General features: G+C 47.3%; 3 protein-coding genes and 2 long non-coding RNA genes across 16 annotated transcripts; 1 reads left to right on the forward strand and 4 right to left on the reverse strand.

The window, feature by feature from the left end:
- Positions 1–202: 202 nt before the first annotated feature.
- On the reverse strand, positions 203–10,026 carry LOC131809989 (uncharacterized). The gene is made up of 2 exons (XR_009345358.1): positions 9,355–10,026; positions 203–9,117 (listed from the first exon to the last, which is right to left on the reverse strand). It is a non-coding gene; the product is annotated as an uncharacterized LOC131809989 (long non-coding RNA).
- Positions 10,027–10,531: 505 nt separating this feature from the next.
- On the reverse strand, positions 10,532–24,613 carry LOC131809988 (uncharacterized). Its single transcript, XR_009345357.1, has 4 exons — positions 24,086–24,613; positions 15,138–15,760; positions 13,923–14,917; positions 10,532–13,685 (listed from the first exon to the last, which is right to left on the reverse strand). It is a non-coding gene; the product is annotated as an uncharacterized LOC131809988 (long non-coding RNA).
- A 35-nt stretch (positions 24,614–24,648) lies between these two features.
- Positions 24,649–29,991, forward strand: MCL1 (MCL1 apoptosis regulator, BCL2 family member). Its single transcript, XM_059137512.1, has 3 exons — positions 24,649–25,436; positions 25,787–26,034; positions 26,997–29,991. The coding sequence occupies exons 1-3, from the start codon at positions 24,749–24,751 to the stop codon at positions 27,111–27,113; spliced, it is 1,053 nt and encodes a 350-aa protein (XP_058993495.1). The 5' UTR covers positions 24,649–24,748; the 3' UTR covers positions 27,114–29,991.
- Positions 29,992–40,542: 10,551 nt separating this feature from the next.
- On the reverse strand, positions 40,543–63,204 carry ADAMTSL4 (ADAMTS like 4). Of its 12 annotated transcripts, none has more exons than XR_009345354.1 (20): positions 63,024–63,204; positions 57,982–58,107; positions 52,173–52,377; positions 48,941–49,045; positions 48,685–48,760; positions 48,051–48,406; positions 47,148–47,829; positions 46,800–46,902; positions 45,924–46,060; positions 45,358–45,562; positions 44,947–45,119; positions 44,685–44,796; positions 44,396–44,581; positions 44,078–44,207; positions 43,321–43,525; positions 42,794–42,970; positions 42,298–42,504; positions 42,006–42,185; positions 41,575–41,733; positions 40,543–41,007 (listed from the first exon to the last, which is right to left on the reverse strand). XR_009345354.1 is itself a non-coding variant. In XM_059137493.1 (20 exons), the coding sequence occupies exons 3-20, from the start codon at positions 52,181–52,183 to the stop codon at positions 40,940–40,942; spliced, it is 3,258 nt and encodes a 1,085-aa protein (XP_058993476.1). In that variant the 5' UTR covers positions 52,184–52,377; positions 57,982–58,107; positions 63,024–63,201; the 3' UTR covers positions 40,543–40,939. The 12 variants fall into 12 exon arrangements, 11 of the variants coding, with proteins under 11 accessions (XP_058993476.1, XP_058993469.1, XP_058993475.1 ...); XM_059137493.1 differs by having other exon boundaries at positions 41,575–41,719; positions 63,024–63,201; XM_059137486.1 differs by having other exon boundaries at positions 40,543–41,428; positions 41,575–41,719; positions 52,173–52,275; positions 63,024–63,198.
- Positions 49,052–50,709, reverse strand: LOC131809986 (uncharacterized). The gene is given in 7 exon segments (XM_059137516.1): positions 49,052–49,990; positions 49,993–50,058; positions 50,061–50,285; positions 50,288–50,417; positions 50,420–50,581; positions 50,583–50,672; positions 50,674–50,709. Coding segments are annotated over 7 exon segments (780 nt in total). The 3' UTR covers positions 49,052–49,919.
- Positions 63,205–69,458: the final 6,254 nt, after the last annotated feature.

Below are 69,458 nucleotides of genomic sequence, written 5' to 3' on the forward strand. Positions count from 1 at the left end.
TGGGTGGCTCAGTGGGTTAAGCCGCTGCCTTCGGCTCAGGTCATGATCTCAGGGTCCTGGGATCGAGTCCCGCATCGGGCTCTCTGCTCAGCAGGGAGCCTGCTTCCTTCTCTCTCTCTCTCTCTCTCTCTGCCTGCCTCTCAGTGTACTTGTGATTTCTCTCTGTCAAATAAATAAATCTTAAAAAAAAAAAAAAAAAAAAAAAAGATTTTATTTTTATGTAATCTCCACACCCAGTGTGGCTCTCAAACTCACAACCACGAGATCAAACCACGAGATCAAGAGTCACACACACCACCAACTGAGCCAGCCAGGGGGCCCTATATTTAATAAGATTTTATTTATTTATTGACAAAGCACTTAGAGTGCCTTTTTTCTTTTTTTAATTTTTTAAAAGGTTTTATTTATTTGAGAGAGAGGGTGCAAACAAGCTGAGGGGAGAGGCAGAGGGAGAGGTAGAAGCTGATTCCCACTGAGCAGGAAGCCCAATGTGGGGCTTGACCCCAGGACCCTGAGAACATGACCTGAGCCAAAGGCAACCACTTAACAGATTGAGCTACCCAGGTGCCTCTTTTCTTTTCTTTCTTCTCTTTTCTTTTCTTCCTTTCCTTTTCTTTTTTTCTTATCTTTTCCACACCCAGTATAGTACTTGAACTCATGCCCCTAAGATCAAGAGTCATGTGCTCAGGGTGCCTGGTTGCTCAGTCAGTTAAGCATGCAACTCTTGATTTTGGCTCAGGTCACAATCTCAGGGTCATGGGATCCAGCCCAGCTTCGGGCTCCTCACTCAGCTGGGAGTCTCTGCTGGAGCCTCTCTCTCCCTCTCCCTCTGCCCCTCTACCCCATATAAATAAATAACTCTTTAAAAAAAAAAAAATTGTGTCACATGCTCTACAGACTGAGCCATCCAGGTGCCCCTTGGTAAGATTTTAAATTGAGGGATGCCTGGGTGACTTCGTTGGTTAGGAACCTGACTCATGGTTTTGGCTCAGGTCATAATCTCATGGGTCATGATATCGAATCCCACATTGGGCTGCACTCTCAGGGGGGAGTCTGCTTAAAGTTCTCTCACTTTCCCCCCACTCCTGCTTGCACACTTTGGCTCTCAATTTTTTTTTTTTTTTTTTAAGATTTATTTAGGGGCATTGGGGTGGCTCAGTTGGTTAAGAATCTGCCTTCAGCTCCAGTTGTGATCCTGGAGTCCTAGGATTGAGCCCCGAGTCCAGCTCTCAGTTCTGTGGGGAGTCTGCTTCTCCCTCTCCCTCTGCCTGCTACTCCCCCTGCTCAGATTCTCTATCTCTCTCTCTCAAATAAACAACTAAAATCTTTTTAAAATAAAGATTTTAGGGGCACCTGGGTGGCTCCATGGGTTAAGTCTCTACCTTCGGCTCAGGTCATGATCTCAGGATCCTGCGATCGAGCCCCATATCAGGCTCTCTGCTCGGTGGGAAGCCTGCTTCCCCCTCTCTCTCTGTCTGCCTCTCTACCTACCTGTGATCTCTCTCTTTCTCTGTCAGATAAATAAAGTCTTTTTTAAAAAAATAAAGATTTTATTTATTTGAGAGAAAGAGTGCAAGCACGAGTGGAGGGTGGGGAGCTGCAGAGGCAGAGGGAGAAGCAGGCTCCCCACTGAGCAGGGAGCCCTGCACAGGACTCCATCCCAGGACCCTGGGATCATGACCTGAGCCAAAAGCAGATGCTTAACTGACTGAGCCACCCAGGCACCCCTCTCTCAAATCAATCTTTAAAAAAAAAAAAATTAAATTGGATGTTTTAGGCGGGGTACCAAGATAAAATAGATTTCTTTGGAGACAGCTACTGCCCTGTTGTGAGCTGCACCAAACCCCAAGGAGAAGCAGTCAGAGGCACCTCTCTCTTCTCCTCAAGCCTAGAAAGAGAGGCCTTGAGGGACCACTGAAGCATTTAATATTTGTCTCTGGGTAGAGGATGTTCATTAGACTGAGTATAACTCATGGCAGAGAGAATTCAAGGCAAAGTTTGGCTAGCAACAAAGCCTGGGATCACCAAAGTGCACTCCTTTCTGACAAAATGTCAAATATATATTAATCCTGGAAGTATGGAGCCAGTTTAAATCCTCAAAATAACTTTGTGGAAGCATAGTGGGATTCTTTGCAAAGGGTTCTGCATAGAATGGACCTCTGGAAAACAAAAGAATGAGAGGGGATGTGGTGGCCATAGAAATATCTCAATGTCATCATCTCAATGCATCATCTCAATGTCAGGAAAGCTGACATTGCCATTGGAAAGGTAATATCTCAGGCCATGATCTTATGGGTTGTGACATCAAGCCCCATGTGGGGCTCCACAATCAGCCAGGACTCTGCTAGAAGATTCTCTCCCTCTGCCCCTCTACCAGCTCATGTGCATGTGTACTGGCACTCTCTCCCTCCCTCTCTCTCAAATAAATCTTTAGAACCATTCATGTATCAAATGCTCTACATATCTCTACATCTCTTTTCATTAGCCTAAACAATCTCCCTTCCTTCAGTTATTTCTCCTTGACATGATATGCATTCCTGGCATGACTCTGGCTGCTCTCTAGAAGAGCTCAAATATGTCAGTGTGCCTAAGTTTTGTCCAGATGTGGCCTGACTGAGCCAAGGAGAACTAAACCACCACTTGGTTGGTTGTAGACTTGGACTGTAGGAGAGCCTTAGGCATCCTTAGATTCACTGCCTACCCTATCACACCTCTGACTCATTTTTTTAAGATTTTATTTATTTGAAAGAGAGAGAAAGAGAGAGGGAAAGAAAGCACAGAAGGGAGAGGGGCAGAGGGACAATCAGACTTGCCTCTGAGCAGGAAGACTGTGATCCCAGGACCCTGAGACCACCATTCGAGCTGAAGGCAGACACCTAACCAACTGAGCCACCCAAGTGCTGCACACTGTTGACTCATTAAAACTGACACTACAGGGACGCCTGCATGGCTCAGTGGATTAAGCCTCTGCTCAGATCATAATCTCAGGATCCTGGGCTCTGCCCCACATTGGGCTCCCCACTCAGCAGGAAGCCTGCTTCTCCCTCTCCCTCTGCCTACTGCTCCCCCACTGCTTGTGCTCTCTGTCAAATAAATAAATAAAATCTTTTTAAAAAATAAAAATAAATAAAATAAAAATAATAAAGCCTTTTAAATAAAAATAAAAAGCTTTAAAAAAATAAAAAGCTTTTTTAAAAAATGAAATAAAACCGATACTACATAAAACCTACAAGTGTAATTACGGGGTGAGGTGGGGTTGTTTTCATTTGTTTTGACTTCATAAATAACATGAATGCATTTACTTTATAAAACATGTAAATAATAGAGATCTAAATCTTCATTTAAAAAAACAACAGACAAATCCAAAGTTTCCTTTGACCAATATCCCAAATCCCAGTCCTTTCCTTCCAGGGATACATACTGTTTCACTTTGGTTATATATTCTTCCAGACTTTTTTCCTGTGTATTTTACATGGATATATATTTCATGTGGAAATATGTAGTTGTAAGAGATTTTTAAAACATAAATGTATCAAATGATTTGTACTATTCTACATCTTTTTTCACATTAACACATTACAGAGAACTTCTCACATCAGTACGAATAAAGCCATCTCCCTTTTATAACTGCCAAACAGTAGCCTATAGTATGGAGGTAATGGTTTAACCAGTCTCTTGTTGCATACACAGTGTTTCCATTTTGTTGTTGTTGTTGTTATTACAATGTTTCATTGAAGATTCTTTATGACTCTTAGTGCTACACAGGAGTATCTCTTTGGGGTAAAAAAAAAAAAAAAATTTAAGTAGGCATCACTCAAGAGATTGAGACCTGAGCTGAGATGCTAAGATCAAGAGTCAGATGCTTAACCAACTGAGACTCTTCAATAAACATTCAAAGAGTGAATTGCTAGGTTTTAGGATATGTACTTTTAAAATTTTAATATATACTTAAAATTGCACTAAAATGATTTATATTCCCACCAACTTGTGTGAATACCTTGGACAATTCTCCATACTTTTGCTAACACTTGGTATTAGCAGTCTTAAATTTTTGCCAATAAGAAAGATGAATAAAAGTTATCTCCTATAAGAACACACACATACATGTATACGTATGTATATATATGAGTGTGTATGTATGTATATGCCATTTGTATGTCCTCTAGTTTATTTGCCTATTTTGCCCGTGTTTATTTATTTATTTATTTAAGATTTTATTTGAGGGGCATGTGGGTGACTCAGTCAGTTAAGTGTATGCCTTCAGCTCAGGTCATGATCCCAGCGTTGGGCTCCCTCCTCAGTGGGGAGTCTACTTCTCCCTTTCCCTCTGCCTCTGCCCCTGTTCCTTCTCTCTCTCGTGCACACTCTATCTCAAATATATAAATAAAATGTTAAAAAAAAAAAAAGATTTTATTTGAGAGAGTGAGTGTGTGTGAGCATGCGGGGGATGGGGGGAGCAGAGGAAGAGGGAGAGAGAGGTTTTTTTTTTAAGATTTTATTTATTTACTTGACAGAGGTCACAAGTAGGCAGAGAGGCAGAGAGAGAGAGAGGAGGGGGGGAAGCAAGCTCTCCACTGAGAGAGAGCCCAATGTGGGGCTCAATCCCAGGACCCTGGGATCATGACCTGAGCTGAAGGCAGAGGCTTTAACCAATGAGCCACCCAGGTGCCCCAGGAGAGAGAGTCTTAAGCAGACTTTGCACTAAACACAGCCCAACATGGAGCTTGATCCCACCACCCTGAGATCACCATCTGAGCCAAAACCAAGAGTTGGAGGCATAACCAACTGGGCCACCTAGGCCCCTCTACTTTGCCCATATTACTATTCAGTTTCCTAAGTAATTTTCAAATCATATTATGCCATATCTCCCATATCATACACACATACACACACACATAACCTTCTTTGTGCTACACTTTACATTTAGCCCATTTAAACTAAATCTTGTTAGCTTTGGTCTAGCCTGCATTCTCTTTGCATTCTGATTCTGTTCTCCAACAATATATTCATTACCCCTCCCATATTCTTCCTATCAACAAATGTAACCATCTGTCATCAATGTTCTTTATTCTAAAATTAATTAACTGATTTTTAAAGTAATCTCTACACCCAACATGGGACTCAAACTCATGACCTCAAGATCAAGCATCAATGTTCTACCAACTGTAGACCACCACACACAGCCAGGTGCGACTGCCATCAGTTCTAAACAAAACCATCTGTACAAACGTTGAACATGACAGCTCCCAGGTCAAAGCCTGGTGGAATGTACTAGAGACCTCTAATTTGGTATTAATCTATTATTAGTTAATGGGATTCTGGATAGTGCTCACATTGCCTTTTCAGCTTATAACAATCAGGAGCCTGGTTCAGTTGGAACCTGCAGCTGCAGGTCCCATTGTCAGACTTTATAGAAGAGAAGTCAATCTGAGTTCCATGTCACAGGCCAAAAGGAAAAACACTGAGGGGCGCCTGGGTGGCTCAGTGGGTTAAGCCTCTGCCTTCCACTCAGGTTATGATCTTAGAGTCCTGGGATCGAGCCCCTCATCGGGCTCTCTGCTCAGTGGGGAGCCTGCTTCCTCCTCCCTCTCTCTATGCCTGCCTCTCTGCCTACTTGTGATCTCTCTGTCAAATAAACAAAATCTTAAAAACAAAATTTCAGTCATTCTTCAGTTTTGTTCACTTATGGCCAACCACAGTTCCAGCCTAACAGATCCTTTGTGGCCTCACTTTTTACCTGGTCCACCTGAGGCTCCATGGACAATGATCTACCTCAAGACACTTGCCACACCCTCAATTACCTTTGTCTTTTGTTCTTTGGTCCCAACTGCCTCACTATTCCCCACTTCTAATGCTAATCTTTGTTTGTTTATTAAGAAATACTTATCAACTGCCTACTGAAGTGCCAAGAGTTGTTCTAGGTATTGGGGATAGAGGTGTGTTTTCTCTACTACCAGTTCTAGGCTGCTGCTTTATGGATACCACTGATGGGAGTCAGTGATATCCAGCCTTAATGTGGCAGTCTGCATGGAAGCTAGATTTCTTGTGAATTTCCCAGAGCTGTTCTCCTCAAGCACCTCACTATAGTTCAAGCCTCTGGCTTTTGCAGACCACCTTGCATTCCACCTGAAAAGGAGTGGGCACCCCATCTTACTTAGTTAAATAACAGAATCTCCTTATAGAGGCTTTAATTCTGCCCTCCCATCTGTCTCTTCTGGAATACCATGCTCTATCAATTGCCCCTTCTCTCCCCCCGCCCTTTTTTTTTTATGATTTATTTATGGGGATACCTGGGTGGCTCAGTTAAGTGTCTGCCTTTGGCTCCTGGGAGTCCCAGGATCAGGTACCATATTGGGCTCCCTGCTCAGCAGAGTATCAGCTTCTCCCTCTTCCCCTCTCTCTGCCTGTGCTCTGTCTCTCTCTCTCTTTCATTCTCAAATAAATAATTTTTTTAAAGATTTATTTATTTGAGAGACAGTGTGTGTGAGTGGGGGGAGGGGCAGAGGACAAGGGAGAGAATCTCAAGCAGACTCCCCTCTGAGCACAGAGCCCCACTCGGGGCTCAGCACAGGGTTCGATTTTATAACCCTGAGATCATGACCTGAGCCAACATCAAGAGTCAGACACTTAACTGATTAAGCCACCCAGGTGCCCCCCTTCTTTCTTCTTTCTAATTTCTTTCATGCCAGAAGATCATTCTCTCTAACCTACAAAGGTTTGAAACCCCCATTCTTTCTTCAACCCAAACACCCTCTGCTTTCTCATCACTCTAAAATTTCTTGATAAAGAAATTTTCAATTACTATTTACTCTTTAATCCAGTGAAATTCAGCTCTTGCCCTCATTAATGTACAAAATCTATTCTCAAAATTACTTAATTGCTAAGTACATGGACTATTTTCAGTCCTTACCTGAATTTTTTCCTCTCTTTTCAAGGAACTCCTTTCTTTCTACTTTCATACAGTCAATAAATATTTATCGATCACTTTCTGTGTGCCAGAAAATAGCAGTGGTAAGATGGATCTGCCCTCTGCCCTCATGGAACTTTGTAGTGAGGGAGGCAGGAGGGTGTGAAGGCATCAACATTCAACGAAGAATCTAGCAGTATAACACACCAGTTAACCTGACAACTATTCCACAACAAAACACCTCAAAACACCAGCTCAAATATAAAAAGCAAAAGCATGAGTCCGAAAACATAAGGCTGAAATTGGTGAATATTCTAGAGACATCTGCTAACCCCCAGAGACAGAACTTCCATCTTAATGGTTTCTCAAGGGATAGCAGACAAAGTCTAGGGCTTGTGCAAAAAGAGCAACTGGATTGGAATGCCCCCAAACAAGGCTAGGCCTCCTGCAGACTCCACTCTCAGTGGAAGGGCAAACTAGAAAGTATCCACCCTGAGATAAGAGATGGAAAATAAATGTCCTTATCTCAGTCTTGGCTCAAAATGAGAAGAAAAAGATCTCCCCTTAGAATTCACAAGTTGGTCCTCTCATGGGTTTATAACCTAGATTCATATTACCTGAATAAGCAGAAATAATTAAACTCAGATTTTATTTTAAACTCATTCACAAGTTGGTAGTATCTCTAGGCTCCTGAAAGAAATAAAGAGGGATGCCTGGATGGCTTAGTCAGTTAAGTGTCCAACTCTTGATCTCCGCTCAGGTCTTTTTTCTTTTAAGATTTTATTTATTTATTTGACAGAGACACAGTGAGAAAGGGAACACAAGTAGGGGAAATGGGAGAGGGAGAAGCAGGCTTCCCACCAAACAGAAAGCCCGATGTGGGGCTTGATCCCAGGACCCTGAGATCATGACCTGAGCCCAAGCAGACCCTTAACCAAATGAGTCACCCAGGCGTCCCTCAGCTCAGGTTTTGATCTCAGGGTCAGGAGGACAAGCTCTACACTGGGCCCTATGGGGTCCATGCTGGGTGTGGAGCCTACTTAAAAGAAGGAAAGAAAAGAAAAGAAACACAAATCCTCTCTGAAGAAAGGCACCTTCAATCCAGACCTCAAAAATTCCCTAAAACTTCTTCAAATATGAGTTCACAAATACAAATCCCAAAACACAAGGCAACAGGAAATAAGGCACCGAGGATGAGAATGAGCAGAAGTTATAAATAGCAGAACTAAGCCCACAGAGACTTTGGTTACCGGAATCATAATACATCATATAAATAAGTATGTTTAATAAATTTAAAGGAAATGTAAGTATGACTGAAGGATAAAAGACTATAAAAATGAGAAGAGATTTTAAAAGGTATAATTAAGATCTAGAGATTTTGGACGCCTGGGTGGCTCAGTGGGTTAAGTCTCTGCCTTCAGCTCAGGTCATGATCTCAGGGTCCTGGGATCGAGCCCTGCATCGGGCTCTCTGCTCAGTGGGGAGCCTGCTTCCCCCCACCCCCGCCTGCCTCTCTGTCTACTTGTGATCTCTCTCCCTCTGTCAAACAAATAAATAAAATCTTTTTTAAAAATCTAGAAATTTAACATAATAATTAAAATAATTTAGAATTATTAAAACACAAAATTATTCTAGATGCTGTGAAGGAAAAATTAAGAATGCTATAATATATAATAAAGTAAATTGTTTTCCCCAAATGCATGTATTGAAGTCCTAATCCCCAGTAGCTCAGAATTTGACTACATTTGGAAATAGGCTCTTTACAGAGGTAATTAAGGTTAAATGAGGTGGGTGGTGGGGGGGCTTTCATCCAATGTAACTGGTGTCCTTACCAAGGGAGTCGGGACACAGGTGTGCACAGAGTAAAGAGCATGTGAAGACAGAAAACAGCTACATGTGACAAGGACTGACACCTCAGAAATAACAGCGCTGACGATACCTTGATCTCAGACTCCTAACGTCCAGAACTGTGAGAAGATGAACTTCGGTTGATTAAGCCCAGAGCACTTTATATTATGGCAGCCCTAAAAAACTATTATCTCTGATTCTTCTTTGATGTGATCTCTTTTCCTGTCCACCTCTTAAGTTTTGGTATTCCTCAGAGTTCTGTGCGGTTCTCCTCTCTTTCTCTATATAGTTTCTATGCAGGGGAAAGGGCTCTAAAATTAGTTCTTTTCTTTTTTTTTTAAGATTTTATTTATTTGGGGCGCCTGGGTGGCTCAGTGGGTTAAGCCGCTGCCTTCGGCTCAGGTCATGATCTCAGGGTCCTGGGATCGAGTCCCGCATCGGGCTCTCTGCTCAGCGGGGAGCCTGCTTCCTCCTCTCTCTCTCTCTGCCTGCCTCTCTGCCTACTTGTAATCTCTGTCAAATAAATAAATAAATCTTTAAAAAAAAAAAAAAAAAAAAAAAAAAAAAAAAAAAAAAAAGATTTTATTTATTTATTTGACACAGAGAAACAGAGTGAGAAAGGGAACACAAATAGGGGGAGAGGGAGAAGCAGGCTTCCCACCCAGCAGAGATCCTGACATGGGGCTTACTCCCAGGACCCTGGAATCAGGATCTGACACACACAGGTGCCCTAAAATCAGTTCTGCATTCAGATGCTAACCACCACTTAAAAGTTGACTGTAGAGGGACACCTGAGTGGCACGCTCAGGGGAGTGTCTGACTCTTGGTTACCACTTGGATCATGATCTAAGAATCCTGGGGTTGAACTCCAAGAAGGGCTTTGTGCTCAGCAGGGAGTCAGGGTGAGGATTCTCTCTCTCCTCCCTTGCCTCCTGCCCCACTTGTGCACACTTGCTTGCAAGAGCTCTCTCAAATAAATAAAGAAATCTTAAAAAAAAAAAAAAAAAAAGGTGACTCTAGGAGCGCCGGGCTGGCTCAGTCAGAGGAGCATGTCATACTTGATCTCAGGGTTGTGAGTTCAAGCCCCACACTGGTTGTAGAGATTACTTTAAAAAAAAAAATCTTGGGGCACCTAGGTGGCTCAGTTGTTAGGTGTCTGACTTCCGCTTATGCCATGGTCCTGGGGTCCTGGGGTCCTGGGATGGAGCCCCGCATCAGGCTCCCTGCTCAGCAGGAGGCCTGCATCTTCCCCTACCACTACCCCTGCTTGTGTTCCCTCTCTCGCTCTCTCTCTGTCAAATAAATAAAATCTTACAAAATAAATTAATTAAATAAAATCTTTTTTTTTTTTAAAGATTTTATTTATTTGACAGAGAGAGATCACAAGTAGGCAGAGAGGCAGGCAGAGAGAGAGGAGGAAGCAGGCACCCTGCTGAGCAGAGAGCCCGATGTGGGACTCGATCCCAGGACCCTGAGATCATGACCTGAGCCGAAGGCAGCGGCTCAACCCACTGAGCCACCCAGGCGCCCCTAAATAAAATCTTTAAAAAATAAAAATAATATGGGACGCCTGGGTGGCTCAGTTGGTTAAGCAGCTGCCTTCGGCTCAGGTCATGATCCCAGCATCCTGGGATCGAGTCCCACATCGGGCTCCTTGCTCTGCAGGGAGCCTGCTTCTTCCTCTGCCTCTGCCTGCCACTCTCTCTGCCTGTGCTTGCGCTCTCTCTCTCTCTCTCTCTGACAAATAAATAAAATCTTAAAAAAAAAAAATAAATAAAATAAAATAAAAATAAAAATAATAATAAAAGTTGACTGTAGATAAGTTTCTGAATCTACGTTTAATTTTCTTCTTCTGTAAAAATGGGGATAATTAATATTTATCTCACAGAGTTGTTGGGAGGAAGATGATGCTGATGACGGTACCATCTGTTCAGTACTTATTATGTGTAAAGGACTGGGATAATAATTGTTTTACCCTCTTTATTCACTTAATCTTCATAATAACCCAGCAAGGTAGCTATTTTACTCATCTTATAGATAACAGAAACAGACCAGAAGGTTAAATTACTTGACCAGAATCACTCAACTACTAAGGGACAGAAGCAAATTAAATTCAGTCTCTCTGGTATCAAAGCCTATGCTCTGTGAAGATAGCTAAATTTTAAGGTAAAGTAGAAAGGAATTTCTATCCTTTCCAATGAATTTTCCATTTCATCAGAAGGAAAGAACCTCAGCCAAGACAGGCATGTTGTCTGTGTGAATTTTTAAGTGGTTAAAGTCCCAAAGTACAGTCCCAACATCTTCTCATGAAGTCCAGTGGCTGCCCACGCCTTCATGCGCTCACATATGGTTTCCCTTTCAGAGAAAACTGGGGCCATCAATTACAAGTGCCCTACCCACGCACATCTACTAGAGTTACAGCATCCAGCAGACAATAAATGTTATTTTTCTCCCTTTTACACTGTCATCTATCTCTTAATAACTCCTGAAACAATATCTGTAGCCTTGACAATTTCTGGAGCCTCAACTCTACATTCTGCCAGCCTCTTAGATGCCCAACCTACGATTCTCACTGGCACTTCAGGTTCAATACATGTCGTCTTCCCCAAGAAATCTTGTTTTCCAAATATATACCTTTATCTTGTTAAAAGCTTACTAGTTACCCAGTCTCCCATTATAAAAATCTTAACAGTTATCCCAGTTCTTTCCTTTCTCTCACGTCACATCCAATCGCAGATCAGATCCTGCTACTTCTACCTTGAGAAATGTTTCTCAAACCTAGGTCTCTTCCTCTTTTCCTGTTCTAGATACATTCATTCAAATCCTTGTCAAATCTATCCCAGACAATAATGATAACCTCCTAGCTAGATTTCCAGGAACTAACCTCTCCCAGGTCTTGCCTATGGCTCTCAGATTATTCAGTCCTGTCATTCCCTGCTTGGAAAGCTATCAATGGCATTTCGCGGTCAATCTGGCACCTGCCACTTCCCTGTGCTCCTTCCCACTGCATATTAACAGCTATGATTTAGGGACACCTGGGAGGCTCAGTCGTTAAGCCTCTGCCTTCTGCTCAGGTCATGATCCCAGGGTCCTGGGATGGGGCCCCACATCAGGGCTCCCTGCTCAGCAGGAAGCCTGTTTCTCCCTCTCCCACTCCCCCTGCTTATGTTCCCTCTCTTGATCTCTCTCTCTCTGTCAAATAAATAAATAAAATCTTTTTTTAAAAGTTTGGTTTTCGGGACGCCTTAGTGGCTCAGTTGGTTAGGCCACTGCCTTCGGCTCAGCTCATGATCCCGGGGTCCTGGGATACAGTCCCGAATCGGGCTCCTTGCCCAGCAGGGAGCCTGCTTCTCTCTCCTCCTCTGCCTGCCTCTCTGCCTACTTGTGCACTATCATGCTCTCTCTCTCTCTCTCTCTGATAAATAAATAAATAAATAAAATATATTTTTTAAAAGTTTGGTTTTCTTATCTGTTTCTAGTTTTGATATGTTTTGACTGAAGTATTTAGAGAAAATCTGTCCTCATATAGATAAGTAATTGGAAAAAGCAACAGAAATTTTAATATCTTTTCAGATAATTTTGGGTATTCTTCTTTGATTGTACACCAAAACATGACAAATAGTAGTTACTTCAAGGTGAATTGTAATGTGGTATTTGAAACCATATCAGTGAACTTTCTGTATTCTATTAATTAAAACCCATTGGTGTATCTTGCAATTTTTAAAAAAGACTTTATTTATTTATTCAAGAGAAAGAGAGAGAGGGAATGAGTGGGGTAGAGGGACAGAGGAAGAGGGAGAAGCAGTCTCCCCACTGAGCAGGGAGCCCAATGCAGGGCTCGATCCCAGGACCCTGAGATCATGACCTGAACTAGAGGCTTAACCCACGAGCCACCCAGGCACCCCGTATCTTGCAATTTGAATGAATCTTTTATCCAAGCATGACTTTAAAACATCATGTATTAGGTCATTTGGAAAATACTGGTTCATTCAATTATGTGGATATTCCAAATGTTGACACATTTCATTACCCAATTTAAAAAAATTGATTAAGGGGCACTAGGCTGGCTCCCTCCGAGGAGCACACACCTCTTTATCTCAAGGTGGTGAGTTCAAGCCCCATGCTGGGTGAAAGAAAGAGAGAAAGAGGGGGGAGCCTGGGTGGCTCAGTGGGTTAAGCCTCTGCCTTCAGCTCAGGTCATGATCCCAGGGTCCTGGGATTGACCCCCTGCAATGGGCTCTCTGCTCAGGAGGCGGCCTGCTTCCCCCTGCTTCTCTGCCTACTTGTGATCTTTCTCTCTCTGTCAAATAAATAAATAAAATCTTTAAAAAAAAGAAAGAAAGAAAGAGACAGAGAGGGAAAGTAAGGAATAAATTTTAAAACACATTTATTAAGAATCACAACCAATCCCATCAGCAAATCTTTAAGCATTGGGAAGCTGTCAAGCTCACCAAAATTAAAAGTTTTGCTTGAAATCTCAAATTTTATCATCGGTACAAATGCTGTTAGTTGTTTTCCTTAAAGTGACTGGCTCACTTTGTTTATTTTTGAGAAAATACCAATTCCCAGGAAGGAAGGAAATAATAAAGATCAGAGTAGAAATAAATACTTAAAAACAATAAAAAAGATCAATGAAACTAAGTGCTAATTCTTTGAAGAGATAAACAAAATTGATAAACCGTTAGCCGGACTCATTAAGAAAAAAAGAGAAAGGACTCAAATAAAAGAGAAGTTACAACCAATACCACAGACACTACCACAAGAGACTAGTATGAACAATTATACACCAACAAATTGGACAACCTAGAAGAAATAGCTAAATTCCTAGAAACGTAGTTTTCCAAGACTGACTCAGGAAGAAATAGAAAATCTAAACAGACCAATTACTAGTAAAGAAATTGAATGTGTAATCAGAAAATTCCCGGGACGCCTGGGTGGCTCAGTTGGTTAAGCAGCTGCCTTTGGCTCGGGTCATGATCCCAGGGTCCTGGGATCGAGTCCCACATCGGGCTCCTTGCTCGGCAGGGAGCCTGCTTCTCCCTCTGCCTCTGCCTGCCTCTCTGTCTGCCTGTGCTCGCTCGCTCTCTCTCCCTCTGTCTCTGACAAATAAATAAAATCTTTAAAAAAAAAAAAAAAAAAAAAAAAAAAAAGAAAATTCCCAAGAAACAAAAGTCCAAGACCAGATGGCTTCACAGGTGCATTCTACCAAAAATTTAAAGAAGAGTTAATACCCATCCTTCTCAAACTATTATAAAAAATGAAAGAGGAAGAAATGTTTCCAAATGAACAGAATGAGGAACCCAGAAATAAACCTACACTTATATGGTCAATTAATCTACAGCAAAGGAAGGAAGAATATACAATGGGGAAAGGATCCTTTTCAATAAATGATGTTGGGAAAACCAGACAGCTAAATCCAAAAGGATGAAACTGGACCACTTTCTTAAAACATACACACACAAAAAACTCTAAATGGATTAATGTAGGAGTTTTTAAACATAAAACTCCTAAACAAGTAGAGGCGGTAAATTCTTGGGACATTGGCCTAAGCAATATTTTCCTGGATATCTTCCCCCAGACAAGAGAAACAAAAGCAAAAATGAAGTAAATGAAAGTAAAAAGCTTTTGCACAATGAAGGAAACCATCAACAAGATGATAACGCAACCTCCTGAGTGGGAGAAGATATTTGCAAATGCTATATCTGATAAGGAGTTAATATGTAAAAGATATAAAGAACTTATATTACTCAGTACCAAAAAAATCATAATCCAATTTAAAAATGGGCAAAGGACCTGAATACATTTTCCCAAAGAAGACCTACAGATGGCCAACAGGCACATGAAAAGATAGTCAACATCACTAATCATTGGGGAAATGCAAATTAAAACCACAATAAGATACTACCTCACACCTGTTAGAAAGACTAATATCAAAAAGACAGGAAATCAATCTATTTCTACCATAAATACTAAAACAGGGGCGCCTGGGTGGCTCAGTGGATTGAGCCGCTGCCTTCGGCTCGGGTCGTGATCCCAAGGTCCTGGGATCGAGCCACCCGCATCAGGCTCTCTGCTCTGTAGGGATCCTGCTTCCTCCTCTCTCTCTGCCTGCCTCTCGCCAACTTGTGATCTCTCTCTGTCAAATAAATAAATAAAATAAACCTTCTTTTTTTTTTTTTTAAAGATTTTATTTATTTATTTGACAGACAGAGATCACAAGTAGGCAGAGAGGCAGGCAGAGAGAGAGAGAGAGAGAGGGAAGCAGGCTCCCTGTGGAGCAAAGAGCCTGATGCGGGGCTCGATCCCAGGACCCTGAGACCATGACCTGAGCCGAAGGCAGCGGCTTAACCCACTGAGCCACCCAGGCGCCCCTAAAATAAACCTTCTAAAAAAAAGAAAGAAAAAGAACATAAATACTAAAACAAACAAACAAAAAGACAGGAAATAACAAGTGTTGGCATGTGCACTGTTGGTAGGAATGTAAATTGGTGCAGCCACTATGGAAAACAGTGTAGAAGTTCCTCAGAAAATTAAAAGTAGGAATGCCATACAAACCAGTAATTTCACTTTTGAGTATTTACCTGGAGAAAATACTAATTCAAAAAGCTACATATACCGATATGTTCATTGCAGCATTATTTACAATAGCTAAGATATAGAAACAACTTAAGTGTCCATCAATGGATGAATGGATAAAAAAATTGTGGTATATGTCCACAATGGAATATTACTCAACCATAAAGAAGAATGCATCTTGTTATTTGGGACAACAGACATAGACCTAGAAGGTTTTATGTTTTCATCTTTTGTTGTTTTTTTTTTTTTTTAAGATTTTATTTATTTGACAGAGAGACAGTAAGAGAGGGAACACAAGCAAGGGGAGTGGGAGAAGGAAAAGCAGGCTTCCCGCTGAGCAGGGAGTCCTACGCAGGGCTCAATCCCAGGATCCCAGGATTGTGACCTGAGCCGAAGGCAGATGCCCAACAACTGAGCAATCCAGGTGTCCTAGAAGGTTTTATGTTAAATGAAGTAAGTCAGACCAAGAAAAATACCATGTGATATCACTTATATGTAGAATCTAAAAAACAAATGAACAAACAAACAAAACAACACGCAGAAACACTCATAGAGAACAAACTGGTGGTTACCAAAGAGAAGGGGAGTGGGAGATGGACAAAATAGGTGAAGAGAATTAAGAAGTACAAACTTCCAATTATAAAATAAATAAGCCAGTGGAGTGAAAAGTACAGTATAAGGAAGATAGTCAATAATACTGTAATAGGGGCGCCTGGGTGGCTCAGTGGGTTAAGCCTCTGCCTTCAGCTCGGGTCATGATCCCAGGGTCCTGAGATCGAGCCCCGCATTGGGCTCTCTGCTCAGCGGGGAGCCTGCTTCCTCCTCTCTCTCTGCCTGCCTCTCTGCCTACTTGTGATCTCTCTGTCAAATAAATAAATAAAATCTTTAAAAATAATAGTAATACTGTAATAACTTCATATGGTGATGGAAAATAACTTCACTTCCATAGTGAGTATTTTGTAATGTATATGATTTTTTAAAATTACGATGTGGTGGACCTGAAACTTAATATATCAACCATACTTCAATCAATCAAGCTGTAAAAAAAAGAAAAAAAGAAACTAGCAGCGTCTGGGTGGCTCAGTTTGTTGAGTGTCTGACTCTTGGTTTTGGCCCAGGTGGTGATCTCAGGGTCATGGGATCAAGTCCTATGTTGGGCTCAGCAGGGAGTCGGTTGGAGAGTCTCCCCATCTTCCTCTGCCCCCACTCCCGCTCACACACACACTCTCTCATTCTTAAATAAATAAATATTTTTTAAAAGAAAAGAAAAATAAAAGAAAGGAAATAATTGCCCAAGGTCACTGATGTGGTAATTGGCAGCAATTGGTAAATTGGTAATTTACCAATTGGTAAATTGGTAATCAGATCAGTTGAACTGATTCGAAAGGCCGTGTTGTCACGCAGCCTCCTCTACTGTGTATTTCTCTGTGGCAGCTCCTTGAACACACCACAGTTTCTGCTCTGTGCCTTTGCACAGCTTTTCTGTTTAGAATGTTTTGCCTCACGTACTCCCAATGAACACTCACACACAGTTCAAAACCCAGCTCAAAATCACTTTCTCCCAAGGCAGAGTTAAACAAGGCACTATTCCTTCCTCTGGGTGCTTATACATTTTGCTCTTAAGTCTACTTTTGGCACCAAACATGGTTTGATTTTAATGTCCTTGTATTTGCCAATTTTTTCCTCTATGGTTACTGCTTTTTATATTGTTTAATAATTTTTTCCTACACAGAGTTCATAAAATATTCTCCTATATATAATGTTTTCAATTTCAATCCTCCTGGAATATTTTTATATATACAGTATGAGGCAGAGATCCAGTTTTACTGTGTTCTATATGAATATCCAGTGTCCTAGCTCCATGCAGTGAGCAATATGTCTTTCCCCTACTGATCGCCAATGCTGCTTCTCTTACCAAGTTTCCATATACATGTAAGTCTACTCATGGGTTCTCTATTCCATTAATCTGTTGGTCTCTCCCTGCTGATATCACACTGTCTTTTTTCTCTATAGACTCATAAGTCATGTCCAACATGTTGTTCTATTGTCCTTTTTTTGTTTCTCTCTCAAGAGTGTCTTGGCTAATCTTGGCCCTTTGGTCTTCCCTATAAGTTTCAGAATCAGCTTACCCAGCTCCTTATTTGGAACTGCATTCAACATGTGTATCAGTCTGAAGGAGATCTTATTTTTACAATTATGGGTCCATCTACATATGAACATGGTTTATATCTCTATTTGGGTTTGTAAAATGTATTTCAGAGAGTTTTATAATTTTCTCCACATAGGTTTGCACATAGTGGTAGAATCTACTGGTTGTGCTTCCTTTTTTCTAGAATAACAGAATCCCCAATTTTTAGCTGGGCATAGAGACACTCAGAACAGATTATACTTCATAGCATCCCTTGTAGGTAAAAGATCATGTGACTAATTTCTGACTTACATGATAATAACAAAGACAGTATGCAGAATAGTATGGGAAGTGTCATTAAAGGAAATTAGATACCCTTTAAATACATCATTCAAGGAAACTAGATACTCTTTTCTCCTTCTTGCTAGTTGGAATGCATATAACATGGGTGAAGCTTGCCATCTTGGGCCATGAAGTAAAAAAGCATGTATGAAGAAACCAGAACAACATATTAGAAGAAATTGGAGTTTCTAATCATAACAGATCCACCATGCCAATTTTGGGTTCTGTCAGAAAGGAATAAGAATGAATATTGGAGAGGGCAACTAGCAATGTTTGTCACACCTTCTGAGAGGCTACTGAACCCTAGTTATATGCTAGTTTAACCTGTGCGGATTAGGGTCTGAAATTGCAATCCTCTAGGCAAAGATGACAATTATGGTGTTGCAATGGGAGGGCAGGCAAATCCTGATGCTAAAGGCACGGGATATGATATGCAGTAAGAGGTGTAGAAGTGTCGAAAATGGCCAACTAAACAAGAAGTTCAATTAACGATTTTGACAAAAACCAGGAAATCAACCATACTGGTGTATAAGCGAGAATAGCCATTAGAGAATATGATCATGGGGGGCTGTTTAGGAAAAATTGTGCACACCTTAGAAATAAGGCCAAAAAATGACCATGTGGTCTTTTAATATCATGCTAGAACATTTCCAGGTAAATCTGCCTGAGGGTCACCAACTTATCTTGGGGAATATAATTTTGTTTGATTAGCACCCAAAAGTTTTATAACCTTCAAAAGTTAGAGGGTAATATGCAGTGATGTTTTTCTCATCAACTAAAGAAGATAACCCCAGGGGCACCTGGGTGGCACAGCTGGTTGAGGGCCTGACTCAGTTTCAGCTCAGGTCATGATCTCAGGGTCCTAGGATTGAGCCCTGCAGCGGGCTTTATGCTCACCTCGCTGTCTGCTTGAGATTTTCTTTCTTTTTCCCTCTGCCCCTCCCACTTGTGCTCTCTCTCTCCAAAAATAAATAAATAAATCTTAAAAAAAAAAAAAAAGATAACCCCAAAAGTTAGTTTATTGCCTTATAGGAATTAACTGCTTTTGTATCTAATTTAGCATCCTTCTTCAACAGTTCCCTAATACAAATCTCAACTTTCGTATCTTCATGGAATCAGTTTTGCCATTGTGTTAATTTCTTTATTTTTTTTTAATTTTATTTATTTGACAGACAGAGATCACAGGTAGGCAGAGAGGCAGGCAGAGAGAGAGGAGGAAGCAGGCTCTCCACGGAGCAGAGAGCCCGATGCGGAGCTCGATCCCAGGACCCTGGGATCATGACCTGAGCGGAAGGCAGAGGCTTTAACCCACTGAGCCACCCAGGCGCCCCCTGTTAATTTCTTTATTATTGAGGTAAATAAAAATGTGAAATGTGTTAAAAAAGAAATAGTATGGCATAAAGAGGCCTTAGAGCTTAAAGGCAAAAGATCAGCTTCACCTTAGTGGAAGAGAACAGGTGCTCCAGTAATTCTGGAAATTTCTATCAGCAGAGTTGAGATCCTCCCCAAATTCAAGTTATAAATAGGGCTAAAAAAAGGGGGGAGCCTGGGAAGCTCAGTTGGTTAAGCGTCTGCCTTCAGCTTGGGTCATGATCCCACGGGCTCCCTGATCAGCGGGAAGCCTACTTCTCCCTCTTCCCCTGCTTGAGTTCTCTCTTTTATCTCTCTCTCTGTGTCAAATAAATTAATAAAATCTTTTTAAAAAATAAAATATAAATAAAGAGCAAGAGTTTTTTCATTACAGAAGAGGAAAGGCAACAGGAAATATTAAGTATACCCAATTTCAGGCCCCAAAGATGGAAAACAATGCTATTAGAATACATCTTAGTTCTGAGGCACCTGGGTGGCTCAGTCAGCTGAGCGTGGGACTCTTGATTCCAGTTCCGTCAGGATCTCAGGGTTGTGGAGTCAAGCTCTGCACTCGGCAGGGAGTCAGCTGGAGATGCCTCTCTCTCCCACTGCCCCGCCCCCTCTCATATAAGTAAAGCCTTAAAGATTTTTTCTTATTTAGAGAGCTGGGGGAGGGGAGGGACAGAGGGAGAGGAAAGAGCATCCTAAGTAGACTCCGTGCTGAGCATGGAGCCCAATGTGGGGCTCCACCCCAGAACCGTGAGATCATGACAGAACTGAAATGGAGAGTCCAAACTCAACTGAGCCACCCAGGCACCCCATTTTTTTAAAGATTTTATTTATTAAGATTCTCTCTCCCTCTGCTCCCTACCCCCAACCTGCACTCTCTCAAACAAACAAACAACAAAGAAAGAATACATCATAGTTCCTAAACTGGGACCTACTTTTTTTTTTTTTTCTATTTTAAAAGAAATGATGTAAATGGATTCTCTGAAACAAAGGCACATTTTGAAGAGGAAATGTGCTCACAGTTTGGGGAAGTCTCAAAGGATTTAATACATACTTACAGAAAGATTGGCACAGTCAGGATGTCAACAATGCTTTTCTACTGAGGGTCAGGACTGTGGCCAAAATAGTTAACCTAAGAACAAGAACCATTCTTGATAGGTGTGTATACAAATCCGGAGGTTACTCCGACTCTGAACAATACTAGGGATCAGAAGTCCTAATCGAACTCAAATTCCCTGAGGACAGGACCTTCCAGATATCCTGGAGATAGGCTGACTCCTTGCTTCTAAGCCATACAGGCTGGTGAGATTAGTGGTTCTCTAACGCAGTCCACAGGAGTCTGGAAGGGGGTCTACCTGTTAATCTTATGTAATATGGATGCCTACATTATGATAATGTCAACACTGTTCTGTCATCCTCTTAGATATCAACCACTATAGACTCTGCCTCCACAGTCTCTCCATGTCATCCTTTTCATTTCCGCTGCCATCACCTAAGCACAGTTCACCTCTAATTCTTGCCTATCACATTGTAGTACCTCCTAATTTATTTGCTTCCAATCCTTTTTCCCTCAACCCATTCTAAAACCCACAATTAGAATACTGAATCTAAATTACAGCATACATCACAGTACTCTAGTGCTCCGTGGATCCCAACTGCCTGAAAAAGTTCAAAGCTCTTTGACTCTCAAAGTCCTCAGTGGTTATCATCCATCCTACTTTTCTAGCCTTTACATAGCCTGTATTAGTAAACATTCAGATTCATCCACTCAACAACAGAGTGTCTAGGCATAGCTAGGGTTACAGAGGGAAACACAGTAAATGTCCCCATTAAATGGACAGCCAGTGGAAGAGACAAATAAAACTGAAGAGTAGCCAGGGTGGGAAAAGGAAAACCAGTGCAGTGAGGTGCCCTAAAACCACATAAAGAAAGTGTTTCAAGGGGCGCCTGGGTGGCTCAGGGGTTAAAGCCTCTGCCTTCGGCTCAGGTCATGATCTCAGGGTCCTGGGATCGAGCCCTGCGTCAGGCTTTCTGCTCAGCAGGGAGCCTGCTTCCTCCCCTCTCTCTGCCTATTCGTGATCTTTCTCTGTCAAATAAATAAATAAAATCTTTAAAAAAAAAAAAAAGAAAGAAAGAAAAGAAAAGAAAGTGTTTCAAGAAGGGAGGGATCATTAAAAAAAAAAAAAAAGGAGTGATCGACCACATCAAATACCATGAAAGATCAGGTAAAATGAGAACTACAAATTGACCCCTGGAATTTGCCAGTGTGGAAGTCACTGATGACAGGACAAAAATGGTTTCATTGGAATGGTGACAATGTTGGCTTGAATGGGGTGGGTTCAAGAGACAAAGCTGGTAAGGAGGTTGAAGATGACTGGCATAAAGGAGAGAATCAAAGAATCTGGGTTCTAGGAAAGGCTTTTTGAGGATGTGAGAGAGGACATCAGGTTTGTATGTTGAAAGCAATGATTCAACAGAGAGAAACTGACACAAGAATGTAAATGGATAGGGGCGCCTGGGTGGCTCAGTCCATCAGGCATCTGGCTCTTGGTTTTGGCTAGGTCATGATCTCAAGATGGTGAGCTCCAGCTCAGCGTGGACTCTGCTTCAGATTCTCTCTCCCTCCCCCTCCTCCTCTGCCCCGCTCACAAATATGCATACTCTTTCTCTCTAAAAATAAAATCTTTAAAACAAAACAAAACAAATCATAAAGGGAAAACTGCAAGTACTTGAGACAAAGAAGTGGGATCCAATGCACAAGTGAAGAGGCTGGGCAGGAAGGGTTCGTTTATTTTACAAAAAAAAAAAAAAAAAAAAAAAAACCAGGAAGAATGGTGGCAGGAATAAATTAGTAGATTTGGTGGTGAGAAATGAAGTTTTTCTCTTTTGTTTGCTTCCATTTTCTCAGTGAAGTAAGTTAAACAGCTGAGAATGAGGAGGGCAGGAAGGAACATTGGAGGTTTGGGGACAGAAGAGAAGGTGTGCCACAGTCATCTTGGACCATAAGGGAGTGAACTGAAGAAATGCAACAGGAATGCTGAGCACTTGAGATTTCTGGCTGTAAACTTAAAATGAAACCAGCAATGCACTTCCTTTTTCAGCCTTTAGAAAGATAAAGCATTTGCACTTGCTGTTTCCTCAATCTCTCTCCCCTTGTCTATTCGATAAAATTGCATTCTAGAAAGCCCACTAAAAAAAGCTATCTTCCATAAGGTCATCTGGCTCTCCTAGCCCAAAGTGATTTTCCAACCTCTCAACTCCAAAAATAAATTGTTGATGCCTCCTAGAGAGCATATATTTCATCTCACATGGTTAGTACTGTGCAAGATTAAAACTTTAGTAAACTAGGGGCGCCTGGGTGGCTCAGTGGGTTAAAGCCTCTGCCTTCGGCTCAGGTCATGATCCCAGGGTCCTGGGATCGAGCCCTGCATCTGGCTCTCTGCTGGGTGGGGAGCCTGCTTCCTCCTCTTTCTGTCTCTGCCTGCCTCTCTGCCTACTTGTCTGTCAAATAAGTAAATAAAATCTTTTTTAAAAAGTTTCTTAAACTAGAGAAATGATTCTTTTTAAATTTTTATTTAAATTTTAGTTACCATACAGTCCAATATTGGTTTCAGAATTCAGTGATTCATCACTTACACACAACACCCAGTGCTCGTCACAAGTGCCCTCTGTAATGCCCATCACGCACCTACCTCCCTCCATCAACCCTCAGTTTGTTCTCTGTCATTAAGTCTCTTATGGTTTGTTTCCCTGTCCCCTTTTCCCCCCTTCCTATACTTCCATCTGTTTTGTTCCTTAAATTCCACATGTAAGTAAAATCCTATGGTATTGGGTGCCTGGGTGGCTCAGTGGGTTAAGCCGCTGCCTTCGGCTCAGGTCATGATCTCAAGGTCCTGGGATCGAGTCCTGCATAGGGCTCTCTGCTCGGCAGGGAGCCTGTTTCCTCCTCCTCTCTCTCTCTGCCTGCCTCTCTACCTACTTGTGATCTTTCTCTGTCAAATAAATAGATAAAATCTTTAAAAAAAAAATCCTATGGTATTTGTCTTTCTCTGATTGACTTACTTCAACTTAGCATAATACACTCTAGCTCCATCCACATTGTTGCAAATGGCAAGGTTTCATTTTTTGATGGCTGAGTAATATTCCAGTGTGTGTGTGTGTGTGTGTGTGTCTACCACATTTTTATCCATTCATCAGTTGATGGACATTTGGGCTCTTTCCATAGTTTGGCTGTTGTTGATAATGCTGCTATAAACATCAGGGTGCATACACCCCTCTGAATCTGTATTTTTATACCCTTTGGGTAAATGCCTAATAGTGCAATTGCTGGATCACAGCGTAGTTCTATTTTTAGTTTTTTGATGAACCTTCATACTGTTCTCCACAGTGGCTGCACCAGTTTGGAGAAACCATTTCTTATTCATTATAACCACGGGATATTTCTCTCCATCCTCTCTGCCACATATTATAAATCCCCATGGTTCTAGTTCTTGCCCAAATACATAATTATGGGATATGGGTTCCCTATCTCCTTATTAAACTGTGATATTTTGGGGAACAGGAACCTTGCTCACCTTTCCAGCTTATGTGCCTCAATCACCTGGCTCTTGAATTTTAGGTATTATTATTATTTCTACAGACGTTTTTAACAAAAAAGGGGGTTGCTTCCTTTAATGTCAACTCACACATATGGCACACAAGCAGGATCCCTATCCTCAAGAGGTTTCTACCCCTAGAATCAAAAGTGCCTCATACTCAGTAAAAAAATAAAAGGTGTCCGGAGTCTCGGAATAGGTGCCAACAGAGTAAGGCTTACACATAAATAACTACAGACCGTGGAGCATAGATGGGGGATGAGAGGAAACAAGTAGGGAGGCAGGAATAAAACGTACCAGGGGCAGAACAATTTCATTTAGTCAACTTACATATAAATGACCCATAGGGCAGTTCTTGGAGCGTCCCCATCTCCAAACAATGTTGCACTGAGAGCAAAGGTTGTGCAAAATAACTTCAGGTCCCCAACAGTGCCCCTAAGGACCCGTATAGCTAGACTGTTGCTCCCCAGCCGTGCCAGAACTGTCCCATCCCCTCTCCTCAATCTCCGAGTGATTCAATGGGTTAAGACTTTAGTACCGAAAAAAAAAAAAAAAAAAGCCTCTGCGGCAGAGCAACAGCGGGGGCTCGAAACCAGGTGTTTGGGAAGTAAAGCGAGGAAACCATTAGCAGGCCCACACCCGCACCTGCGAAAAACTGGAACCCAAGAGCCAACGCATCCGCGCCGCCCTTACGTAACCCGCCGCGCTCCGCTCGGGCGCCGGAAGACCCCGCCCAGCCCTTAAGCCCCGCCCCTACCTCTACCGGCCGGTGAGGTGCCGTGCGCAACCTCCGGAAGCTGCCGCCCCTTTCCCCATTTATGGGACTACACTTTTTTTTTTTTTTTAACTTGCTGACGCCACCATAGGACTGGCCCTAAAACTAAGACACAGAAGCTCCTCTCACAGTCCTACTTCCGCTTCCTTCCACCGAGGAGTTAGGCTCATCCCCCATTTTTCTCACCTGGGAGGCGGCGTCGGCGTCGGCAGCTTGAGATGTTTGGCCTCAAAAGAAACGCAGTAATCGGACTCAACCTCTACTGTGGGGGGGCCGGGCTGGGGGCCGGCACCGGGGGCGCCTCCTCTTCGGGAGGGCGGCTTTTGGCTTCGGGGAAGGAGGCCACGGCCCGGCGGGAGGTAGGGGGAGGGGAAGCCGGTGCGGTGATTGGCGGAAGCGCCGGCGCGAGTACCCCGGCCACTCTCGCGCCGGACGCCCGGAGGGTCGCGCGGCCCTCGCCCATTGGCGCCGAGGGCCCCAACGTCACCGCGACCCCCCCGAGGCTGCTGTTCTTCGAGCCTACCCGCCGCGCGTCGCCGCCTGAAGAGATGGAAGGCCCAGCTGCCGACGCCATCATGTCGCCCGAAGAGGAGCTGGATGGGTACGAGCCGGAACCTTTGGGGAAGAGGCCTGCTGTCCTGCCTTTGCTGGAGTTGGTGGGGGAGGCCAGCAGTGGCCCCTGCACGGACGGCTCACTGCCCTCGACGCCACCCCCAGCAGAGGAGGAGGAAGACGAGTTGTACCGGCAGTCCCTGGAGATTATTTCTCGGTACCTGCGGGAGCAGGCAACGGGCGCCAAGGACGCGAAACCACTGGGCGGGCCTGGGGCTGCCAGCCGGAAGGCGTTAGAGACCCTCCGACGGGTCGGGGACGGGGTACAGCGCAACCACGAGACGGCCTTCCAAGGTAAGGGGGTTAGTCGCCGAGGCTGCATTGCCTTTTTTCACCTGTCCCTGGACTCACCCACCAAAGGTGGGTGGAAACCGAAAACAAGTCTGTGTTGAAATGACTCGTAATCTATTTCTGAACCCAGAATTTTCTGGCCGTGAGTCATTGTATCCGCCCATCTTAATTCTTTTGGAAATGGCAGCTCTGTTCAAAGCCCGGAAAGGGTGGGATGTCAGTTTTCAACTGGGGTCGGACTGAGTTCTATAGACCCCAAATAGCGATTTCCCCCGCCGTGGGTGGGCGGACAAATCATGCCCTGGTTTAGACAAAGGAGGCCGTGAGAACCTGCATGCTTTTCTTCCTCTCAGGCATGCTTCGGAAACTGGACATCAAAAACGAAGACGATGTCAAATCTTTGTCTCGAGTGATGGTGCATGTTTTCAGTGACGGAGTAACAAACTGGGGCAGGATTGTGACTCTTATTTCTTTTGGTGCCTTTGTGGCCAAACACTTGAAGAGTATAAACCAAGAAAGCTGCATCGAACCATTAGCAGAAAGCATCACAGATGTTCTCGTAAGGACAAAACGAGACTGGCTAGTCAAACAAAGAGGCTGGGTAAGTTTGTTTTAAGGTTGAAGAGGGGTTTTGGAGTGGAAATGGAATGAAGGATTTTATAGAGAAAGTCTGGGGCTCTCTAAAGCTTTTTAGGATGCACAACTCAGGTTTCAGCCTCCTAACTTAGGATCTCTGTTTGCCTAACCTTGATTTAAGTAGTGAGTTCACAGAGATAGTGTGTATGACCGACTTGAATTGTTTCATCAAAAATCCGGTTTTCTGGGGACGCCTGGGTGGCTCAGTTAGTTAAGCAGCTGCCTTTGGCTCAGGTCATGATCCCAGCGTCCTGGGATCGAGTCCCACATCAGGCTCCTTGCTCCGCAGGGAGCCTGCTTCTCCCCCTGCCTCTGCCTGCCTTTCTGTCTGCCTGTGCTTGCTCTCTCGCCCTCTCTCTCTGATAAATAAATAAAATCTTTAAAAAAAAAAAAATCCGGTTTTCTGGGGCGCCTGGGTGGCTCGGTGGGTTGAGCCGCTGCCTTCCTCTCGGTCATGATCTCAGGGTCCTGGGATCGAGACCCTCGTCGGGCTCTCTGCTCAGCAGGGAGCCTGCTTCCTCCTCTCTCTCTGCCTGCCTCTGCCTACTTGTGATTTCTGTCAAATAAATAAATAAAATCTTTTTTAAAAAAATTTTTTTTAAAAATCCGGTTTTCTGTAGGCTATTTTACTGGGTGTTGAGTCTTTTGCTTTTGGTATTGTAATTTGACTGGATACTTTTCAGTGGATTCAAATTGTGAAAAAAACTAGTCACTTGAGGATAATAGTAAACTAAATTTCTGAGAGCTGCGCTGCAACCCCCCCCCCCCAAAATGAATGTGTCTTTTGTAGGCTGGGTAAATAATTGGTTCATTATGTTTTGAGGGGGGCAGAACTTTAGATTTTTTAAATTCTTTTCTTTATGAATAGTGTTTTTAAGCCAACGGAAACCCATACTTGAAAATGTGCTTTTCTTTTTTGTTTTCTAGGATGGGTTTGTGGAGTTCTTCCATGTAGAGGACCTAGAAGGTGGCATCAGAAATGTGCTGCTGGCTTTTGCAGGTGTTGCTGGAGTAGGAGCTGGTTTGGCATATCTAATAAGATAGCCTTTTAAGTGCAATAACTGACTTTTAACCAACCCCAGGCAACAAAACCATGTGTGACTGCTGTGAAATCAAATGTATTTATGAAGTTGGACTTAGAGCTGTCCAGGCTGTAACCTCCGAGAGTTCTCCAGCAACGTAGAACAGCAAGTGGCAAGAGGATTATGGCTAACGGGAATAAATACATGGGAAAAGTAGTCCCCCTTGAAGAGTCACTGTCTAAAAGAAGCAAAGTTCAGTTTCAGCAACAGGCAAACTTTGGGAGGCCATGGAGGAGAACTTTTAGATTTAGTGAAGATGGTAGGGTTGAAGAGACTTAATTTCCTTGTCTAGAACAGGAGAGTGGCCAGTAGCCAGGCTAGTCATAGAGTCCAATAAATATGTCCACTGAATTCATTAACTTCTTAAAGTGTTAAAAGAGAAGCACTAACAATGGCATTGATCTGTATAAAATGGATTTAAGCTACAGGTAATAGAACTATGACTAGAAGCCTCAGTACTGTACAACAGTGTGTGAAGGGAAGCTTTTTCTCTGCAATTAGCCTTCCCAGGTATACTTATTGAATGGAAAGTCCCAAGTGTTCAGGACTTTTATACCTGTTCTACTTTGGCTTGGTTGAGTGGTTTAGTTTATTAGCCTAGTAATGGCCAAGAATACTTGACTTAAGGCTCAATAATCAGAGTTGCAAATATGAGAATATCCTCAATTTTTAAGGCAAAAACAACTTGTAAATGTATTGTCTGTAAAAATTGTATATATTTTTACAGAAAGTCTATTTCTTTGAAATGTAAAGGGATGAAGAGTCTCGAAATACATTAGTTTTTTCATACCTGTTTGAAAATTTACAACTTCTGTAGTTAGGAATCTATTTCTTACAGCTTTACTATTCTAAATTTTGTCCTGGTCAGTTCTAGATTGTATACAGAACCAATTGGTGCAGTTGTACACAACTTGGTTATAATGGAACAATACTGATTCATAACTATGCAGACTTTAATTTTGCTATCTGGTTGGTAAGTATTCCTCAGTTTTTGTTTTTGTTTTTTAAACTTGGGATTGAGAAATTGAGGAGTGGAAATTCTTCCTTTTCACCTCCTTACATGCGGGTTTTCAATAATTGAGTCAAAGTGGAGTTTAAGTTTGGGGCAGGGGCACATGTGGGCTGATAACTTACAAAATAATGGGCTCTGGTTGGTGAGTAGCTACTCACTTGAGTTCCTTATATTTGACCTAATTTAACTGGTGAAATTTAAATTGAGTTTATGAGCTCATCTTCAAAACTTTTGCTAAAAGATTTTCAGCTGTTCCAAGTGGGACTTACTAACAGTATGTATATAAAAAGATCACATCAGTGGATGAGAGATATTTGATCCCTTGTTTGCTTAATAAATTGTAAAATGATGACTTGGAAAAGCAGGCTTACACTCTAACCATGGTGCTATTATTAGGCTTGCTTGTTTAAACACAGGTCTAAGCCTAGTATATGAATAAAACAAATACTTATGTTTCATTTCTATTAATGATTCCCAAACTTTGTTTCAGATTTTTGTATTGGCATCTCTTTGGATTTCAGACTTGACATGTTATTGAACCTGACTTTTATTTTCTGTCTTTGCTGCTTAATTCTCCCTCTATAGATAGTTATTTCAGTTCTTAATACCCTTACCCTGCCATCCCTGAACTCTTACTAGCCCTTTTAATTTTTGGCACTATGAACCCTACGTAAGCCCCTAAACCCCCACCCCAGGAGACCAGAGACCTTCATCCTTAATGAATTTTATTCTTGGGATGTGGTGGTACAGTGGGTGCCATGACCATAACAGTCACGTGGTAGGAGGAGTCCCTTTTCCTTGGATTGGTACCTTTTCAGTTGCTTCGTCCTGTCTGGGGCGGGGAGGGGGGAGTTTTAAAAGTCCCTTTAGGAATTTTCAAAGGAAGGGACAGCAAATTATGTGACTTTCTGTAGGTTCCTTTGCGTTCAAAAATGCTCATTTAAAATCATAGAGACGGGCTCTGTTAAACCTCAAAGAGTTACATAAAAGCTACTGGTAAACTGAAGAAAGCTTCTATAGTAGACCTAGGGTCATTTGAAAGCTTCATCCATAGAACATGACCTTTAGTCTATGGACTCCAGATGAAAATAGGTATGAATAAAATGACTAAGAATGTAATAGGGAAGGATTGCCCTGCCTGCCCATCATCGAGCCATAAGGTCATCTAGCTAGAGCTATTTTTACCTATGTATTTATCATTCTTGATCATGAACCATTTATTTATGTCAGGTTTATCTCTAAGGACCTAAAAGCACTTTATGTAGTTTCTAATTAATCTTAAAATCTGGTGAAGGTGACTAAAAGGCCTGTCTCCCCATATGCAGTTGTGGAAATAAGCACATAGATGTAAATTGGAGGAGTTTAGGGAACCCACCTCCCTATTTACTAGGTGTTAACTGCTGAAATGTAGAGGAGGATGTTAGTTGAAACTTTGGGTTGGGCTCTCAGGGCTTAGGGAGCCCAAGTGCTTTAGGGAAGGGTGGGTAGTTTTCTAGGGAGAGGAGGAGGCACGTGTTCTAAGTGCTGACGAGCTGCATAGTTCAAGCAAATCCTCCAGAATGGAGAGGGAGGGGCTGCTTGGAAAGCTGGCTCTCAGCAACTTGTCTTATGCTTCTCTCAGGGAAAAACATGCAATCCTCTAGTACCCATGTACACTCTGTTGGGGGTGAACACCTTGGTTCTGGTTAAAACAGCTAATGCTGTTGACAGCTGTGCCAGGAAGGGTTAGGACCAACTACAAATTAATGTGGGCTGTAAAATGTAGTGTGTTTCCCTAACTTCCTGTTTTTCCTGAGAAGAAAATAATAAATCTTTTATTCAAATGCAAGGTGTGGTACGGGTGTTTTCTAATCCATGACTGTCTTCCTTCCCCCACTTAGACAAGCCTTTTAAGGAAGTCTGGCTGAGTAAATAAATAACAGGTGAATTAACAAGCAAAAGCCTCATAAAGCTGATTTGCTTTAGAGCAAAGGATGCTTCCCTTCCAAATAACCCCTTCCTTCATTCAAATTAGAGGTACTGGGTTTTGAAATGTATTAACTGCTGTAATTCATACATTTTAACAGTCAAAATCCCTGTCCTGGTTTTTTAGTCACCATGAGCTGATTCATTACTGTGGTTCCTCTGTTCCCCATCTCCACCTTCTTAGATGAAGGAGCTAGAAGAATTAGTACCCACAGTTAAGGGTTTTGATAAGGTTCTTGGTACTTTTCCCTCTTCGTCTCCCCAAAACAAAGGTGAGAATAAGTACATTAATTTCAGAAACCCTATCCTGTCTTTTTTATTTTCAGCTACCATGAAATGGAGCTGAATCACCATGGAAATGTGCAGATGTGAAGTTTGCATATTGGTTTCAAGCCCTGAGCACCATTAGTTTGTACTAATAGTACAAACAGGATTCTGTGCTTTTGTGCATTTAGAAGTTCATTTCTGCTTGGAAGCCCCTCTTTTTCTGGAGCCTCACTACTAGGAGATGGCAACTTTTTATCATTACAGAGCTGTTACACACTAGTGCACTCCTAAGCAGAGGGTTGGAGGGAGGGTAACATTGGACCCAAGGGTGTAAATCTGGGCCCTTGTTGAGTTCTGTGCGGTGCAGTCGCTCCATTGGTAGGTTGTGCTGTGAAGCCAGTTCTGTAGTTGAACATTGGCTCAAATGGTAACTAGGTAACATGAGTCACTGAGGGAGTCAAAGTAATCAACACTTCCTTCGTTTGACACAACCAGACTTTGTCTTTCAGTTCCTGTTTTGTGACTTTAGAGCTCTTGCTTCATACTGTTTCCTTTCAGAAAATGTTAAAGCAGTTGTGACAGCTGGTATATTTTACAAAAATTAAAGGGAAATAACTTGCACAACTGGTGTGTTGCATGGCTCCAGCCAGATGCTCAGAGCATGGGCTGTTAATTCCTGGAGTTCAGAATGATCTGCTGTCTTAATTTATCCCTAGTTCTTTCTGGCCCCACTTGTTCAATGACAGAACTTGTCTTCTTGAATCCTCCCACACTGTTCAAAGGCTTCTCATTTTCAAGATTTTGAAAATTTAACTGGACCAACTTTGTAGTTTCAGAGTTATCTTAGTTATGTGTAGCATGTGGGAAGATGGGGGTTGGGAATGCAGATGGAACAGGCATCTGAGGATTCAGTGGAGGTTTGGGGGGTTATTTTTGTTTTGGTTTTTTTTAGACTTTGAAATTTTTGGGGCACCTACCTGGTTCAGTTGATAGAGCATGCAACTCGATCTCAGGGTTGTGGGTTCAGGTCCCAGGCTGAGCATGGAGCCTAGTTTAACGAAAAAAAAGTAAGGTACCTGACTGGTTCAGTCAGAGGAGTGTGTGATTCTTTTTTTTTTTTTTAAGATTTTTTAAATTTATTTGTCAGATCATCACAAGTAGGCAGAGAGAGAGAGAGGAGGAGGAGGAAGCAGGCTCCCTGCTGAGCAGAGAACCCGATGTGGAGCTCGATCCCAGGACTCTGGGATCATGACCCAAGCCAGAAGCAGAGGCTTTAACCCACTGAGCCACCCAGGTGCCCCGGAGTGTGTGATTCTTGATCTCCAGGTCATGAGTTTGAACCCTATGTTGGGTGTAGAGATTACTTAAATACATTGTTTTTAAAATATTTTAAGTAAGCTCAGTACTCCATATGAGGCTCAAATCTTAAACCCCAAGATAAAGAGTCACCTGCTTTACCAACTGAGTCAGCCAATTGCCCTGAGAATTCAGTGTTCCTTACTCATGATTCTTGGGAGGTAAAAAAAAAAAAAAAGAATACATGTGGCAGGCTTTTGTTCCCACACTATACTTGGTTTCCCTTTGCAGTTCCTTTCTTTACCTGCATAGAATAATTGTTCCTGACTGGTGGGAAACCTGTTAGGACCACGGATACTACTCCAGATTTTACCTTCCAAGTTTCCATTTTCATGGTGTATTTCTGCATTACTCACTTTGCCTGCTCTCATTTCCTGTTCAAGGATTACTGTAGTTTAAGAATGTTGCAACTCTGCAATGAGCTGGGACATTTAATGAGCTCTAGGTAGCCAGATGTTCGTTGGAGTCTCTTCATTTATTCATTACATGGTAGTGGACTGCTTGCTGTTTACCAAGCACAGTTGGACACTGAAATTTTAAAGGGACTAATTCTTCCTCAAGAAAGAGAAGTAGAGAACTGGGGTGCTTGGCTGGCTCATCAGTGGAGCATGCAATTCTTAATCTCAGGGTTGTGAGTTAAAGCCCCACATTGGGCATGGGACTACTTTAAAAAAACAATAGGGAACAGTGGAAAGAAACATGACAGCTAATGATAGAACGATCTTTGATTGGATCCTAGATGAAAACTATAAGGGACATGTGTACAGTTGAGGAAATTTTAATATGGACAATATGTTAAACAGTACTGTATCAGTGTTAAATTGAGTGTGTTTTAATTATAGTGTGATTGATTATGTAAGAGAAGGTTCTTGTTCTCGAGATACGTGCCTGAAGAGTTGATTGTATTACAAAACCATAGAATGAGAAAGCTATTTGTGGCAAGGGTCAAAGCTTAGGGGTACCTGGGTGGCTCAGTGAGTTAAGCCTCTGCCTTGGGCTCAGGTCATGATCCCAGGGTCTTCAGAATGAGGCCCGCAACAGGCTCTCTGCTGGGCAGGGAGCCTGCTTCCTCCTCTCTCTGCGCCTCCCTCTGCCTACTTGTGATATCTCTCTGTCAAATAAATAAATAAAATCTTTAAAAAAAAAGATGTCAAGGCTTCCAGTCTTGTAGGAGTGACAACCATGGACAAAAATAGAATACATTGCATAAAGTGCCATGATAAAGATATTCTAAGATAAGGAGTGGGACAAAGGGTGATCACTTCTGGAAGCAGATATGGTCAAGGCCTCAAAAAAACATTTTTAGGGCCCACACTGGGCTCTGCTCAGCACAGAATTGGCTTGAGTTATTTCTCCCCTTCCTTCTGCTCCTCCCCCATATGCTTCCTTTCTCTGTCTCTAAAATAAATAAATCTTAAGAAAAAAAATTTAGGTTGAACCTTAATGAAAAGGGAACAAAATGCACAAAAGTATGGTGTTAGGAAAGAACCTCCAGGAGCGAAGGGGGAGGGTGGGGAGATGCAGATAATTTTTTTTCTTCTCATTTCTTCCCTCCCTGCCTTCCTTCCCCTTTACCATACATAGCCACTGAATGTAGTATTTGTTCAATTTCTTCCTTTTGGGGTCTAATATAAAAGTAGTGAAAAACACTGGTGGAGGAAAAAAAATGTGTCTTTGGTCTTGGAAGTCTGACTTGGGTCTAAATGACACAGCTGGGTGGGTTGTGCTTATTTGGGAAGTAAAAAAGACAGACGCCATTGATTGTTTCCTCTGTCATGTTCAAGTGGCAGCCCTGAGTACAGAGTCTCTGGGCTCACAGCTATCGCTGGATCTTGGCTGAAGGGCTGGCTTTGGCAAACCTGCTTTAGATCCAGTTGCTTTGAGTAAGGTTGTCTTAAGAGCCTCATCTAGAGTAGGTAGTTCACTCACCAGGGAAAGCAACCAACTTGAATACAGACCCAAGAGTGCTGTGCTCTCTGCAGAAGACTTTGAGAATAAAGGACAGCCCTCAAAAGTTATTAAACTGGACCCCAAGATACTGAATGGTGGCTCCACGCTCTCTAATCCTATTCCCGTGGGAGACTCGATTACAGCTATTCCCATCCTAGTTAAAAAACCAGTTTGCTCTGACTGCCCAGACTTCCCCACAGGCTGCATTCTTGCCCATGAGCTCATTGTTTTGGCTTCTCTGTCTGTATAAATCCACTGCCAGTGCCAGAGGTCTCAGCCAGGGCCCCCTAACTAGCTGGGACTGCATTCCATTCAGAATTTCGCCACCCCCACTTGGTTTTCTTCCCGCCCTCCTGTGGTCACATGTGTGTGTTTATTCAAGTTAGCCTGGGACAAGGTGTGCTGGGAAAGCCGGGCAAGGAAGCAGACAAGGAAAAGAATATTTAACTGTTGTGTTTCATCCTGGATTTGATGACTTTTCCACTTTGATTACGAAACACCTCAGTTCTGTGCCCCTTTAAAAAAAAAAAAAAAGCTGGGCGCCTGGGTGGCTCAGTGGGTTGAGCCGCTGCCTTCGGCTCAGGTCATGATCTCAGAGTCCTGGGATCGAGTCCCGCATCGGGCTCTCTGCTCAGCAGAGAGCCTGCTTCCCTCTCTCTCTGCCTGCCTCTCCATCTACTTGTGATTTCTCTCTGTCAAATAAATAAATAAAAAATGTTTAAAAAAAAAAAAAAAGAAAGAAAGAAACTATGCAGTTCCAAAGCGATGGAGCTGCTTTAAAAAAAAAAAAAAAAGTTAGTTTCTTTGCTAGTAAGAGGAGCTGGTTTCAAAAATTTTGCTACCCAGTTCAGTCTCCCCTACTTGGCTGATCTGACAGTGGTGTTCAGAGTTCATGAGGAGGTAGGGGTTTTATCTGGGAACCTTAGCTTCGTGTGCATTTTACTCCTGAATCTCTATGCATCCCCATCCTCAGCTCCCACCTCCACTTCTGAGTTTGCCTGGAGCAATTCCTACCCCTCTCCTGCCCTTGGTGGGAACCGTGGGGAGGACAGCTGGGGTGCGGTAGGAGCAGCTGTTAGGTTTCACTGCTTTGTTATTGACATTTCCTGAGAAGATAGCTTGTTTATTTCCTTAGCCCCTGAAAGCCCAGATCTAAGGCAAGGTGGGCCCACCCAGGCTGAAGGGTATTGGGAAGGGCAATTCTCTCTTGTGGTCAAGTTTTGAATTAATACTGTATGCTTATGGCAGAATACGCCTTTCTTCTAACCCTCTCTCTCTTCATTTCGAAAAACAAAACTGCAGACTGAGGTTGTGGGAGGTGACATGTCATTTCTCAGAAATCCCTCATCAGGCAAAGCAGAGAAACAGAAAGAGGGAAATAACTTTCGTGTCGAAATGAAATGTTTTGTGTGTGTGTGTGTGTGTGTGTGTGTGTGTGTGTGTGTGTGTTTTGAAATGAGGTGGCTTATTTTCAGCTTTAACGAACAGCTCTGGAGGAGCTTGGTTATAATGGGGAGAAAGGTTTCTTGCCCTGGCTTCCCTGACCCCTTCCCCGTCTTTATAGAGTTTGGTAGTTGGGGTCAAGTGTGAAACAGAAAAGGTCTCTGTATCTTCCTTCCCCATGATGAGCCATGTAGGATGTATCAGTGCTACTGAATCAAAGAAAAACTCCAAATACAGAATAAGAATTTGGTAAGCAATCCCAGATATAGGTTATTTTATTTTATTAAGGATTTTATTTTTAAGTAATCCCTGTACCCAATGTAGGGCTCAAACGTAAAACCCCAAGATCAGGAGTCACAGGCTCTACTGACTGAGCCAGCCAGGCACCCCAGACATAGGTTATTTTAAAAAGAAATGCAGCTGCATTCCTTTTAAGGACAGAACTTGGAGCGATAAAGTTTGTCTAAGGGAAAAAGCTGTGACTCTAGTAATAACCAAGTGTAGGTTTCATGACAGCGTACCTTAAACAAAGACCATGTATATGTAATTATTTCCTTGGGGCTAAAATGCTGAATACATTTGAAAGTATTTTTAATTCCCTGAAACTTTGGGTTGAAAAAGAAAATTTAGATAGGATTTTCCTGAAATGCTGGCAAGTCATGAAAGGCATTTGAAAACAACAAAAACACTTACAGCCATCCAAGTTCTGGATCACTGCAGACCAAATTACTGAATATTTTGATAAAGGGTACCTTATGGGAGTGAAATTGAGTAATAGAACAAAGGAATTAGGTAGAATTTGAAGACTGAAAAGACTACCTTAGGTCTCAGGCATTTGTTTTCTCCCCTATAAACTGGATTTAACTGTCCTCCCTATTTTATTATTGTGATGATTTAAAGAGAATATATACAATTGCTTTACCCTAAAGCACTTATCCAAAACATAGGGAATTTTAGGAAATGTCCCTTAAGGGTTTATTCTATCGGCCATTTCCAAGTCACTGAAGAAGCCACTAGGAAGCAGCCATCATTAGACAGGACCTTGAAAGGGTTCTACAGCTATATTGTGAAGGCCAGAGGTGACACAAACAGGATTCTCCATGGCCAGGTGGAGCAGAAGTTCAGCCAGATGGAAAAAGTCCCAGGGGTCTGTAAACTACCCGCCTGCCAACTCTGCCCTAGTGTCTATGTGGCCAGCAAGCTAAGTGTGATTTTTGTATGTTTCAGTGGTTGGGAAAACACTTTGTGACATGTTAACATGACATGAAATTAAAATTTCAGTGTCATAAATTTGATCTGAACACAGCCATGGCCTATTTGTTTACAGGTTGTCTCTGACTGCTTTTGTGCTACAAGAGCAGAGTCAACTGGTCACAACAGAGAGATACTATGGCCTATTCTGTGGTCCTTCAGAGAAAAAGTTTGCTCACTCCCCTACCAGAGCCAAAAAGGAGTCACATTATGTGATGAAAGACGCAGGTCAACCAGGAGTCAGTAGCAGGGTGGGGAGGGAGAGATGAAAAAAAGGAGGGGTACTCTGGTTCCAAGAGCAGATCAGTTCTGTCCCTCTGGTCAGTGGCAGGGCGTTCGGCACCATACCTTTTAGCCCACAGATCCCAGGGACACAGTCTGCTCCATTTTAGGAATAATCCTACCATCTTTCCTGGTTTTCGTTTCCTCCTCAAAGTTCTATAGCGTTCTGTCTTTTTTTTTTTTTTTTTTTTTTTTTCTCTTTAAAGTAAGCTGTACGCCCGGTGTGGGGCTCAAACCCACAACCCCAAACATACACTGACTGAGCCAGCCAGGTGCCCCTGTGAAGCTGTGTCTCAAAGAGATTCAGGCAAGGCACAGAAGAGTACAGCATTGCACATCTAACCCCAGGCAGGGATCTTCCTAAATTGCACCCATCCCGCCTCTAACTACTGAGGTTCTTCCCCAGGCCACTCCAACAGTTCTCTGGTGCTGCCTGAGAAAATCCCCTGGTTTGTCAGCTTCTTACTACACCTCCCCGTCCCCTGAGGCCTGCTTGCTTCACTGGGATCTGACTGCCATGCCTCATGCGCACCTTGTTCTGGACTAGTGTTATCCATTCATCCCTCAAATTCTCTTTACCTTCAGACCTCAGCCCCAGAACACCCTCTAGATTTTCCCCAGTCTCCCGGGTCAAGGGCCCAAAGTCAGATTCAGAACTTGTGCTGTCTAGTTTGAGGTTAACCCAAACTGTTTATTGCTCTCGATAGACTCCGACTTAGGTACTTTCCTGAGGCTTTCCACTTCCTGTGGAAGAAGCCCCTCCCCTGCCCCCACCCTTTAAAGCTAACACCTCTTCATCACCTGCCTGTGACAAATAAGCCCCCTCTTCTCTAACTCGCCCACCCAGTTGCCTCCCAGCTCCAGAGGTGGTGGATTTGAGGGGTGTTGGTAGGAGAGCGTGGGAACCTGGGAACCCCTACCACATACACCCAAACTACAATCTCCAGTCTAGGCTGATTCTCCGTGTTTCAAGGAGAGGGGGCGGCTCCCTGACTCAGTTCACTCTAGTGCGGGAGCACGTTAAGTTAAAGTGAAGTGTCTAAAAAATAAGTAAAGATAGAGCGCTTGGGTGGCTCAGTGGGTTAAAAGCCTCTGCCTTCGGCTCAGGTCATGATGCCAGGGTCCTGGGATGGAGCCCCACATCGGGCTCTCTGCTCAGCGGGGAGCCTGCTTCCTCTTCTCTCTGCCTGCCTCTCTGCCTGTTTGTGATCACTGTCTGTCAAATAAATAAATAAAATCTTTAAAAAAAAATAAGTAAAAATAAAATGAAGTCTCTATCTGTAAAACCAGGCAGAAGGGGAGAGTGAGAAATGAAAGAGGATCTGGTCAGAGAGAATCTGGAGGGGAGCTTCTTGCACGTTGTTCTCACTCTTATCCCTCCCTCTCTGTCCCCCTGTCTAGACCCTCCATATTTCTGCTCTCTAGGGCTCCTGACAGAGGGAGCCTCAAGGCTGGCCACTCACGCTTGGGGCAGCCTGTGGGCCCTGCGCTCTGTCGCACCCCTAGTTAGCAGGAAGGTTGAAGCTGGTTCAGTGAAGAGTGCTGGTCTCCACAGACCCAGCTGTGAGCACCTGCTTGCAGGGAGGCCCAGGCGGGTGGGGAAGTCTAGGAGATAAATTTAGTCTGAAGGCTGCTGCTTATCGAATGGGTAGTTACCCTGGGGAAGCTGGGAGGGGCGAGAGGAGAGGAATTCTGACCCAGCTGAACTGAGACCTCACAAGTTCACCCCCAAGTACAGATACAGAACCACAATCCCCTTCCCCCAGCAAGCACTCAGAAATGACGCTGGCCAGTTTCTGCACGCTTGATCTCTCTTGTACTTACCAAGATTATTCCTATAACCTCCCCACCCCCACCTCAATTCTCAGAGGTCCACTTCCTCTGCGTCCTTCCCTAAATTCCCCCCAGTATGCCAGACCTCGGGGCCACTCTACCACATCTCTCTGGCCTTGGCTCACAGCTTCCTCTCTCCCAAGTCCCTCTAGAGGGTTTCAGAGGTCAAAGGAGAGGTGTCTGGCCACACTACTCCCCTAGAAGGGACTAAGAAAAGGGGTTGCTCCGGGTCAAAGTCCCCTTCCTGAAAGCTTCCACACTGACCCCATACTGACTTCATGACCAGAGGAAAGAACCCTTAGGGGCTGCACTGAATCCTAGCTTTAAAGTGAAAGGGGAGGGGGCAACCCCCCAAACGAAAACCCATATTCTGAGAAGTCAGAGGCTGGTGGCTGTCAGGGAGCTCAGGGGCAGCCACAAAGAGCAGGGAGGTGCTGAAGCTGGGGGTGCCCTAAGAGGGGCTGCGGCTGCGATCCCCACCTGTGATTGGTTCTCAGACTCGGGCCAAACTCCAAACCTGCCCAGCAACAGCCCTAAGAGGCCCTAAGAGGGAGGGGAACTTCGGAGAAGTCAGCTGAGCTGGGGCCACCACCCAGGCTGCAGCTTCCAGGAATCGCTGGGAGGGCCCCAGCTAGTCACTAACACCCCCGCCCTCGGTCTTGGGACTCCGCCTTCTGCCCTCTGTATCCACTGGGCTGGGGCAGAGCCCACTTCCCTCCCTGATCCCCCACATCTCTGATCCCCTTACAGGTTCACCCAGAGACAGAAGAATATGTCTAATAGCTCCTCTTAAGGCAGAACAGAGACACCGAGACTGCACTTGCCCTTTTCCTCACTCCTTCCCCCAGGGTGAGTCAGTTTCATTTTCCTCTCCCTCCACTCCCTTGGCCTCCTTCCTCACCCATTTTTCTTCCAAGATGTTGCCCAAAGTCTTCCTTCTCAGCCACTTCCAACCCAGGAAAAGTCCCCAGGCAACAGCATGACCCCAGTCTGCTGCTAGAGTAGAAATCTTCTATCCTTGGGCAACTCTGGTATCCTTCACAGGGTCTTAGTGTGTTCAAGGAAACGGTCATCACTGAGCTCAACTGTTTCCACCGGCCTTTATTAATGGCCTTACTTGGTCAGACTTGTAGAGATGCAGAGCTGGGGGAGGGATGCTTCCAATGGGGATGAATCTGGTTCTGTTGCACTGCCCCCCTTCCTCTCCTAGACACAGGGACTCCCAGGAAATCTGGCTTCCAGAAGCAGAGATCTGGAACTCAGACCTCAGAATTGCAGAGGTCCGTACTGTGGAATAAGCTGCCCGCTCTCATACCACCTTTAGCAAGCTATTTACCTTGGGCGATGACAAGACCGCAGGAAGGGAGACTAGCATGATACATCTCTGAAGAATGTCTCTGGCAGGACATCCAGTACTGCCTTGGCTCCACCCTCGACCCGCCCTAAGTCCCCTAGAGCCGGGCCAGGCCAGGCTCCTCCTCCTCCAGTCCTGTCCGCAGAGGGAAGCAGGGAGGGGCAGAAGTCACTTCCCTTCCCCCACCCTAGCAAAAGCAAGAAACCGAGAGCTTAATGCGGAAATGGGAAATGAGGGCAGAAAAGATGGGTGAAGCAGGCAGGGAGGGCCAAAGAAAAGAGAACAGGAGAAAAGACCCCTGCAAAGCCAACTGCTATTCAGCTCAGCCCCAGACAGAAAGCAGGGCTACTGGATTCGAAGAGACTTTACAGAAAGACTCAGTCTGGAGAAACCCACCACAGGCCATGCAGTTTTTCCTCAGCGCTGGAACCAAACTCCCAACTCCATACCTAAAGTGGGAGAAGTGGTGACCTCTAGTGGTCGATGGCCAACCTGCAGGGCCTATGGTTGGCCAGGATCCCCTCCCGGGATTGAGGCTCACTTAACATCCTATCTGGGCCCAAACTCTCTCTGCCTGGGCTATAGGTACTATTCCCCCTTGCCACCGCTCATTCTGACCTCACACTGCTTGTTTAGGGCCCAGGTGAATGGGTTCCCATCAGGACAATAAAGAGCCTGTTTCTCATTTGTCATAATCATCTTTAATAAAAAATAAATTAGTTCTGGGGGGGGGGGAGCCATTTTCGGAGGTGGGGAGTGGAAGCAGGGGCTAGGGTGTCTTGTTCTATTTTTTTCTTTTTTCCATCCTCTGCCCAGCTGGTCCCTGCTCCGGGGAGATAGTCTCTCTTCCTGGGGTAAGGCAGGACTGGCAGTGGCTGACGCCCATCCCTAGCTGATTCTGAGAGGTAGGGATGGAGAGACTAAGTGTGGGAGGAGGGATCAGATGGTAAATGGTGCTTTAGAAGAGGTGAGGCCTGAACATGAGAACTGAAGTTTAGGGCACAAAGTCAGGTTGATGGGGAGACCAGGTGCTATGCAGTTTGGATTACTAAGGAGCTGCAAACTTGCTTTCCTCTCAGCCTGGAAAAGTCTCAGGGAAACAGGCATCGTCCACTCTCCACTCCTCTTCAGTCTGTTTCACTTCTTTTTTTGAAAAATAGTATGTGTATGAGCACATCCATCCATGCAGGCCCCCAATACCCATGTGGTGCACGTGTGCACACGGACCATCACACCACACACACACACACACACACACACAGAGCCACATATCTTGACAGTCATCTTTGCCACCTTCAACCATCCTAGGGGACACCCCTGATGAGACTAGGGCAGGCCGGAGAGCCAGAGAGTACAGAGTGGGCTGATGGGTGGGTGACTGATGGTGGCATGAGGAAACCATGAGGAGAGGGTCTCCTGTACCCATTTCAGGCAGGCTCTGGGGGAGAACGCTCCAGGACATGGGCACAAGAGCGGCAACAGGTGGCTGTGTAGTAGGGATAGACGCAGAGACGGGCCTGTACCACCAGGGGGCAATGTGGAGAGCTGTCCTTGCATTGATCATCTGGGGACAAGAGGAGGCCAGTGGGCACGTCACCCAGACCCTTCCCTCTGGAGATGCAGTGCCCACTCCCACTGGTCCTCTCTCATCCCTCCCATACTTCAGTTAACTCCACTGTTTGGGGGGTTGGTGGGGGAAGGGCTCTTTACCGGGGCGCTGGCTGCAGGGCTGGCTGTTACAGGGTCGTTTCCTGGAGGGCCGCAGGTGAGGAGGGCATCGGACGCTGAGGGTCTGGTTGGCGGTCAGACACTGGACCTCCCTCGTCTGAATACCCCCCTGGCAGGAGCGAGAGCACTGCGGACACCCCGCTATCAAATCAGACCTTTGTTATGACCCAGGTTCCTCCTGACCCCCAGGCCACCTCCTTCTCTCAAAGTAGTGTGTGCATGTGGGGCCTCTCCTGAACATTATGAAATCCCACATGGACGGGGCCCACCTGTCCTCCATGTCTACATGGAAATGGGACAATGATAAACCGACTGCAGCTGGCCTCGTCCTAGGACACAGTGGGGATGCCATGAGAGGAGCCTCCCCTTCCCTGAAGTCCGCGCTTAGTAGGACAAGGGGGCCAGGCACTCACCGGACTCCAGGGCGTAGAAAACCATCGGTCGGAGCAGTCCTGCCCCTGACAGGGCTGCAGGGCAGGGGGCCTAGGCAGGTGGGAGCAGTTGCTGGGAGAAGTCACGTTGAACTCCATACCCAGTTTGGATACACAGATGATGTCTCTACGCTGTGTGCCAGAGCCACATTCTGAGGAGCACTGATGCAAAGGAATGGGAGGGTGTGCAAGAGGAAGGGAGAACGGGGGTGACTCCTGCCAGCCCACAGGGACTCCCACTGATGGACAGCCCTGTCCCAGGCTTTTCACTCACCTCGGCCCAGGGCCCCGTATACCAGCACCACGTCATCTCACAGGGTCCCAAGCTGCAGGCACGCATGTCCGGGGGACGGCTTCCCGGTGCACAGCTCTGCTCAGTGCTCCCAGCTCCTGCTTCCTCCTGGCCTGCCCCACGGGACTCCCCACTCCCAAGGCAGACCACAGACCGTCGCTGGATTCCTGTCCCACACTCCGCTGAGCACTGTTGAGAAGGTGATGGATTTGGGGGGAAGGAGGAGGGGCTGAGGGTGATGCATCCTGGATCCCCAGAGTTAGGGAGGGCCCCGACTACCAGCCAGCTAAGCGGAACCTGTCCTGGGGGCTGAGGACCCTAATGCAAGTTCTTCCTCACTTATATCGCAGTTCCCAGTATGAGTGGCATCTAGCCCACAATAGGGCTTGCTGAGTATATGCATACGGAAACGTGTTGGAAAGATCTTAGGTTAGGGGCACCAGGGACGCACGACTGGGACGAGGGGTGCAGGGCCCACCTTGGAGTTCCAGTCGCTGTGGAACCAGGCTGTGGTACAGGGCCCCATGTCACAGGCCTCTCTGCTGGGGGGCCGCGGGGGGCCCGACGCACACTCCCTCTCGTTCACTTCATCACCGTTGCTCCCCACACAGCGAACCTGCCGGCTCCTCTGGCCCCGCCCGCACCGCACTGAGCACTGAGGGTAGGAGAGCCTCTGAAAGATTCCCAGACTTCCCCACACACCCCCCCCCCGACGCCCCCCGGCAACCCCCCCTCCCTGGGCTCCCAGCTCCACGGCCTCTGAACCAGGACCTGCCTCTGACCCCTGACTGAGCGGTTCCATGGCTTTATGGGCTCTGGGCCCCCAAACCCTGTCCAGGGTCTTATTTGGATTTATAGATAGGGGCTTCTCAAGAGGTCTCGTTAGTTAAAAAAAAAGTCTCTGCTAATTAAAAAGGACTGGAGAGACCACTGTGCCTACCCACCGGTGCCCGTTCACCTAGGCTCCTTCCTCACCTAGCAGCCTCCCTGCCAGGTCCCACTCACCTGGCTCCAGGGGGAGCGAACCTCCCAGTGGCCACAGAGGCGCAGCTGACAGGGCTGGGTGGCATTGGGCCGAGGGAGGTGTCCACAGCGCTCGGGAGGCACCGAGGAGCCGCCGCCCCCAAACTCCTGGCGGCAGCGCAGCTGGCGGTGCTGGGTGCCCGAGCCACAAGAGCTGCTGCAGGACGTCCACTCGCCCGCCTCCCAGCTGCGCATGCACAGCAGACGTGAAAGAGGCAGAGACACGGAGCAGGGAAACAGCGATGAGTAGTGGGGAAGGGGCGACAGACTTGGGCTGGGGGGGCCCACAGAGGGGAGGGGGTCTTCATCACTTTGAGTCTGAGGTCCCTTGTGGGGCTCAGGCTGCCAGGGTTTTCTTCCTGTCTAGGGAATGTAAGCCTTTCTCTCTCTTTTTTTAAAGATTTTATTTATTTATTTGAGAGAAAAAGAGTGTGTGCACATAAGGAGGGGAAGGGGCAGGCAGAGGCAGAGAGAGAAGCAGGTTCCCCGCTGAGCAGGGAGTCAGATGCGCGGCTCCATCCCAGGACCCTGAGATCATGCTCTGAGCAGAAGGCAGGCAGTCAGACGAGTGAGCCACCCAGGCATCCCAGGAATATAAGCCTTTCTAATCAAATACTGTCACTGATCCCATGAGCTGGGTGCAGAGCCCATGGTGAGATCCTATGGCAGTGTGGACGTGTCTGCCTGGGACAGCTCTCGTGCTCCTAAGACCCTAGCCCTCCCTGTGGGCCATACTCACTATGGGGGACATGGAGGACCATGGCAGGGCTCCAGGGGGGCTGGGGGCCTGGCGCCCATGGCACAGCTCTGTTCATCCAGCTCCTCCCCTGACTCACGAGAAATGCAGAGGAAGATGGGGCGCCAAACACCTGAAGGGGATGAGAGGGAAGCCGCAGGAGGCAGGATGGCTCAGAGCTCGGTGGGGTCCCAGATGCTGGGATCTGACTTGTTACAGAGTCAAGGCATGGACCATAGTCCAGGGTGTGGGATCAGGAGTGCCAAGTCGGGGATGTGAGCTAAGGGTGCCAAGAATACAGGCTGGTACATGAAGTCTCACCTTTTCCACAGGATGCTGAACACTCCGAGTGTCCCACTTGCTTCCAGTATCCAGCTGGAGACCCCAGGGGTGTCCTGGGATGGGGTGGAGCATGCATCTGGGGGATCCGCACCTGACGCTGGAGGGTGCCTGGGGTCCGAGCAGGGCGGGGCATCGAAGCGGGTGGGGGCTCCACCCTCAAAATCTCTGTGCAGGGACAGTTGCGTAGGCAAATCAAATACCCCCCACGGCCTTGAAGCTCCCCTGGCAGCCCCTCCCCACCTCCTAGGTCTGGGGAGCAGAGTCTCACCTGGCTGGAGTTGGGGGAAGTGGGGCTCTGGGGTGGTGCTCCCAAGGTCTGGAAGAACTGAAGAGATAATATACTGATAAAAAATGCCTGGGTTCTCCTCCTGAAAGATCACCTGGGGAGAGAGAAGATAATGAATTGTCTGGGGGAGGAGGCTGGGGGGCATACTGCTAGCCTTCTCCGCCATCTTGTGCCCCACAGTTTTGCCCCCAGAGGGAAAGGCCCCCCTCTCCAGCAGTCCAGCTTTTCCAGGTCCCAAGCTCACATAGACATCCACAGGCTGGGTCGTGGGGCCTTTGGCTGACAGACTCTCCCCCTTGCCCTCCTCTCGGGAAGGCCGGTTGTACAGGAAGACAGTTCCACTGGCCGTGTAGGACCCAGGGGGATCCACGGCCCAATTTCCATTGATGATGGACTGGCCCCCAGGGCCTCGAAGGGCTGAAGATTGGAGGTCAGGGCACAGGGTCAGTCATAATGTCCTCCACCTACACCCCACTTAGCCACAGAGAGCCCGATACCCCGCATTCTCTCGGCTTCCTCCCACCTCCGCAAGGGAAGGAGCCCCTGACTTCTCTCTGCTTGGTCCATTTCCTGTGCTCAGTGGGGTTGTGGAGGGCTGAACCAAGAGACCAGGAGTGGAACAGGACCCAAGACTCGGAGAATCTGGAGAGCTCACCAAGATAGTTGGAGCTGGGCCGGAGCTGGGCAATCTGGAGCTGCGTGGCTCCGGCAGGAATTGACAGGATCTTCTGATAGCCCAGAGGGCCCCCCCGGTCTGTGAGGTTCCCTGAGACGAGGTGGCAGGTGGAATCATCCCCTCCACAGACCCCACAGCCATCTGGACGCCTGCCAGAGCCGAGGATCCCATCACAGCCGGGGCTCTGGGGGAGAGTGAGGCAGGGGCTACCTGAAGCCAGACCCCGCCACACCCTGCCTGGTCCTCTCGGGACCCTCCAGCTCACCCTGCATCTCGATCTTTACACTGTGAGGGAGAAGGTGTTCCTGTGCCAGCCCATCACCCCCAGCCAGCCTCAGGGAAGCGTGCACGCGCCTGAGGGGTTCCTTCCTGCAATTCACTTCCGGCTCTGCTCTCACCTCCAGCTGGGTAGGTGAGAACTTTCCTTTTTGCAATGTCAGCTTGGGGTTTTGTTTCTGTGATGATGACTGAGGAGACTGTGCGCATGCCCACGTGTGTGCACGCATGTGTGCATACACACACACACACACTCCATCCTCTCTCACCAGACAGCGTCCAGCCACGCAGATATCTAGCGCTCCAGGCTGACACAGGGTCCCATCCTGGACCTTTTCCGTGTGACGGACATAGAAACGGAAGCCACGGGGACGGCAGTTCAGTTCACAGCGTTGGGAGCCCTGAACTAAGAAGCAGGGTGGGAGAGTGGTTAGCTGGGGTCCCGGCTGGGGGGCTGGCAAAGGTCCCATTTTGGCTATAGGACATCCTGAGCTCGCCTACGTCGCCATGGATGGAGGGAAAAAAAAAATCTGTATTCTGAAAGGTTGCTTTGAGGGTCATACAAAAACTGAGTCAGGTCAGTTGAGGTCACTGAGATCAGCAAAGGGGTTGTGAGCTGTGAGAGAGAACAGATACCTGAAACCTATGATTACATGAGCTCATGAAGGGGTTTCTTGGCGTTGGGTTGACACAGGCCGAAAATTAAGTGGACAGTAACTTGGGAACAAGTGGTCTAGTATTAGCGAGGGCCCACGGTACACCCCCACTCTGATGTCATCACCGGACAGGATCTCTCTGGCCATGCCCTCCTCCTGTCAGGTCCACCTCCTGGGATGGACTTCTTCCTGGAGGAAGGCAGCCGTAGGGCACTTCTGTATACTCCCTCTCCCAGCCTGATCCCTCTGCGGGGTTATCCCTCACCATCTGACAGCTGGGCCCTGTCGGAAACCCACTCCCCTTTCCCAGCCTGTGCTGTCTCTTCACCCCAACCCTGAGAAATAAGAAAGAAAATATTACAGAGGAGAAATGCAAGGGCCTACAGAAGAGAAATAGAGGGGCTGGTGTCTCTCTCTCCCCATCATCCCCCAGTCTGAAACCAGCTCATCTTCCCGGGGTGGGGGGTGGAGGGGGGCCGGAAACCTCACCTTCGGTAAAGGGCTCCCACTGGTAGAGCTGGCCCATGAACTCCTGGGAGTCAAAGGCGGCACACTGCTGGGCCCGGGGGTCTGGCTGCTCAGGGGGGCAGGGCTGAGGTGGGGAGATACAGAGGAGTCAAAGCTGGGGAGGAAAATGGGGGTATGGGTCAGGGCTGGATTTGGGGTTGGGGGGGAGGTCAGGTCCGTGGAAGAGCTCCAATGCCCCTACCCTGAGGAGGTCAGATGCCAAGGCCCTTCACCCTCAGGTCCAGATCTGACAAGCTAAGGACCCAGACTTAGGGCCAAGGAAAGCAGAAGTGCAAGTCTGGAGAGGGGATGGTCCAAGGAAGAACTCACCGCTTGGCTGCAGGCTCTCAGCTGCTCACTCTCCCCAGAACACCTTGGCACAGGGCTATTGGGAGCAAAGAGGCTCCAGAGCGAACTGGAGTGGGGGCCATCATTCAGCAGAGGCAGCCAGCCATCTGGATAGTGGGGGGCAGGCTCCATGAGGGACCCATGGAGATTCCCCCCAGGTTTCCAGTGCTCCTGGCTCTGGTGGCCTCTGCCCCGAGGGACAGAAAGGAAAAGATTAGGGTATCTCTCAGCCACCTGGAAACTGGCCGAACCCTGAGAATCTGGCATTCTTGGCTGAGGGGACACATGGAAGGAGTTACTTTCTCCTGGGTAGGGGATGGACGAGGCAGGCTCTGTGCCAGAGGCCTGGGCTCTGGGGTGGGGCTGCGTGGGGAAAGGCCTCGTTCTAGAGGGCACTTCTGTCTGAGTAGTTTCAGGGCTTGGAGGTTCTGCTGGGGGGTGTGGGGGCCGGGCAGAAAGTTCTGTAGGAGCGAGCTGAGTTTGAGCTGTGTGGTTTGTGGAGAATGGTTCTGTTCTTGGAGTCAGGGATGGAAGATCTGAGGTCTGGGAGGTCTCAGCTCTGGGCAGTCTCTGGGGGTGCCTGCGGTTACGATGCAGTGGCAAAGCAAAGGGCACTCTCCCGTAACCAAACATTCCTGGCTTGATGGGGTCTCGAACCCGGGACCTAAGAATGTGTAGCAGACATGGGGTCAGAGCTCTGGCCAACTCCTGCCCAGCCTCTCCAGCCTACTTCTAGCACCCAAGATAAGCCTCCCTAAGCCCTGCATCCTTTGCTCCCTTTCCTTCATTTGCTAAGCCCCGCCCCTCAAGCAAGGCCCCGCCCTCCCTTGAAGCCCTACCCCACACGACAGGCTCCGCCCTCCCCCTCGAAGCCCCACCCCTCACCTCCGAGCTCCTGGAATCTCCCGGATTTCTGCTCTCCCTAGTTGGGAAGTAGGACCTCGACGTGGGCCACCTCTTCCCCGAGGCTGTGGCCTGTACAGGGGGAGGGTTCCTCGGGAAGTCTGAGGTCTGGGGCTCTGACCCCGGGGGAGCAGGGCTTCTGGATGTCTTGGGGGCCGGGGTGGGAAGGGCAGGTCCTGGTGGAGTTGAGCTGTAGGGAGCTGACATGTCCGGCTCCTGCGCTGCACCCCAACTCCACAGGGCTGGGAGCAAGAGGCCCACTGCTCCCAAGGACCCCAGACACCCTCAGGACCCTGGCCCTCCTCGGGGAGTGTCTGAAGAGAGTGTCCAGACAACACCTATGTGGACAAAAAAGTCAGACAAAATTAGAAGGATTTTCGAGGGAACTGTACAAGGGTATCTAGTCCGGGACCCGAGGGTGGGGGCAGTTGTTACTGGTCCAAGGTCAGAGTCAATAGCAGAGGTGAGACTTGATATTGTTTGGCAAGGAGTTGGTGGGGGAGTGGGAAGAGAAGGCAAATGTGAAAGGCGCCATGTTTTATCAGAAGCTTCAGAAAACGGGAGGCCCGGCCTGAAGAAGTGGGGTGGGTGCTAGGGAGAATGACAGTATCACAACCTCTGGTCCCTGGCGCACCTCCTGATCCAGGCCGAGCTCAGGGAAGGACAGAAGCAGCATCAGACACAACTGAGGCCTGCAAACCAGCCAGAGATGGTGTTAGGACGCCCCCTCCCCCTCAGCAGGCTCCCCACATCCTAATACCAGCTTCTCAGAAAGCAGATGCTTCTTATTACTTGCCCCCGCCCAGCCCAGTAATGGCCTTCCCTCACTTGCAGAGACAGAGCCGCCCCTCTGCCCGCAGCCCCATACTTACCTGCCCGCCCACTTCTCCATCGCTCCTCCCTCGATGCCCCGGGCCTGGGAGAGGGGACCGGAAGTAAACACACTACTCAGGCATCTGGGTTGGAGTGGGCGCGCTCTGTAGGGACAGAAGCCTGGTGGTTACCTCTCCAGGCTCCAGAAAGCCAGGGGTTGGCAGGGATGGCTCCTCAGAAGGACATCTCCCAGTGAGGATGGAGGGGTGGAGGAAGACTGGCCCACCCCTTTATAACCCTAAGGGTAACAGCGGGAAGTAATGCTGCCCTTTCCTGTCCGCTAGAGGGTGAGGGGTCTGACCTCAACCTCCCAACTGTGGCACAGTCCCCTCCCCTCAGCCTGCAGGGACTTCTCAGCTCCTCCCTCCTCCCTCCTCCCTCCTCTGGACTAGTGACTGTTTACCGGCCAGCTCAGGCCATACATGCACACGTGTCTCCCTTAAGATTATTTTTTACTTCGTTTGCCTCCTGCCCTCTGGAAGGTCCTGGACAGTTAAGGAAGGCATGGGTGAGGACAGCAGATACCTACTCTAAGGAGCTAAGACGAAGTCCCTTGAGGTTTCCTGTTCTTACTTGCCTCCCAGCCTCTTCTTCCGTTTTATTTTAACTAGGCTCCTTCTGGAACTCCCTGGCACATCTCTGCTGGCCTCACTTTGTAGCCAAGAGATAAACTAAATGGGCTGATGCTTTAATCTCTTAGAGAACCAGGAGATTTTCCCATTTCATTTAACCTCCCTCTAGGGACCAGCATCCCTCAGCACTGGTTCAGTGAGGGCTCATTTCAGGCCAGGTGATGATGGGCTGGGGAAACCTGGGAAGGAGAGATGCAGCCCTTGCTCCCCAGTCATAGTCCTATCATCCCGAGGAGCCAGGAAGTCCATCCTGAAGTCTAGCTTTCATCATCAGGGAAGTGGAGCTTGGAACCCTAGCCTGGTCTCAAAGCCACCGCTTCCCCAGTCCTTTCCAGCCCCTTGCTGCTCAGTAGGAGCCCTTCCCACCCCCACTCCTCAACCCGCTCTTAGTTCTGCTTTCCAGGAAAAAAAAAAATGTTTCTGTTGGATCTGAAAGGCACCCGGGAGAGGAATCCAAGGAGCTAATGCCGAGGTGGGCCAGCTTAGGGGCAGGAAAATGACAGAGGGAAGGGCAGGAATGTACTTGGGGGTAGCAACACTCTCAGTCCCACTCCCCTCCCTGAGACCCCAAGACCTGGAAGTTTGGGGGGGGGGTTGCAAAGGCCGAGCCTGAATTCCCAGGGTCACCTCAGCTGTTTGGGGCTAGGAAGGAGTTGCTGATGGCTGCTCCTTCCCCTGGCTGGGCTAGCCACTGAGGTCAGCAACTCCACCCCGATGGGGGCGTAGGGGTTCCAGAGAAGGGCCAACGGTCCACCCAATCCTTCAGCTCTCTCCCTGGCCCTGTTGCTTGAGGTCAAAGAGGAGAGATGGGGCTGATGGTCACTGTCTGCCCCTTCTGTACTGCTGGGTACCCTCTCCACTCCCTCTCAGGCTCTGCTTCTCTCTGACCCTCTCAGCACCGGCCCTCCCATCTTGCTGTCTCTCTCTCTATGGGTCTACCCAGTACACATAATCCTGTCCTGAGTTGGGTTTGGCTTTGGCAGTTCCCTGGAGAAGTGAGGGGTGGGGGGTGGGGGTGACGTGAACTCCTGGAGCCCTGGCCAGGCCTGGCTCCCTGTCTGGAAAAGTCCTACCCCACCCCCTGCACAGCTGGGCAGGGGACCCACACCCCCTCCACTGCAGAAACAGACACACATTTGTGCTCCTCACCCCTTTTCATGTTCCTCATCTGGTGTGTCTCACTGCCCATGGTGAGGAAAGGAGAGGTCAAAAGTGGTCATCCCCGTGGCAGGCCGGACCCTGGTCTGGACAAACCTGGGCCCCTCCTGGCCACACCTCCACACCAGCCAGTGAGGATCAAGGACAGACCTGGGCAGGGCTAACCCCTTCAACCCCAGAGGGACCCACTTCTGGAAAATGGGCTGCTGCTGCAAGGGAGAGGGTAGGGCAGCGTGTTTCAGGGCTGGCTGGAGAGTCCCTGCCCTGGGTCAGAACTCCTTGGTCCTCACTGTGCCCTCCATTCATGGGTTTTGGAGGACGATCCAAACAGGTGTCCTTCCTTTCCAGTCATCAGGCTTTGCCAGATCAAGGGCACCCCTGCGCAACCCTCCCAGCGTCCCTGACCCCAGCTCCTGGATTTACGGGCGGTGACAGGGGCACACATCCTCGAAGGAGGCGCCGGCGAGTGCGGGGAGGTCCTGGGTATGTTTTCCAACTTTACTCCGTGACTTAGTAGGAATTTTGGCGGATTCTCCGCCGGGGTGATGGGGCCAGAGTTCCACAGGATCCGAAACCCCCTCCCCAGGAATTCGACCCCAGGAACTAGAAGATCTTCCGAGGCTACAGAGCTGGGGCCGGGGTCGCGGCTGGGGCACGACCGCGGGACGCGGGGAGCTGGGGCTGCGCGGGCGCGCGCGGCGGGGACTCTAACGGGACCCGGGAGAGAGGGCGGCCAGGACCGGGGGTCCCGACGGGGTCTGTACCTGCTCTGCGCGGGCCCCGGTGGCCCGTTAACCCTTCTGTGCCCGGGCGCTGCCTGGAGGTAGCCTGGCTCCGTGGCGGCCACTCCGGCCCCTGAGCCGGGCTCGGGACACTGCTGCCTCTGGCCGCGGCTCCGCCCCCGCGCCCGCCCCCGCGCCCGCCCCCGCCCCCGCCCGCCGGCGCCCCGCCCGCCACGCGCCCAGCCCGCGCCCCCCGGCGGCCCCACACCCGCTGCTCGTCTGGGCCACCCACCCCAGGGCTGCTGGCCTCGACCACCTCCGCGTGCCGGGCTCCGGACCATGGCTCGGGCGAAGCCGCGGCGGTCCCTACCCCCTGCGGAGGCAGCCGTAGCTGGGCTCGTACGCTGCACCCGGCCGGGGCTCTGGACTCCCAAGACCCTGGCTTCCCGAGCGGGGTCGGAGCGGGCTGCGCAATGGGCGCCGAGCGGCGTGGGCGAGCCCCGCGCAGAGAGGAGCTGCGCGCTGCAGCGGGATGAGCCATGGGACCCCGGGCCAGCGGGTGTCCCCGCGCTCGCCTTTCTGAGAGCCCGGTTACCCCTGCCTCTCCGGGACTGGGCTGCGAGCTGTGTGGTGTGACACAGCTCGGAGACCTCCATGAGCCTCGGTTTCTTTATCCACAAAATTTTACACATGGGGCGTAGCAGAAAGAATGCGCTGACCTGTGAGTCATAGGATCTGGATTTGAATCTTGGCTCCCTCCAGGAGCAGCTCCGTGATCTTAGAGGAAGACTCCCACCTTTCTGTGCTGCAGTTTCCTCATATCTGTAAAATGGGACTAATCTGAAAACTATGACAAGATTGCAGATATGTCTGTCCATCCGTAGCTGGAGGAATGCACCCCAAACCCGGAATGGGTGGCAACACCTGCGGAGGAAAAAATAGACTTTTGCTTTTTAGTCCATACGCCTATATACTGTTTGAATTTTCACTCAGGAGCTTTGTTATGTTATTAGTTTTGTTAATAAAACAATAATTTATACAAAATGGCTGGCATAGAGAAGAAATGGTCACTACTATTTAAAATTTTTAATTGCCATCTACTTGTGAACCACAGTCGTGCATTGTTGGGTCTACTCAGTATTTTCTTCTCTTTCTTTTAGATTTATTCATTTATTTCAGAGAGAGAGAGAGAGAGACAGGCGGACAGACAGCACTAGTGGGAGGGCCAGTGGGAAAGGGAGAAAAATACTCAAGCAGTCTGTGCTGAATGCAGAACCAGGACTCTGGGTTGGATATCAGGACCTTGAGATCCTGATCTGAGCAAAAACCAAGACACTAAAGCTTAGTGGACTGCACCACCCAGGTGCTCAGTATTATCAAACTTTGTTTTTTACATTGACTTTTCAATATTTTAAAACCAGATATTTCATAGCTTCTCTTGAAAAACAAAAACATGGGGGCGCCTGGATGGCTCAGTCCTTAAGCATCTGCCTCCCACTCAGGTCGTGATGGAGGGGGCGGTCTTCAGATCCAGCCCCACATCCGGCTCCCTGCTTGGTGGGAAGCCTGCTTCTCCCTCTCCCACTCCTCCTGCTTGTGTTCCCTCTCTTGCTATCTCTCTCTGTCAAAAAAAAAAAAAAAATCTTAAAAAAAAAAAGAGGGAGGGTGCTGCCCAGGTGGCTCAGTGGGTTAAAGCCTCTGCCTTCAGCTCAGGTCATGATCCCAGGGTCCTGGGATGGAGCCCCTCATTGGGCTCTCTGCTCAGCAGGGGGCCTGCTTCCTTCTCTCTCTGTCTCTCTCTGCCCACCTCTCTGCCTACTTGTGATCTCTGTCTGTCAAATAAATAAATAAATAAAATCTTAAAAAAAAAAAGAAGAAAAACATAAAAATAGAAGTTCCAGAAACAACCTCTTACATCCCACAAAATCATAGGGTCCCAGGCGCCCACACCTAAGGATTCTAAAGCACCTTTTTGCACTTAGTGCTGAGGACACAGAAGACAGCATATGGCCTCAAGGAGCTGGGTCTAGTTGGAGACAGCTAGCCATGGGGAACTAAACACTTGAACTCAACCAAAATAAATGTTATCTGGAAAAGATGAGGAAAGGGAAAATACAATGTGCTTTTAAAATGTAAGAATTGTTTCCTTATTTGAAACCCAGCATGCATATTTTGTTTTCTCAATAAATCCTTACATTCTTTCCAGACAAGGACTATTTAGGCTGCTTTGTATCATCTCTATTTTTCCATACTTTGTGCTCCCCCCCCCCCCCGTATTTGTAGGGTTAAAATAAATATTTGAATTGGAATGTTACAGAACAAATGAGTCCCAGGTGCCCAGGCCCTCTCTCCCAACTTTTCACTGCAGCTCAGAGGCCTGTGGGCAGGTAGGTAAGCCGAGTGGGGACACCAGAGACTGCTGTGATTTTCTGGGGATTCAAGACCATGTTGCGAGAGCTTCTGTATTTTGTTTTTGTTTTTTTTTTTCAGGAGAAGTTATACCCTGGTTTGAAAATATCAAAAAGTCACTAAAAAAATTTCTTAGGACAGTAAGTACACTCCACAAAACATGACTATTGATCAGATTTGTCTACAAGCCTCGAATTTGTGCCTCTCCTTAAAACATCTTTAGCAGGGGCGCCTGGGTGGCTCAGTGGATTAAAGCCGCTGCCTTCCGCTCAGGTCATGATCTCAGTGTCCTGGGATCAAGCCCCGCATCGGGCCCTCTGCTCAGCAGGGAGCCAGCTTCCCCCTCTGTCTCTGCCTGCCTCTCTGCCTACTTGTGATCTCTCTCTCTGTCAAATAAAATAAATAAAATATTGAAAAAAAAAAAAAAAAGCTTTAGCAATGGTCATGTGTTCCTAAAGAGCTTGGGGAGATAATGGGTTAATGCTGCCCTCCTAGGAGGGCTAGTTTATCTAGGGATTGTTGATGATACAGTCCTAACCCAGAGACGTATTTATAGTCCTGGGTTTGGAGGGGAAGCCCCCCTTTGCTCAGGCCTTAGAGCACAACACAGGTGACGAAACACCCAGCCCACAGGGCCAGAGGAAGATATTTTAGGTCAGGGATCTTTCAGTGTCCGGGGAATGACATCCCATCAGCATTCATTTATCTAAGAGGAGGCAAACTGCCGAACAGGAGGGAGCCTGGGAGAGGAGGGAAAAGATCTGCCTTTGACATTTGCAACTGCCATGAACTGAAGGTCAGAAATAGTCCTTTCCATTAAGAAGTGGCTGTGGACTGAAGAGCCCACAAGATTTACTACAGCTGTCACCTCCTGTGACTCGGTGGTCTGAAAATATCGTACAAAGGAAAGAATTTTCTATGGCTCAGCAACTTGTGAAGTACCAGATTAAATCTGTGGACATTGCCTTGGGGATAAAAAGAAGTGTTTTTCAAAGATTGTGTGAGAATTAGATGTTCACCCAAAAGCATCTGTAGAGATAGGCCAGATAAAAGAAAAAGAGGGGGACAGGCTGAGTATCCGTCTGACTTTGAATGTAACACAGCAGTTTAATGATAATAGAGCTAACATGTATGTGTACAGCACTTACTCTGTGCACGGTGCTCATCTTAACAGATCTGCAAAGAACACCACCAAGAGAAATGCAGTAGTCTGCCCCAAATCTCACAGGTCGAAGCTATTTTCTATATATGTATGTATGTATGTACAGATTTTTGAGAAATTTAGCTGAGTTGGCTTAATCATTTTTTTTTTTTCTAGTAGTAGATTAAGGGAGTTGTGTTTTGAAGTAAGTAAAAATTTTAACTGTTTCCTGTGAGACATTGTCCTTATTCCAGATAATGTTGCTGTGCACAGGTGGGGCCCAGGAACCCGTATGAAATCATCTGTCTTTTGGCTTGTGGTCACAGTAACCATTTTCAGAAAGCCTGGTGTTGGCTTTTCTGCCTCTCGGAATCATGGTTTGCTCAACTCCTTTGTTCCAGAAGAGCCGCTCTTTTCCCAATCGCTACACACCAGGCTGGTCTCCAGCTGTTGATTCCCAGTATCCTGTCACATTGGTTCATGCTGTTTTCTTTCACTGAGGCCATTCTTCTGACCATTAGGCTTTGCCTTGGCCCATTCAGCTCACTTCCCACAGGTTATTAAAACAGCCGATTGTGACCTTTTCCCTGCGAGGAACCCGGTGGGTGGGACCACTGGGCACCTCACTCTGCACATAGCAGCATTTAATAAAAGCTTACGGGATGAGCCCATGAATGAGAAATAGGGAGCACCGTCTTAGCTCTGGCCACATTCTAGCTCTGATAGCTGTCTTGTCCTAGCATGGCTCCAGGGGCTCTAGGGTCATAAAATGACACAGAAACAGAATGTGACCTGTTTGCTAACAGCAAACAAGGACCAAGGACCAAGACACAGTGGGACGCTCTGGTTTCCTAGTCACTGCTCTGGAGACATTAAATGTGGTCTGAAACTCCCAAAGTTAGAATTCTTCTCAATTTGAGTTCCATATTTCAATCTAATAGTGCCCCTCAGGTAGGTCCCTGGTCCTCGGTGACAGACTTTTCCTCAGTACCTCCCTGAGCACGTGTCTGTCTGTTCTTCGGCATTCTACAGACCGGACACACTCAGCAAATGTCAGTGGAATTGAGTGAATTGATTGGACAGAACTTGGCAGCCATTAGGTTTATAATATTGTCGGTACTTTGACAAATGTGTTAAGTGGTTTGGGCTCATATACATATCTTCTTCCATATGTGTTTGAGACATGGCCATAAAGCTAGGGCTTCTGGACCAGTCCTCTGAGATGTTTGTGGATATTCATTGTCTGCTAAGTTGGAAGATTTCTCAGGCCATATCCTCTGTGATAGTCTCCACACAACCAATTTAACAGGTTTAATAAAATGGTACCTGTCTCCGGGGATGGGAAGGACTGGCCAGCACCTGTCCCTCTGATGCAAGCTCCCAATCAGCCTTGTCATTAGGATCTTAGAGAACATTCAAAAGTATCCACATGCCCTTGCAGCTACCAGGCCCTGGGGAGCCCACGGTGGTCCGAGCTGTTGCTGCCACTGCGAGCTGGTGATACTCGGCACCTGGTCCTGAAGAGACGAAGTGCTGGAGAACCGGCACCAATCCAGACTCCAGTTCCTTTTTTTGCTATTTGGGGACCTGTGTGGCCTCAGGCATGCTCAGCTTCAGCTTTGTCATCTCTAAAAATGGACTAACAACAGTGCCCAGCTTCTCTACTTCGTAGGTTATTGTAAAAACCAAAATAAAGATGATAGCATGTGTATGTGAGCTCAGAGTCCTGTACAAAAGGTGGTCAGTGTTATGGCTGACGATGCTGTTCAAATTGTTTTCCAGCTGACGTGCCATACAGATCAAGACTCTGCCCTGTGTGAAGACTTACAAGCTGTTCTGTCTAGAGGCCCCGAGTTCTCTGACCAGCATGACTCAGCAAGGACTTGCCAGAGATAAAGTGACATATTCGTGTGTTCTCTTAGCAGGTTGAGATGGCGGGAGGGCGGGGGGTGGGGGCAGCCTCTGTGCCAGGGACTGGGGAAAAAAGTGATGTTGCTGTCTGGGCAGAAGTTGTCTTCCTTACTAAGATCTCTGGCTGCAGAGCTCTGTGATGTCTTCCCCACTTGGCAGGCTCCTTGCTGCCTTGGGGCTCCTGGACCAGAGCTTGAGATGCTCTGTCCTGAGTGAACAAGGGCTCCGCTGAACCCAGGGCAGAGATGCTCTGGGCAGAAGGGCTGGGCTACAGAAAGAAGGGCAGGCACTGCCTAGTGGTGGTGGGGACCAGGCTTCAGGACTCCAAGCGTTCTGAGAAAACAGAGCAACCTATTGTTTCGTCCTTGAGTCTGGAAGTGCACTTAGTGTCCTGGCCACACAAAGTACTGTGACCAATTCCAAGATCAACTACAGATGTGAATTAAAAGCAGGAAATAGTGCATTTTGTCCCCAGTAAGGAAGGTGACAGAAACCTATCTTCCCAGCCCCGAGAGGCTCCTACAAGAGAATAAAGGTCCATGTGATAACTGGACCCAATGTCCTACCCCATACCTAATTCCAGATGTAAATTAAGAATTTTCCAAGCAGAGCAGAGGTAAACAGAGAAAGCAGGTTCTGGAAGTGATGAGGGTCCTATTCGTGGCTTGAAGAAGGTGTCTCATTTGCAGTTACAGAACAAAACAGGGAAGGGCCAGGGGAGCACCAGATTCCATGGGCCAGAATCCATATTCCTACTTACCTGTGCCTCAAGAAATGGCTTCTTTCTCCAATGGGTTGTCACGGGACACAGAAGACTCTAACTGCCTTAAGGAAGGGGTCACAGTAATTCTTCCCATATGACATGAATTTTGCTCTCGTGCCTAGAAGTTTCCCTGCCTTTCCTCTTTCTAGAGAAAGCCAGTTTGGTGTCAAATTAATCTTGACAGATTGTGCTGAAGGCCCAAGAAAGGCAGACATAAAAGGGTAAGAATAAGGGTACAAACTCAAAACTGTGGCCAGAGAGGCGGGCAGGGCTGCCAAAGGAGGGGCAAGAATTTCATACATACCAAGGCCTTGAAGTCAGAAATATAAGTGTCTGGGCATGACGTGAAGGCAAGGCGAGTCGAGGCAGGAGGTAGTGTGGGCTTGCCCTCTGACCACAGGCCACGGCTCATTTGGGGACTTCAAGTGCCCTGCGTGGACAAATAAGGGCCACGTCTGTGCCTAGTGCTGGAGATGGTTTCCCCTCTCTGCTCACAGCCTTCCCTGCTCTTGGCAGCTTCAGGATCTAGTCTGGCTCTGAGCTTGGCATTCAGAGCTTTGCCCTGTGACCGCAGCCTGCCTCTCCAGCTTCACACCCCGCCAAACAGGCAGAGCCCCTCAGCCAGGGCCTATGTGTCTCCTTCCCTGCCTGGAGTGCCCTCTGCCCTCCCTCCCCTCTACGCTTGGAACATCCACCCCATCCCCAAACCCCCACTCAGTCTCTCTGAGCCAACCCCTTGTCTCCCAGGACCATCTCCATCCATCCCTGTCCTGGCCCCAACCCCTGGCCGCGGCAGCTGTCTCCCAGCCAGGGAGCCTCTCACCTCGGTGCCCGAGGTCCCCAGCCTGGGGAATCCTATTCCCAAGGGGTTGTGTTCATGCCTAAGCATGATGCCCCCATCTGAACCACTCACCGGAGGTTTGCCTGTGAACCAGGTACTCACGTAGGTGCAGGAACCCGGGCATGAAGGAACCACATTTCAATTTACTTCCCAACAATTTATTGCTCAAGCTTCCCTTACCCTGGGATGATGGAAACTCAACTGTCCCTTTAGGGGATTCCACCCCAGCCTTCAAGCACTCTGCAGCATCAGCTCCTCTTCCAGAAAGACCGTGTGGGTGACAACAGAGGTGTTTATTCACCGAGGGAGAAGCTGACAAGTCTCAGAGAGCAAAGGCCAGTTCCTCTTCCTTGCTCTGACCTTCCTGCCAGCGGGGTCACGCTCCCAGAGGAGGGGACGCAGTGGGACAGACCCAGTCAGCCTAGTGGAAGGCAGGGTCAGGGTGGGGTCCAGCCTGTTTACTTAAAACTCAAGTCTTCTCCCCAAACCTGATTCCTCTCCTGATTTCTCACCTCCTGTTGTTGGGACTGTTCTTCGGAAGCCTAGAGTCACCTGAGTCCTTTCTCTCCTTGCTCTAGAATAGTGTGGACCGTTAGAGACATTTTGCCCAGTCCTTCATTTTACAGGCGAAGCACTTGTGGCAGTTCCTGGCAAAGCCAGAGTTAGACCTCAGGTCATTTCACAGATATGAAATCCAGGGCTCTGAGCCCAGAGACTGACTTTCTGGCCTTCACATAGTTATGTGTTCTCGTTCTTTCCATGGCCATCACCTAATGAAGTTCCCCTGGCCTCCTACATGGATGATCGATGCAGAAGCCTGACACTGTGATCACAGCCTCCACAGAATGCCTTCTCGCCTTCCCCTTCCTCACACCCGACCTTCTTTAAGGTCAGCTCCACTGGCACCTCTCTCAGGGAGCCCTGCTGGTCTTCTCTCCCTCCAGCTGCACCCAGCTCTGCTAGTCCCTGCGGCTCTCCGCGGACTGCAAGCGCACTGCGTCAGTAACTGGCTTCTCCATTGCTCAGGGCCGGAGCTTTGCTTTAGACTTCTGGGTTTCACCTGCAGGGCCGGCTCTCAGTCACCTCTTGTGTGTGGCGTATGCAGAGGGGAAACCTTAGCAAAAGTCTTCGAAATGGCCACAGAGACATTAGTCCAAAAGAACTGGGGACACACGCCAAAAAAGGAAGTTTTGCCCTGTGCCGTAAGCAAGCTCCGAGAGTGGCGAAAGCACTCTGGGGGGAGAAGAGGGTGCATGGGGCCAGCAGGTGTCGCAGAACAAGAGGGGAGGCTGAACATGTTGAGGACAGAAAGGCAGAGCCAGGAGGGTGGAGGCTTGCTACGGGCGGGAGGCAACTCAGCTCCCGCAGCCTCAGGGTTCCCCCACACACAGATGCATGGGTGCACCTAGAGTCGGAGGTGCCATTGTCCCAGGGGATTTCCAGGGCTCTCAGGTGACCACTGCCCTTCCTGGTCTCTGCTCAGCGGCCACCTGGTCAGTGCGGACTTCAGCCAGGCTCCAAGGCCTTCCCACTCTGGCCTCCCTGGGCCTGCTCCCTGTGCCCATGGCCAGCAGGCTCCACGCCCCTGTGGTCCTAACATGGGCAGCAGGCCTTCTGCCTTGAGCAGTTTGCAGCTTGCTTTTCTCCTCTCTCGGGTACCTAGTGCCCAAGCGATGACTGTGTTTGACGACTGAGTTGCCTTATCTGGGCCCTGAGACTCTTCCTTTGAAGCCTTGAGGACTGAGCTCCAGGGCAGGTGTCAGGAGAAAAACATATCTGAGCTCCTCCTCAGCCCTCCTCGGTATCTGCGCCTCAATCTGGCCACTGGAAGGCTCTCACACCTGATTGGTCTTGCTTTCTTCCACCTGCGGGAAGGGTCCCTTCCACTGGAGGCCACTGGCCAGAGGCAGGGGATGGAGTGTTGGTGATGCCCAGTTCGGCCTCTGTCCTCTCCCTGCATCCTGTCCCGCCTCAGAGGCTGCGAAACGCAAGCAGAGAGAGGCTAAGAGACACACCACACCCCTAAATTCGTGAACTCGCCCTGGGCCTCACAGTCTCCACAGAGTTTTCAGATTCATCACCCAAACCTCATAAAGTGAGGATGCGTTGGTAGATAGTCCATGTATCAGATGAGAGAAATGAAGCAGGAGACCCCAAGCACTAAGCCAGGCAGCCAGGCCTCCCTCCAGTCTCCCGCCTCCCAGCCAGGCACCTCCCACACACCTGCCCTGTGCCCAGGGTAGGGAAGAGGTTTGGAGGGTCAGCCAGGATTTCCAGCTCCTAGCACCCCTGCAGGACGGACTGATGGACACCGTCATCCAAAGTGATGAGCAGATTTGGGAGCCTGGAAGGCTGGAGAAGTACAGGCTGTCCCCTTATTTCAGAGCTGGTAGGCGCCCCACACTGCACACTCTGAGCTCAGTGTGTGGAACCGTCAAGGACCCGTGCTTTTGTTCTCTGGCTACCAGGCTGAGGACTGGATACGATTTGGTGCGAGGTTGTAGGGTTCCTCTGCAGATCACTTTGTTTTCATTTGCGACCAGCTGCCGGCATGGTGTGCCCAGGCTGCCTGGGTTCGCACTGCAGCTCCCTGGTTGGCTACGGGCCAAGGGGACCTCCTTGTGCCACCACCTAAAGGTTCTGCGGGACTTTTAGGGAGGTGAGACACATGGAGTCTTCACTGAATCGGGCCCTGCCACAGTGACTCCCCACAAAATACTGGTTGATGTTATTATGTACTTATTCTGGAGTTAGAAGAAGGGGCAGGAACATTCTGTTTGGCTTTGTGAGTGGAAGTGGCTGTGCCGGTTCCCATGTGGTCCAGAGGCCTCAGGAGGGTGTGGAAAGATCTCAACTGTTCCGCAGCAGGACAGGAGCTCTGGGGTTTAACTGACCTGCACATAGCCACCCTCGTACCCTCCTCAAGTGTGAGCCAGGAGGCCCTAGCCTGCTCTGCATCCTGCCAGGGACCTTTCATCAGCGGCTGACTCCACTCCCTGACTTGTGGCCCCAGATTACCAGGGATCAGAATACCCGAGGGTGGCTGGTTCCTACCCCTGGCTGATGGCTGAGAACAGCTGGGTCCTGAAGGCCCGGCCAGACCTATTTGTGGGCAGGCAAAGCATATCCAAGCCGAGATGTTGGAGAGAATTCGAGAAAAACAGCCCCATCTCAGCTTCCATTCGCCAGGCTAGGGCCGGGCACAAACCCAGGCAGAACCGGGGAACTTCTATTCAAAGCAAAATGACCAACCAAGCCGTTGGGAGTTGAAGTGTGCTTGGATCTGAGCCAAGAGCTCCTGGGGGACTCAGTGGGGTGCTCAGGGGGTCCAGGATTCTCTCTTTGAAGGTGTGGGATTCTGAGGAGCCTGGGGCATGGACAGAGGACAGTGGCTTCAGTGACCTGACCAAAGGGCATCTTTGGGAGAGCTGTTTCTGTCACTCTCCCAGAACAGTGCAGGTGGTGCTCACTGGGCAGCCGAGCCCTCTGAGGACTCAGGGTGAGACTGCTCTAGGCGTGAGGCATGTGTGCACAGGCTGGGGGTGGGAGAGTCAAGTTAGGATCAGCCTGTATGTGTCTCTGCCCCTCCCAGGCCACACCAAGGCTTTGGCACCTTCTTCCCCACCCATCCATTCCTCTCCAGCTTCAGTCCTTTACACTGAAGTGGACTTTTAAAAATAGGTAAAGCACATGGTACTCAGTGAAGTTTCCCATCCTGCCCTGCCCCCCACTCTCCTCTGCAGGGCATCGTGCACAGGTCCTTACTGAGGCAGCACGTGTGTATCAGGCATACAGGTCAATATTCTCCTTTTCTGGCCTTTTTTGGTGGCAGACTCTTCTGAGTCTGGAAAACTCTGGGTTACTCCCTAAAATAAGGCATGCACACACACAGAATTAGTGTATAATTTCAGGGGTTTACTCTATGACCACTTTTGTCCTGCTCAGCAAGGGGTTCTGGCTGTGACTTGCAGCAACTGGGTCTGACCCCTATTTTTTCTCCTTAACACTGTCTGCCCACATTCACACATCCCTCACCTACCTAGATCTTCGCAAGATTTCATCGGAGGCGAGCTTTGAAGGCCTTGACAAAAGAGCTTTAGCAAAACAGCCATTTTGTGCCTTCCTTCCGTAACTTCCTATTATATTGAGACCAAAATAAAATCTCAACTCTTAGAATGGCTTGGAAGGCCCTTGACTCCTGCTGTCCCTGAACGTCCCTCCTGGTCTCATCCCACCATTCTCACCTTCTGCCCACGCAGCTCTGGCCACAGCGACCTTCCTTCTGTTCCTTATTGAACTTGTCAGAGCCAGGTCTCCCATCAGGGTCTTTGCTTCAGCAGCTCCCTCTGCCTGGAAAACTGTTTCCCCTGATGGCAGAACCCCTCCCCTGGTTCCCTCTGGGTCAGCCCCTAGGTTGTGGCTCCAGGAGGCCCTCCCCAGCCACCCCTTCTCATGGCGTGTCCCTTCCACAGTACCATCCCATCCACGGTCCTCAGGGCACTTACCACTCTGAAGTTATTTTACTTCTTTAGCCATTTGCTGTCTTCCCCTACTAGGATGTGAACTCCCATCTCCAGCACTGCAGAATGGGGCCTGGCACAACCTAGGCACTCAGTAAATGTCTGTGGACTGAATAAAGGATCTCAGTGGTGGTTAGATAAGAATCTGGACTCCCCCCACCCCCCACCCCCCACCCCCAAAAAAAGGATCCGGACTCCCTTCTCCATCCCACCAAAGCAGCCCCAGGCAATCTCTGGCTCCTGTTCTAGGCAAAATTCCGGCCTCTCCCTCATTTCTCTATTCCCAGATGTCCTACCCTTTTCCCAGACTTCTGGGGCCCCTCCTTCCCAATCAGCATCTAACAAAAACTCTTTTGTGATTTTATGCCTGGAAGATTTAATCTGAGTCAATTTGGCTTCTCCAGCTCTGGCTCAGTGGAGTCCAAAGGTCTGATCAGCGTTTCCAGTGGACCAGCCAGCAGCTCCGCTGTCTGAGGGCTTGAGCTCCACCCCGGGCGGACCAAGGGTACTGACGGAGGATGGTCCGAGGCTTGCTCCCTGAGCTGCCATTCCTGGGTCTTGGGGAAATAGACGAACACCAACCAGATAAGAGCAAAGCCTATTTATTCAGAGCTTGTTACATCAAGGGAGTCAGTCAGCCATGGTCACTTGTTCTCAAAGAGACTGAAGGTCAGGCAGAGGGGTGGGAAAGCTTTATTTATAGCAGGAAAAAGGGAAGGATTCCGATGTGCCTCCTCTGCAGGCTGTCTGCCTGGGTAAGCTGTAAAGGCAGGTACCTAGAAGCCAGGCATCCTGTGTGACTGGTTGGGGGTGCGTATTTGGCCATTTACCGTCTTCCACATTGTTTGGCTCTAAGTTGTAATGTGAACAAAACTTGGGGAAGTTGACCGTTCTGGCCATTTTGAGCCAATTGTTACAGAAAGTTCACGTTTCGCTTTCTGAATTGTAACTAGAGATAGTCTTCTTACAGATGTGACCTATGGATAGCCTGGGTGTTTTCTTGTTGATGAGGAGTTGGTTTGCTGGGCAGGTTTCTGCAGGTCATGGGTTGGAATTCTGTTTTTCCATCTGCTCTGGCCACTGCCTGTGTGTTCAGTCTCTTAGTCCACGGTGCAGATCAGTCTCTCGTTGTCTCCTCTTTCCCTCCCTTCAAGATGGGAACATCTTGGGGTGGGAGAATCATCACCATTCTGATTTCCTTCATTCAGCAGCTTTCTGGCAAAGGCCTTGGCTGTGGGAGGAATCTCGGTGAGAGGTGCAGGCTGAGCAGGACTGGCCAGACATCTCTCATGGGATTTGTTCTGCAGGGGGATTCTCAGTTGGGAAGGCTTTGTGGTCAGTGTGGTGCTTCAGGAGTGGGATTGCTATAGATGGGAACTGGGGAGAGACGGGGTGGGGGAGACTCTTGGAAGGGAATACGATGAGGCAGGGGCAGATGGAGGGGCCTAGGGTAGTCACTTTCTCTCTGCCGCTGGGAGGCAGACATGGCATATGCGTGAAGGTGCTGTGTGAGTTGTGAAGTTTCGGCGTGAGGGAAGGCGGTGGGTATCGCCTGGAAAGGGCCTCTCTCAAAACAAGGAGACTGAATGTACCTAGGCAGCAATAATTGTAATACCAGCAGAAGGGTTCCTGGCTGGCTCAGTCATAGAGCATATGACCCTTAATCTCAGGGTTGTGAATTCAAGCTCCACGTTAGAGCCTGGTTAAAAAATTAAAAAAAAAAAAAAATACTACCATTTACTGAGTTGAAGCCGCTGCTCTGAGCCTGCCAAGAACCCCTTTCACAGTCCGGTGAGGTAGTTACTATTATCATCTACATACTGCAGGTGAGATCCCTGAGGCACAGACAGGCCAGTTAAGGAACTTGCCCTAAGTGCCAGAGGGGAGAGAATGCTTAGATGTGTGCTTTGCACAAGATCAGCAACAATCATGCGCCTTCAAATGCTGCTTCCTTTTTTTTTTTTTTTTTTTTTTTAAGATTTTATGTATTTATTCAGAGACAGAAAAAGAGGCAGAGGGAGAAGCAGGCTCCTCAATGAGCAGGGACCCCAACATGGGGCTTCATCCCAGGTCCCCGGGATCATGACCTGAGCTGAAGGCAGACGCTTTACCATCTAAGCCACCCAGGCACCCTCAAATGCTGCTTTCTGATTCAAGGTCTTTGTCCACGACGTGCATTCCAATGCATCACTCACAATTAGCTATAATAAAAATCGGACCTCACTAAGTGTGAGGAAGCATCCTAACATTTGCAAGTATTAACTCATTTAATGTTAGTATATCAGCCTCTGAGGTAAGGAATGTGATTATCATTTCCATTTTATGGAGGAGAAAACTGAGGAGCTATGTGGCACGGCCTATGCCTCCATCCCTGGGGTCTGCACATCTACCACCGTGCTACCACCTCCTGTCAACAAGCAGGACCATGACTCCGCCATCAAGCCCTGACCCCCACAGTGCTCCACGGCTAGGATTTAACCCAAAGTCAGTGCTTCTCGCCTTTCTGGACACTCTCCCCAGAAAAACATGCATGTGCACACACACCAACACCCCTTAGGAAATTCGGATACCCCCTCAAATCTTTCCATGGCAAGTGGGTGATGGGGGAAGACTCTGGGGGTGAATGCTCCAGCCAGGGGGTATTCTGCAGTTTGGAACAAAAAAGGTCAACAAAAAGTCAAAAAGACTTTGAATTCTAAGAGATTTACTTTATTGAGAAAATGGAAATGAAATTCTACAGCTACTTTTATTTACTTCACTAGAAAACAGCCTGTTCAGGGCACCTGGGTGGTTCAGTCCGTTAAGCATCTGCCTTCAGCTCAGGTCGTGATCCTGGAGTCCTGGGATTGAGCCCCAGGTCAGGCTCTCTGCTTGGTGGGCAATCTGCTTCTTCCTCCCCCTCTGCTCCTCCACCCTCTCCCTACTTGTGCACACACGCTCTCTCTGTCATACTAATACATAAAATCTTAAAAAAAATTTAAAATTAAAAAAAGAAAGAAAACAGCCTGTCCTGAGAGTCCCCATCTTTGGATAAACTTAATTACCCAACATGTCTCACACATCTAGCCAGCTGGACACTGCTGGAGAAAATCTCTTAATTCTGCCGATTTATGCCAATGCACATTTATGGGGTCTAATCCCAGCTGGGTCTTTAACACAGCTTGGCAGCTCTTATTTGTACCAGATAAACACTCACACCCATGCTCACAATGGCCACTCCAACCCGTCTATAATGACTCTTTGATCTTTAAGAGTTTTCATGTGTTAGAAGCACAAATGCACAAATTTTAATTCACATCCGCCAGGACTTTTATCCAGTTCCTCCCTCTACTTGGCCTCTTGACCCTTTATTTTGTTTGTTTATTTGGATAATTATTGATTTAGAGGCTAACATGCCTGGCACTGGGCTGGGCTCTAGGCCCCTACCATGGTCTCTCTTCCCATGCAGTTTACAGCCCAGAGAGAACATTCTACATATAATTACAAATATGATGAGGGACACTAAAAGGAAAGCAGAGAGACTGTCAAATGTGTTGATGTGGAGGTTTCAGGAAGGCCTCCCTGAGGAAGTGGCATTTCAAGCTGAGTCCCAAAGGATGACAAGTCAGTTTGGAATGCTTTGGGTTGCACACAACAGAAAATCCTACCAACAGTGAAACCATAAAGATGTTTACTATTTCCTTAAGAAGCCTGGAAGCAGAGTTTCAGGGCTTTTAGTTGGCTCAACAATATCAAGGGCCATGAGTGGATATCCCTTCTTGTTTTTCCTTTCAGCCATAAGAGGGTTGCCATAGATTCAAGTGTAACTTCCTTACATAACATCATCTCAAAGCCCAAAAAGAGGAGAAAGGGCTCTGGTTCCCATGCAGCTCTCTTTCAAATGGGCACAAAAATTCATCCACAAATTCCCAGGAGTTTTCCTCTTGTGTTATTTTCTCCCAAAAATGGGTCATAGGCCCACCTCAGGCACAGAGAGAAGGGGTTTCCCTGACTGACTCAGACCAATCAGGATTGATCCCATAGCACAGTGAGGACCCCACCCTTCCTGAAGCTATTCCTGCCTGTTGGATCCCTCAAATCAAAGGGTCTACCAATTCTGGATTCGGACACCTAGCTATTATGTAAATAATAAATATGTCTGAATGCCAATAAAAATAAATTTTAAAAAGTCATCTTAATGAGAGAAGTAACAAGATCTGAGGAATTGCTGAATTGAGATGCTGAGATACTAGAGAGGATGGGAAAGCGGAGAAGTGAAGCCTCCTCCAGAGGCTAGGGTGGAAATTTCAAAGTCAGGTGGTTCCAACTGCTAGTGCCCTCAGGAGAGGGCAAAAGAATAAGTTCTATTTAGAGGAAGACAATATTATCTTGAACGTCAGGGTGTTTCTATAAATAATTTTCTAAAACAATGTCTAGTACACAAAGATAACCCAAGGATTTCAGCACAAGTAAGAACAGTAGGTACAGGGGCGCCTGGGTGGCTCAGTGGGTTAAGCCGCTGCCTTCGGCTCAGGTCATGATCTCAGGGTCCTGGGATTGAGTCCCGCATCGGGCTCTCTGCTCAGTGGGGAGCCTGCTTCCTCCTCTCTCTCTGCCTTCCTCTCTGCCTACTTGTGATCTCTCTCTGTTGAATAAATAAATAAAATCTTAAAAAAAAAAAAAAAGAACAGTAGGTACAGTAGGTAATAGAAATAGACTCACAGGGTCTCCAGATACTGAGATGACTAGCATAGATTACAAAACTATTATGCTTATTATGTGCAAGGAATAAAAGCCAAGGATGGAAAATTTGGTTGGGAAATAGAAATTTTTAAAAATGATATTGTAGGGGCATCTGGGTGGCTCAGTGGGTTAGGCCTCTGTCTTCGGCTCAGGTCATGGTCCCGGGATCCTGGGATCAAACCCCGCATTGGGCTGTCTGCTCAGCAGGGAGCCTGCTTCTTCCCTCTCTCTCTGCCTGCCTCTCTGCCTGCTTGTGACCTCTGTCTGTCAAGTGGATAAACGGAATCTTTAAAAAAAAAAATGATATTGTAAATATTAAACAGGAAAAAAATGTAAATTCTGGAACTTAAAACCCAGTACCCCAAATTAAGAACTGAGAGTTTTACCAGCAGGTTAGAGATAGCAGAAAGGAAAATTAATGAACTGGAATATATAGGTTAGAAGAAAATACCCAGAATGATGCATAATGGAGTAAAAAGAAAGAAAATGGAGAGGAGTGGGTAAGAAACGTGGATGTCATAATGAAAAGTTCTAAGAAGCATCCGAAAGGAAAGGAATGGACATAGGCAATATTTGAAGGAAAAAAATGGGCCAAAAATTTCCAGAATTGAAGAAACACATTAAATTGTACATTTAAGGGGCGCCTGGGTGGCTCAGTGGGTTGAGCCGCTGCCTTCGGCTCGGGTCATGATCTCAGGGTCCTGGGATCGAGTCCCACATTGGGCTCTCTGCTCAGCAGGGAGCCTGCTTCCTCCTCTCTCTCTCTCTGCCTGCCTCTCTGCCTACTTGTGATCTCTCTCTGTCAAATAAATAAATAAAATCTTTAAAAAAAAAAAATCGTACATTTAAGAATCTAACGACTCCTAAGCAGGAAAAATAAAAAAGAAACTCACTGCCTTATACATTAGTGAAATTGCAGAAAACCGAAGAGAAGGAGAAAATAGTAAAAGCAGTCAGAATAAAACAGACAAATCACCTTTAAAAGCCACAAGATTTAGAGGACCCACACTTCCCTATTTCAGAACTTACTATGGAGCTACAGTAATCAAGCCAGTGTGGTGTTGGCATAAGGGTAGACACACAGGTCAGTAGAACAGAATTCAGAGCCCAGGAAAAAATCCTTACATTTAATGGCCAATTGATTTTCAATACCAGTGTCAAAAATTCAATAGGGAAAAAACAGTTTTTACAGCAATCAGTTCTGGGACAACTGTATATCCATTTACAAATAAATAAAAGTGGACCCCCGCCTCATGTAATATACAAATATTAACTCAAAATGGAACAAAGATCTAAGTGTAATAGCTAAAAATATAAAAATCTTAGATGAAAACAAACACAGAAGTAAACCTTTGTGACCTCAGGTTAGGCAATGGTTTTCTAAACTTTTTTTTAAAAGATTTTATTTATTTATTTGACAGACAGAAATCACAAGTAGTCAGAGAGGCAGGCACAGAGAGGGGGAGGCAGGCTGCCCACCAAGCAGAGAACCCGATTCGGGGCTTGATCCCAGGACCCTGGAATCACGACTGGAGCAGAAGGCAGAGGCTTTAACCCACTGAGCCACCCAGGCGCCCCAAGCAATGGTTTTCTAGATAGGACATCAAAAGCATAAACAATTAAAGTAAAAATAGAGGGGGGGTGGTGCCTTTAATAAATAAATAAATAAACAAATAAATAAAATAAAATTTATTTTTA

Source organism: Mustela lutreola, chromosome 10 (assembly GCF_030435805.1).
Source record: "Mustela lutreola isolate mMusLut2 chromosome 10, mMusLut2.pri, whole genome shotgun sequence".
In the NCBI taxonomy this organism is placed as follows: domain Eukaryota; kingdom Metazoa; phylum Chordata; class Mammalia; order Carnivora; family Mustelidae; genus Mustela; species Mustela lutreola.

Bases quoted from the DNA above. Each gene is read 5' to 3' on its own strand.
- ADAMTSL4 (XM_059137486.1), bottom strand. The intron at 43,526-44,077 runs GTGAGTATGGCC...GTGCATGCGCAG, and splicing joins GGTCCTCCATGTCCCCCATA to CTGGGAGGCGGGCGAGTGGA. The intron at 41,720-42,005 runs GTGAGTGCCTGG...GGGTGTCCGCAG, and splicing joins TTTCTACGCCCTGGAGTCCG to TGCTCTCGCTCCTGCCAGGG.
- MCL1 (XM_059137512.1), top strand. From the start codon at position 24,749: ATGTTTGGCCTCAAAAGAAACGCAGTAATCGGACTCAACCTCTACTGT. The intron at 25,437-25,786 runs GTAAGGGGGTTA...TCTTCCTCTCAG, and splicing joins CCACGAGACGGCCTTCCAAG to GCATGCTTCGGAAACTGGAC. The intron at 26,035-26,996 runs GTAAGTTTGTTT...TTTGTTTTCTAG, and splicing joins TAGTCAAACAAAGAGGCTGG to GATGGGTTTGTGGAGTTCTT.